The following is a 69,086-nucleotide window of genomic DNA, read 5'->3' on the forward strand; positions in this document are numbered from 1 at the left end:
TATATAAGAAAGATAATATATAAATTAAAAATATATTATAATGATTTGATTTATATGAAATAAAGAGACGCGTATTCATAAAAAAAGTAAAAAAATTTTTGTAGAAAGAATGTCAATCCAAACAAGGCACATCACAAATGAGCGAGTACATGGTAAAAGGTTTGCTAAACTCCATTCCTAGCTCTAGCTCTCTCCTCCTTAATGCGTCTCTCCCTACAGCCAAAATGTTATCCACCATGTACGCACACTTGGGCATTTTCCTCTTCTCTTCTCCTCCACTTTTCCTCTCCATTATCACCAAACTTCATAGCCCCTAAGCCAACTCCCCTCCCTTCCCCTCCCCAAATATCCTCCCCACCTCCTCTATATCTCTCCCTCTCCAGAGCCCATGGGTTTCTTGTAGTGAAATGAAAGTATGAAACCTCCAAAAACAAACAAAACTGGACCAAAAACTTCTGCCATCAGCTCCACAGCTTCCAATTCTACCAACAACAAGACCTTGCACAACCCACAACCAAGAACAACACCAAAACCAATACCAATACCCAGCTCTCAAAAACTCTCAAACTATACATCTTGAATATATAGATATAGATAGCTACAGCTTACAAGAAACAAGTCTCCAACTATTTTGTAGGTAGACTAGGCTAGAGTAGCCTTGCCGCCCCAACCCTTTTTATTTTTCTTTTTCTTTTTTTCTGGGGTTGGGTTGGGGGTGGAGACTAGACTCTAGAGAGGGCAATTTCTTGAATTTTGTGTGGTCATCTAACTGCCTGAAGTCTGATTCTGAACCGCCCAGCTGCTTCTTATGTGATTGATATATACTTACCCCTCAAGGGAGTCTGCCTTACCATTTTATTTTTCCTCTCTCTTATATGGTTATATTCTCTCTTCTGATCAGATCTTTCTCTCTCTCTCTCCCATGAGCATGTGATCCTTCTGAAAAGGTACTTATCTGAAACTAACAACAGACACCAGAAAATCATTACCTACAGACAAATCCCAATAATACTACTGTAGTATTCATTGATTGATAATAACAAAGAAATAGGAGAGAAGAGGAGGAGGAGAAAATGTTGTTGGATCTGAATATTGATGCTGATGCTGCAGCAGCAGCATCAGTGGACTCAGCTTGTGATGAAACCGACCCTTTTCCTTGCCCCGTCAAAACCACCGCTGCTGCTACTGCTACTTTGTTAACTGATCATGATTCCGGGGCCTCATCGTCCGTCCTCATCATAGCCGACGAAGAATCCAACAGCTCCTCCCCACCGACTCATAACCAACCCCACCACCGTTGCACAACCACCACTCTCAATTTCTCCATCCTCAACACCACTGGGGAAGACCATATCATCCAAATTCTTGACAATGATCAAGATTTCGACAATGATGATCATCGTCAAGGTTTGATGACTAGGCAGTTTTTTCCTGTTGTCCCCAACAATGACCCATTCCCGTTCCCCACCACGACCACGACGACGACAGCCAGGCCTCCACAATGGCTCAAACTGTCCGTGCCGGAGGCCGCCGCTGCTGGGGAAATTGGTGGGATATATAACAAGGGTCAGCAGCAGCAGCAACAACAACATCAGCTTGGTCAGCCGTATCAGCAGCACCAAGTAGCTGGAGGCGGTGCGAAGAAGAGCAGGAGGGGGCCTAGGTCGAGAAGTTCTCAGTATAGGGGTGTCACGTTTTATCGGAGGACTGGCAGATGGGAATCCCATATCTGGTATCTGTTCTATGCTACACTTTGCAGTTTACAGGAAGAAAAAAACCCATCCCCCCAACCATACCGTGTCAATGGCTTCTTGGGACTTTGTTGTTTGTGTTTACAGATGTATTCATATTTTGCGAAAATCAAGCTGTTTGTGGGAATTTATTTTCTACATAAACTACTGCTCCATATGGTATCGTTTATTGTGCCGACTTCTTTTCTTTTATGTGTGTGATTGTCTTAAACTTTAATTACGTGATCTTTCTTTTCTTGTTTTTCTTTTCTTTTGCTTATTTACCCTTCATGCATTTAGGGGTAGAATCGGAATGGTAGTGAGAAGAGGGGTTTTCTTCCCCCTTGCTTTTGGGGAGCGGGGGTTTTGGGAATGATAATCGAGCTTTCAATTTCATAATTATGGAAGAGTGTTTTGACAGCTACATCTCAGTTATAAATTGTGTGCAAGGATTCTTTGCTGTCGATTTGTTTCTTGGTAAATTCGTGAATGACTAGGGTAACGTCTAAACTGCTTCTTCTCTATCGTCTCTTTTTTATTTTGAATTTTGTGGGACTCTAAATCGATTAATTTTGATGACAGTATGGGATAGTTCTCTGATAGTATTCATAGGACTAGTATGCATTTCTTTGTCTTAAACATTTGGGCCTCCTACTCCTCCTTGATTGTAATTGTATCTTTTGTTTGTGGCATTATGAACAGGGATTGCGGGAAACAAGTGTATTTAGGTAAGCGGCTTAAGATACTGATTTACGACTCATGTAAGTCTTTTCATTATTTTGCGATTTTAATTTGTAGTGCATTTGCTTTTTCAGGAGGATTTGATACAGCTCATACTGCAGCTAGGTAATCATCTTTTTTAGGGAAAAGAATAACCAATAAAAGAAAAATGTTTCTAGTACTTTCAAGTTGATCTTGCTACGAAAAGCTCATTTTACAAGTTTTCGCTCCCTACTTTCCTAGCTGATTTTAACAATTATTGTTCAGAGCGTATGATCGAGCAGCAATCAAGTTTCGAGGTGTTGATGCTGACATTAATTTTCATATCAGCGATTATGCAGACGATTTGAAACAGGTTCACTTCTGCTGATAAATTTCTAGCATCAGTAAGGTCAGATAATGCAAATAATGCAACATGCGTTCCATGTTAACCTTCATTAAGTTGATGTACAGATGCAAAACTTGGCAAAGGAAGAATTTGTTCATATTCTTCGTCGTCAAAGCACTGGATTCTCGCGCGGGAGCTCAAAGTATAGAGGAGTTACCCTACACAAATGTGGTCGCTGGGAGGCTCGGATGGGCCAGTTTCTTGGTAAAAAGTACGTGTCCAGTAACACTACAAATTCTAAGCTGCTTTTGGTTGGCCACATGTAAATATAGAAGCAGTAGTCTCATCCTTTGTACATGAAATTACCAAACCTGTAAAAATGTTAATTTCCCAACGATTGTTATGCACACTATTTTGCATGGATATTACTTTAGATGGTTTCGAAAATAATGCTTGAGGGCCCATTCTTCATCATATGAGATAACAACGGTTGGCTGCAGGTATATATATCTTGGGTTATTCGACAGCGAAGTAGAAGCTGCAAGGTCCTTAACCATAAATCAAACTCCTTGAGACTGATTTTCTCACTCTGAAATGAAAAATATAGTTTTTATTGGGCTTCATCCAACAATATTTCCATTTTGTATTTTTCCAGGGCATATGACAAAGCAGCTATCAAATGCAATGGAAGGGAAGCAGTCACGAACTTTGAGCCTAGTGCCTATGAGTGGGAGATCAGTGGAGCTGCCAAAGATGGAGGTATGCTGATCGTATACGTATTTTGCTTTCTCTTCATTCAACCCTTTCATCACATGATTGAAAGGAACAGGCTATTGACGTGGTACGGTTTCTGTTCTTGACCCACAGATGCAGGTAGAGGTGACAATCTTGATCTCAACCTGTGGATTTCTCCAGCTTCAGATGGGCAGAAGGAAATTGGTGATTCAAAAAGTTCCTGTGCCCATTATGCAGCTTCTGATGACAAAATGATAAAGGTATCTCTTCATTGAAGTGATTAGCAATTGAAGTTCTTTTCTTTGTTGTTTATACTTTAATCTTAAGATTTATCCAGAAGAAAAGATGAACTGCTTCCAAGCTTTTGGTAGTCTTACAATCGTTGTAAGAGCCATGAAATCTTTTTCTACTGTTTTAGGAACTTCGAGAAATTCTGGTACTCAGATTATCTTCTCCTATTCCTTGGCCTCCTTAAAAAATACTTCGACAGGTGGAGAACTCCTTCAATACTCCTGAATATCTACCAATGGCATCGCAAGATTCTTCAGTTTGGACCCACACATATTCTGGTTTTGGTCCAAAGAATGAGGTAATTCTTTACTAACATGATGTCCGTGAACAGTTTTTCATTATACCATATAGGAGCTATTTCTAACTTTCAAACTTCAGAAAATTTAATCTCTTATATATATATAAAGTTGAAAAGTAAATTTTGTGTTGTTTTACCAATCAGTTCAAATGCATCTTCAATTGTTATTTTATTGAACTACTTTCAGAAGAGTGAATGGTCCTCATGCTTCTCCATTTTTCTTGAAGTAAAGGCTTGACTTTAGACGATTCTTTTTCTTTCAACTTTTTATGATTCTGGGTTGTGGTCAAGATGAAAACAAAACAAAGAGATAAATCTGGTTTATCTTCATAAACGTGATGTTAAGACATGAAAATCCATTTGACAGGAAAGAGCAAGGAAAATGAGGCCTGAAGGCATTCCGATACCAGGATTATCAAACTGGCCATGGAAAATGCATTGCCATGGTGTGATCACCTCGGTGCCTTTGTTTCCTTCTGCAGCATCATCAGGATTCTCCACAGTGACTGCCACTTCAACCACGCTTGTGTCAACGAATGCCCCAAATAAGATTGTCCACACCTCTGCCTTCCAGCACCCTCCTTTGACCCTTAATTACAATTAGCAAGCATCATCATGAAGTACAACCTCTTTGAACAACGTTTGTTGGGGCTTGGAATTCAGCTGGCAAAGGAATCCACTCTGTTCAGTGCGGGGTTTCATTTCTTCTATGATTCATGCATATATGATAGAAACAAAGATATTTTGAACATATACAATGGGGTATAGGTTAGTGCAAAATTGTGTAGAATTGCTGCCATGAGAATTGTTGTATAGCCATTCACACTGTTTGGAACGTGGAAGTGCTCCACTGACTGCAAAGAAGCACGGCTTCTCTTGAGCAAAGAACTCAAGCTGGTTCAGTCCTGCTTGACCTATACAATGTTACCTATACTACAAATGGAAACTTGAGGTATGCCAAAGCTCATACTTCTAACTGGTGGTTTAAAGTCACTCTTTAACTGCAAAATGAAACTCGTGGTTTTTGCTCAACCTGGTTTTGCACGGTGTTGTTTTACCGTTGCTCTAGAGAGTTTTCTTGAATTTGTTGTGGTGAAGATTCATCATGGAGTATACGAAGAAATAGCAACCGACACAGATCCTCCAGAACTCAGGAATTTGAGGGATGGGGCTACTTTAAACTTCCATCAGCTATTAAACACTTCAGCATCCAATTCTTTTGCATCCAAACAGAAAGAATGCCAAATAACAGAAGCTCCGTATTACATCAAGGTCCTAAATCAATTGTGCACCAATGAATTGCTGTGGAATGTGTGGGAAATTTCATCATCAAAAAAATCAGTCGTTAATTGCTTCCGGCGCCTTCAACAATATTTGAAAGAAATAAAAAAAAAAAAAGATAAACGCTGCTGCAGATAAGAGATTGGGCAGTTCTAAGTGCAATTGCAAGCCCCACTCCAATGCTTCACGCATTTTTTTTTCCCAGAGTAATCCTTCAGCAGTTTTGCTGTGCTCAAGCAGGCTACTGAGAGCTTGTCTACCCCCAATGCAATAAGGAACCTTTAGGCTTTATTTGATTAGTAGTAGGAAAGTTGCGCAGGAAGCGAAGTATATATATATATATAAAGAGAAAATCACTTTCTTGTGTATATATGTTTGTTTGATAGGAGAAATTTTGATAGAAAATGGATGGTTAGCGGCACTATATTGTAAATAATCAACAATTTTCCTCCAAAATCCTGCAGATTTTGCAGGACAATAAATGCAGAAGAGTGAAGAAACATTGCCTAACTTTCCTTGTATTAAAAACAAAAAAAAAAAGAGTAACTTTCTTTCACTTTTCCATCCTGTTCACTGCAAACAAACACAAACTTAGGCTTTCAGCATGATTGATTATCTTTAATGTACAGAAACCATGATCCATTGGGGTGTTTTATGATAAACAGGTAGGACCTAAAATTTGGGTTAACTGTTTGCAATTGTAATCATGGTAGTAAAAAATCATATTTTAAGGGCTTGTCTATCAATGGAGAGCAAAGAATGGCCACTGACTACAGTGACCTTTCTCCTTTTCTCCATGGCATTGGCACATGCTTAGATTATATTCTCATTCCGCCCGTCCCCTTCTAAGGTCCAACCAAGATCAATGTATTGAAAAACAATATGCTTGTGTCATATGCATTTAAAAGAAAAGTAATGAACTGTCTCCCCCTTTTTGTGTGTGAAACAATGAGCAGTAGCTGCATTTGGACGGAGGGATTTGACAAAGAATTTGAAAACCTCTCAAATCTTTTTTATTGTTTACATTATTTAAGAGGCACTCAGATTCATAAATCGACAATTATTCTAGTATTTTTAAAATATATTTAGATAATTGATGAATTATAAAACTAAATGTACTTTTACTGATCCAAACAACTAAAGCAATTTTGGTAAATTTCAAATCTCTCATTTTCATCCTAGGGAGTAATATATCATATGTTTAGGAAGTACAGAAAGATGAAATGACATGGGAATTAATCACACGCAGACCAGTCTGATAAAGAAAATGTAGTGTCACAGCAGCCTTATACTGAAGGCAAAGCCTCCAATTTAATTATGTTGAGATCAGGCAGTTGCTTCTTATTAGGCGTAGTAGAGCTTGTTACATGATCTTGCAACATGCATATGCCTTGAGGATGAAGAGCATGGCTCATCCCAATTCCATGTGATTTCAAGGGATCCGAAGAGCTCAGCACTGAGATTAAAACAAGCGGACAAAGATTAAAACAATTCATTCTGATAACTTCTAACAAAGAAAGACTGATCATTTGGCAGTAGAATTTACCGCGATACGCTTTTTTAACGCTGCTAAAAACTCCTTTGGATCAGCTTTTGTCACTTTATAAGCCTCAATCTTATCAATTTCCTGTTGCAGAAGCAAGTTAAATAGGTAATAACCAACTAAACTGCTTCCAGTCCCAACAACAAAAAAAAATGCAATGAACCCTTGAAGATGTACTCTTCTCCTAACCAAGGGATTGTACAGAATATCACTTTCAGATCAAGGATATCATATCAGCATGAAATTCAAAAGCAACTATGTGTATGAATGCAAGTGGAAGATTCCTATCTCCAAGCATGCCCCAATTTCTTTATGGTATAGTCATTTCAATTCATGCCTACTTGGAGGATCATTAACATACTTAACTACAAACAGGAGCTGCATGTAAATAATGCTTCCAGTTTATTCCTGATAATTTTGTACATAATTTTGCATGGGGAAAGTCTAAGAAATTCTGTGATTACCTCAATCCAAGCTGCCAGTTTTGGCCTGCCCTCTGTAACATCGTACTTCTTCACATCCGACGCGAAGAGTTGGAACCTTTCAACAAAGGGCGCATAAGCTACATCCACCTGAATTTGCGCAGAGAAAAAGATGAATCAACCTATGCTTCTTCAAGATAACATAAATACAACTTCATATCCCTATCATAATGCTTGACGGAAGAACTTCATTAACAAGGTATATGTGAACAAATAGAAGTTCCCAATTTTGCTCTTACAAGACTGAAAGTTCCGAGGAAGAAGGGACCATCATCGAATTTGCCAAGGGCATTCTCGAGGTAATCAAAAGCAGCACCTGATCAAATAATGCACTTTAGCATCAAAGTTTACAGGAATTAGCAGCCAAAATCCATGAGCACTCAACTTACCAACTTCACCGATTCCATCTGCTCTGAAAGAAGAAAATCCAGCTCCATTAAAGGAGTCGGAGTAGGACAACAAATGTTCTGCAAACTCTCTCTTAGCGGGGTCCTACATATTTGGTCAGAGAACTCAAAATACAACCCACTGCAGAATGCAGACTAAGAGCAGCCAACTTAGCTCACCAAAATTTAACTAGAAAATTGTTATGAATCTTACGTTAGGAAGAAGTGAAGGACCTTCAAAGTTTTCGTCGAGATATTTGATTAGATCAAGAGACTCTCCTTTGACTTCATTATTATGTACCAGAGCTGGCACCTGCTTGATAATGGAGCATAAGAAAAACCCCATGTGATTGATACAAAGTAAACTACATGTAATAATTGGCTGCTGAAATGAGAAATGAAACTTTCATCTCAATTTCAAATATTAGGTACAGTTGGTTATCAAGAAATCTATACATATCAGTCCACAGGAATTATTTATAAACCAATTGAAATTTCCAGGCAGACGCAAGCAGCCATGGCTCCTCAAACAGTACAAAAGTTTCTGGCTGGTTTTTGTGAACATTTAGCATGAGTCTGATATTGCCGCAGAACAATTAGCATCAGAGATCTCACACAACATGGTGAAATTAAATAATACCCAACCTTGTTTGCTGGGTAAACTTTCTCCTTGTACCAGGCTGGCCTATTATCTAGGTCCATAGCGATCAATTTTATTTTATCTTGCAATCCCTGCAAACGCAAATCAGAAATTCACAAATCTGATTATTAGATCAAGCAGAATCACCAAGGTCCACAAGAAGTCCCCAACAAACCTTATAATTCCTTGTGATCCACACACGTTGTGCATACGGGCATATGTAGGCTGTGAACAACCTAATATCAAGAAATGAAATATCGTAGTGTCAAAATATTATCATACTCAAACGAACAATAGTCACTGTAAGATTTCCATGTTGTGATCCAAAAATTTTGGAAATGACCAAAAATTTCGGTTTCTTCCAGTTCGATGCACATATTGTTGAGATTTTATCCATGTCCCTCGTTGATTCTCAGTTCATGTGTAGGCAGGTTAATAACTTTTTGATCTAAATCACTGGGCCAAAATGCTTAATCCAACTTTACTAATATCCTTGATCAATCCGATGTAAGATGCAGGCCACTTGCATTAAAATGAACCAAACTGAGACAAAGTCAATAAAACAAGAAAAAGCGGTGCCATTGATGATTCTCTTGGGATTAAGCACTCACTTGGTGGTTCCGTCAAAGATGTCAGGAGGTGGTTCTGAGGAAGAATCAAGCGAAGGTGGAAGCACCTCTTTGACACTACGAAAACAAAACATACCCAAATCAGTAACAAGATCCAAAATTAAACACACCGAAGCATTCAAGATAAAGAAGAAACAGTGAACAAACAAAAGTTGGGATTTAATTACCCAGAAGCCATTGCTGAAGCTGACAGCGAAGATATTCCGAAAACTTTTTATCTTGCAAAGGAAGAATTGGATGGTGGTAGCAGTAGCAGTAGTACAAGGATTCTTATATTGCCATGATGATTGCTTAATTTCAAAGTGGCCACATAACATTCATATTTTTCACGTGTGTTTGCATCCCAAAATCGTGCTTTGACTACTTGAAATGCGGACTGTGTTGCAAATCTTCGGATCTGAACAACTGATAGCCATCCATTAAGTGATAGACCATCTGGTCTTGGGCTTCATCCGGAACTCCAAGTCTAGTGATCGAATCCCACTTAACTCCCGGTGCGCTTGGGGTGGCGGTGTACTTGGGTGCAAAGGATTAGTCGGGCCGCCTTCGGGTCTTGACCCGGACACCCCTGTATTGACAAAAAAAAAAGATAGCCATCCATTAAGAATTTAAGATGTAGGTCAGGTATTAAATTTTTTAAAAGAAAAAAAATTAATTAAGAAAAGTATATATAGATATAAAATAAAACAATAATAATTAGTGTGTGCATTCAATAATTAAAGACCCTACTTTCTCTTCATTAAAGAAAAAGGCCAACTCCTATATGTAGGTTGGTAAGGTTGGTATCTCTTTTTTCTTTTTTTTTTTGACAAATTATTGGCTAAAATACTTTTTAAAAAATTCTCAAATTTTGGTACTATTTTGGGATTTTTTTAGTGTTACTTATTGAAATTTTTTTTGCACAAAAATTAATTATTTTTTTTAACCGACTCAAAAAGCATGCATGTAATTTTTTTCATGTAGTGGTACGCAAAAATCGTGAAGTCAAAGGAGATTGGTAACATATTACAAAGTTGCTAGCTGAAAAATAAACTCTTGAACAGTAGATGGACACAAGAACAAAGAACACATTGGAGAGACCTTGGATACATACATTTTTTTTGTTTGCTAGTTTTGTTTGGATAGTTCCATTATCCCAAATAATATTTTGCTTGCATCATAAACACATTTTCTAACCCATCTTTTTATATTTTCAATCACCTTTTTATCTCACATACATCACATCACAAAAAGTGCTACAGTAATTATTCTAAAAATATTTCAACTAATACCCTATCCAAACAAACGTACATATACATTTATGTGTGTGTACGTATATATATACATAATCTCAATTCCCAAAAAAAAAAAAGGAAAACACCTTCTTGTACATTTCCCGACGTTAGGATAATGATAATTTTGTCTAAAGTTCTAATACGTAGAAATATAATAGAGGCAATTTCGAAACATTTGTAATTTGTAACAATCAAACATAAATTTTGACCAATGAGGGGGTAAGGTGCTCAAAATTAAACATTAGAGGGTAAAGTAGTTTTGAGAGCAAGCATTAAGAGCATTTACTGCCATAGTTTTTACAAGAAATCTATTTCCAGGATTGCTATCCATGCAACCAAAGTGAGAACTAAGTGATTATTTGGAGGAGGGATGAATTGGGTGATTTTGAGGAATGGAGTGTAAGTTTCGGGTTTCGGGTTTCGAGACCTTCTACTTATGCTAAAAAAAAAAGTGATTTATTATATTATCATTTGTGTTTCCATCAGTAACAATCGCAAATTTGGCTGGCATAGGAATCGAATCCGCAGACAGGTCTTGCCTGATGACTTGGTTTCCAAGAAGAATTTTAACAATTTGCAAATTTAATTCAGTTGGTGATTCTTGCTGTTTGAGGTATCTTGAGAAAAGAATTCAACAGCTGTTAAGTGCTGCTGCTACGTGTAAGCATCATGCTCCCAAACTCAAAGCATCTATTGCCAAACCCAAACCCAAACCCATTTTTATGTAGTAGATCCGAATTCGATCCGTATGTCCGACGGGTCTTGACCTTTGAGTCTCGGAACTAGGTCCAGGTCTACCAGAAAAGAAAAAGTTCAAAGTTAAACATTTTAAAATTAAATCCAAAACCAATCATAAATCCAATAAATCAATTTACAAAGTCATTACTAAATTATTAATTTGGTAAAAGAATGTATGTAGAAATATTTATATTTTATAATTACTAATATATTGTTCGGGTCCGGATCGAATATTGGTCGGAATCTTATATTCTGTATCCGACCCCTTCTTTTTGTTAGAGTAAACAGGTCTGAGTCCGGGTATCGGAATTATATTTTTCAGCCCAAACCCGAAAAAATTTATCTGACCCGAGTCGGGTCTAGGTCCAAACCCGACCCATTGACACGGTAATGCTTCCATTTGCCATTACATTGACGGACTTAATAGTACTTCAAAACCTTATTCATGTTTCTTGCCAAGGACTAATATATCATGCTACGGTCAAATGCACAAGAAGATAAAAGGACACAGTAAATTCTCTACAGACCAGCCGGATAACGAAAATACAGGTGTTACAACCTTAAACTGAATACAAAAAGTATAGATGTTAAATATAACAATAATATGTCTATTGACTTGAGACAGTTGCTCTTGTGACAGGCGCTTGAGATGTGATCCAGCAACATGCTTATGCCTTGATGATGAAGAGTGTAATTATCCCAATTCCATGCGAGATCAAGGGATCCGAAGAGCTCAGAACAGAGCCTAGATACGATTATAAAGGTCAAAGAAATTCATCCTGAGGAACTTCTAGCAAAGGTTGAATCTGTAACAAAATAGAAATCATTTGCTAGCAGAATTTACCTTAAAACGTCTTTTCAGAGTTGCTAAAAGCTTGTCAGGATCAAACTTTGTCGCTGTATAAGCCTTAATCTTATTAACTTCCTGTAAGAGTGAAACGAGTAGGTAACAAACAACTCAAGTGCTTCCAGTCCCAAGGAAAATGCAATGAGCTCTAAAGTATGTACTCCTCTCTTAACCAAAGTGATGTGTCAACAATAGTGCAAAATATCACATTCAGATCATGGATGCCATGATCGGTATGGAATTCAAAAAAAAAATGATACGTATGAAGATTATTCTGTCCAATATGCCGAACTGTTTTGTGAGACCAAGTCATTTCACTACATGCTTGGAGGATCATTAAGAATTGAAGGACTTAGATGACAAATTAAGATCTGCACTTGAACAATGCTTCCAGTTTCTCCCTTAAAATTTTTCTAAATGATTTTTGTAAGGGAGACTGCTAGTAGATTCTTTGAGTACCTCAATCCATGCTGCTAGTTTTGGCCTGCCCTCTGTAATATCATACTTCTTGAAATCCAATAGGAATGGTTGGAACATTTCAACGTGTGGAGCAAAAACCATATCCACCTGAGTTCTTCAGGATATGAATCCAACTTATAGCGAATCCAAACATCATTCTGATTTCTTTTTTCATATCCCTTTTCGAATGCTTGAAAGAAGGACTTCATTCAAACACGATCTACGTGAAATTAAAAAAACTATAGGGGTCCATTGCACTTACCAGACTGAATTGTCCAAGGAAAAAAGGACCATCATCAAATTTGCCAAGGGCATCCTCAAGGTAATCAAAAGCAGCACCTGATCAAATCACCTACTTGAGTATCAAATATGACAGTAACTAGTAGCCAAAAAGCCATGAGCATTCAACTTACCAGTTTTACCTGCTCCATTTGCCATGAAAGAAGAAATTACACCTCCATAGAAAGAGTTGGAGTAGGAAAGCAACTTTTCAGCGAATGCTTTCCTGGCAGGATCCTGTATATTTAGTTAAGAGGACTTGGAACACAAGCTATCGAAAAATGCAGATAAAAAGCCGCAAATTTGCTCACTGAAATTTAACAGAAAGATGTTACCAATCTTACATCAGGAAGAACTGAAGGACCTTCAAAGTTTTCCTCGAAATAGTTGATTATTTCAATAGAGCCTCCTTTAACTTGATTGTTGTCGGCACCTGCTTTGATAATAGAGCATAAGAAGAGCTCCAAAGTATAAAATTAACTACGTGCAATGATTAGTAGCTGAAAATAGACTATAATCTCAAATTTGAGTAATAGGTACAGTTTGTTATCAAGAAATTTGTCCAGATCAGTAAATAAGTTCCCGAAACAAGAAAAAAAAAAGTTCAGACCAGTTTTTGTGGATATTAACATGAGATTGATATTGTTGTGGAGTATTATTAGCATAGCGCAAGTAAATATCTAACCTCGTTTGCTGGGTAAAGCTTCTGCTGGTACCAGGCTGGCCAACTCTCTAGGTCAATAGCAATCAGTTTTACCCTATCTTGCAATCCCTGCTCCAGAAAAGAATATAAAATGCAATTCAGAAAATTCAGAAAGCTGATAGATTAGACCAAGCTGAATTATCAGGGTCAACAAGAACTCCTTGACAAACCTTGTAATTCCTTGCGATCCATGCTGCTTTTGCAAACGGGCATAGGTAAGCAACGAGCAACCCAAAATCAAGAAACGATACATTTTTTAGTATCATAATATTAAGCTTGAATGGACAATAGTTAATGAAGATTTTCATGTTGTGATTTCTGAACCGAAAATATTCCAACCAACCAAATTATCCATTTCTTTCAGTCCCGGTGGCATAATGTTAAACTTGTAAAACTTGTTTTTCTCATATGAAATATGACTTAAAGCCAACACGACCTTGTAAAATGAGCCACAGTCGGCATCTCAATGCAAAATTCTTGATCCGCATCTCAAGCTCAACTAGGACCATAGATGCCTTGATTTCCAATTCCATGCATATATAATAGCATATCCGAGATGAGAAGTGTCACCGTGTCCCACACCCAAACAAAATTATTGATCTTCTATTGGACCGTTGTCCCGTTTACCTTAAAAATCAAGTTATTCCCTCTAACCCTCGAGCATTAGAGTCAGTATCAAACCATCAAAGTGAGGGCCAATGTTGTTGGGATGTATCTAGATAAGGAACTGCACGAACTGAATGATTTGCAGAGCTAAGTGGCTTAAACACTACAGCCATGTAAAGGGCTCCTAGAATCTCCAGCTCGAGTTACATAAATAAGGAGACAAGTCCGGATTACGGGCCTAGCTTCGTGAGGGTGCAAAGTCCCAAAAGGGTGGTCAATCTCTCCACCCCCGCGTCCTAAAGATGCAGGGCCATTGCAAGGAAAACGCTGAAAAGAACCAAACTGAAAGAAAGTAAATCCCAACGAATAAAAGCTGGTGATATTGGTTCTACGTTTGATTAAGAACTTTCTTGGAGGTTCCATCAAAGATGTCAGCTGGTGGTTTTGAGGAAGAAGTAACTAGTAAGAGCAGGTGGAGGCACCTCTTTCACACTTTGAAGACAAAACGTATCAGAATCTGTAACAAATCCAAAATCGACAACAGCAGAATATCCAACATAAAGAAGAAACATGGAACAGGTAAAGTATTTAAGTACCCAGAAGCCATTGCTGAAGCTGATTGTGAAGAAACTCTGAAAACTTTGTTTAGACAGTGAAGATTTGGACGGTATAGGAATGGGATTCTGGACATGGTATAAATAGAAAACAGCAGATGAAAGTTCGAGGCGTTGAATCAGGAGGGAATGAAGTTATTCGAATACAAATATTATGAGTGCAATGATAATTGATGTTGAAAACTTTTCAAAATTTGTGTGATGTACGTACATGTAATTAATGTATATTCATTCATGTTTTGGTACATGTATAATATTGTGAATGTTTCTAAAATGTACATTCATTTATGAATGTGTTCATGTATATGGGAATCCTTGAATGAAAGGATAGATTCATGATTTGATTTTAAGATCATGAGATGCATGAATTAAAGTGCATGAATTTGTACACAATACTTTGAATCTATTCATACAAGTATTTAATGAGTTCCTTTGTTTCTTAAGCAATCTTCGTATATAAAGAGGTCAAGTAGAGAGTGGTTTGTTGCAAAAAATCACTTTCCTACTATTGTATACTCTCTCAAAAGCACTCCTTAGTTCAAAAGGGTTTGTCTTGCTTTGTACAAGAGTGTAAGACAAACAAATTTCATCTTATGTTAAAGGATATTTGTCCAAGGTTTTTGCACGTCATACCGGACAAATAAAGCTGAAAGGAAAGTGATCTTCTATCACGATTTGAAGCCAATTCTTGTCAGAACATTTGCCAGTTCGTTGCAATTATTCCCAACAATCTTTAGGCTTTATTTGTACTCTATAATGGCTAGTACCTTGAAAGAATTGGCATCCAACATTGTCAAGCTCGAGAGGTTTGATGGAGGAAATTTCATTCGTTGGCAAAAACGTGTTCATTTCCTTCTCACTGCACTCAAAGTGATCTATGTTTTAACCACACCAAAACCATTGGTCATCAATCTCGAGGAAGAAACTCTTGAAGACATCCGAAACCGTCAAAAATGGGAGAAAGACGATGAAATATGCTGTGGTCACATCCTCAATACCATGAGCGACAGCCTGTTTGATATCTACCATTCAATTACCAGCGCCAAGGAACTTTGGGATCATTTGGAGTCCAAGTACATGCAAGAAGATGCTACAAGTAAGAAGTTTCTTGTCTCGTTTTTTAATAATTATAAGATGGTAGATAGTAAGTCTGTTATGGAGCAATTTAGTGAGATTGAAAGGTTTCTTAATCACTTCACACAACACAATCTACACATGGATGAAACCATTATTGTTTGCTCTATAATAGATAAGTTACCACCTTCTTGGAAAGATTTCAAGAGAGACCTCAAACATAAGAAAGAGGATATCTCTCTTGAGATTCTTGCTAAATCTCTTCGAGTAGAAGAGGAAATTCGCATGCAAGAAAAGAAGGATACTCAAATCCTTGAAGAAAACAAAGATTCTACTTCAAAAGTGCATGTGATTGGAGAGAGACAAACTGAAAAATCTCAAGGAAGCAAGAATGGCCAACAACACAAGAACCAGTCCAAGAAAAGGAAGAAGCGACAATGCTTCTATTGCAAGAAAAAGGGGACATTACAAGTCCGAGTGCAAGATTCTTCAAAATAAGAAGAAGAAGCAAGAGTCTTCCCAAAATACAAGCAGAAATCTTGTGGCAATGATCTCTGAAATCAATATGATTGAAGATGATTTTGCTTGGTGGGTTAATTCTGGAGCTACGCGACACGTGTGCAACATTAAAACGTTCTTCAAATCCATGAAACCGGTGGATGAAAGCACTGTTATTTACATGAAAAATTCTGCTACAATTCCGGTTCAAGGCATTGGAGAAGTAGAATTAAAATTTACTTCCGACAATATTGTAATCTTGACAAATATGTTTTATGTACCGGAAGTTAGGAAGAACTTGGTGTCGGCTAGTCTGTTAAACAAATTTGGCTTTAGACTTGTGTTTGAGGTTGACAAATTTATTTTGTCTAAAGGTGATATGTTTGTAGGCAAGGATTATCTTTGCAATGGGATGTTTAAATTGAATGTACTTGCTATTAGAAATAATAAGATTGATACTGTTTCTGTGTATTTGGTTGAGTCTTCTTTTGAATTGTGACATAATAGGATTGGTCATGTTAATTACAAAAGAATGCATGAAATGATGAGACTTGATTTGCTGTCATATTGTGATAAGATTAAAGGAAAATGCAAAACATGCATGCTAATGAAAATCACAAGAAATTCATTTTCTAAAGTTGAAAGGTCATCTAAAATCTTGGATTTTATTCATAGTGATGTATGTGATTTGCATGGTACTCCTATTTTGGGTGGTAAAAATTACTTTGTGACTTTTATTGATGATTATAGTAGATACTGTTATGTTTTCTTGTTACACTCAAAAGGTGAAGCATTGCAAAAATTCAAAACATAAAAATCAGAAGTTGAATTTCATTGTGAATCCTTTATCAAATGTCTAAGGACAGATAGAGGTGGAGAGTATTATGATATTACCTATTTTGAGTCTGTTGGGATAAAACATGAGGTGACTGCTCCTTATATACCACAGCAAAATAGTGTAGCCGAAAGGAAAAATCGTGTATTGACAGAAATGGTTAATGTACTTTTGTCAAAGTCTAGACTAAGTCAAGAATTTTGGGGTGAAACTTTGTTAACGGCTTGTCATATCCTAAATAGAGTTCCTAATAAAAGGAGTTCTATAACCCCTAAATAGAGTTCCTAATAAAAGGAAGTCCAACCTAAACTATTTAAAAGTTTGGGGTTGTAGGGCTGTTGTAAAACTCTCAGAACCTAAAAAAAGAAAATTGGGAGAAAGAGGTGTGGAGTGTATATTTTTAGGATATGCACAAAATAGCAAAACTTGTAGGTTCATGGTAATTGATTCTAACGATTCAATTTCAGTTAATACCATAATTGAATCTAGAAATGTTATTTTTGAAGAGAATAGGTTCACCTTTAGAAAAGATATCATTCCAAAATCAAGTGAATTAACAAAAGATGGTGAAAATGAAACCATTGAATTGAGAAGAAGCAAAAGAGCTAGAAAGTCAAAAGACTTCGGTTCGGACTTTTATATGTATCTAGTTGAAGGAACTAGAGATACAGTGAGCAACCAAATTTCATACTGCTTCAATACAGAGCCTGATCCCAAGACCTATGAAGAAGCAATGAACTCACAAGATGCTCCCTTTTGGAAGGAAGCTATTAATGATGAGATGGACTCAATCATAGGTAATAAAACCTGAAAATTAGTAGACTTACCACTTGGTTCAAAATCAATTGGTTGTAAGTGGATTTTCAAGAAGAAAATGAAGATCGATGGAACTATTGATAAGTTCAAGATTAGGTTGGTTGCCAAAGGGTTTACACAAAAGTATGGTGTGGACTATTTTGACACATATTCTCCAGTAGTTAGAATTGCTACAATTAGAGTGCTACTTGCTATAGTTTCTATCCAAAATCTAGTCATTCACCAAATGGATGTTAAAACAGCATTTTTGAATGGTGATTTGGATGAAGAAGTATATATGGAGCAACTCGAAGGGTTTGTGATACTTGGTCAAGAGCATAAGGTGTGTAAACTTGTAAAGTCTTTATATTGACTAAAACAATCACCGAAGCAATGGCACCGGAAATTTGACCAAAGTATTCTTACTAGTGGATTCAAAATAAATGAATTTGATAAATGCATTTATAGCAAGTTTAATGATGGCAAAGGTGTCATAATTTGTTTATATGTTGATGATATGTTAATTTTTGGGATTGACTTAGAACAAGTTGAAGTCACAAAAACTTTGCTTTCAAGCAAATTTGACATGAAAGACATGGGTGAGACAGATGTCATTTTGGGTATAAGAATCTTCAAACATGATAACAATATAATATTGTCTCAATCACATTATATAGAAAAGATTCTTAATAAGTTCCATCAAAGTGATTGTACTCCAGCCTCAACACCATTGGATCCCAAAATAAATTTTGTGAAAAATGAGGGGGATTCAAAATCTCAAATGGAATATGCCAAGGTTATAGGGTGCTTAATGTATGCAATGACTTGTACTAGACCTGATATTGCATATGCAGTTGGTATATTGAGCAGATATACAAGCAACTCTAGTAGGTTACATTGGCAAGGTGTAACCAGAATTTTAAAGTATTTAAAGACCACTAAGGACTATGGTATATGTTATACCGGTTATCCTTCAGTTTTAGAAGGATTTTCAAATGCTAGTTGGATCACCAATAAAGATGATCACTCGTCGACAAGTGGTTGGATCTTTATGCTCGGTAGAGGTGCAATTTTGTGGGGTTCTAAAAAACAGACTTGTATCACCGATTCAACAATAGTAGCAGAATTTGTAGCACTTGTTTCGGCTTATAAGGAAGCTGAGTGGCTACGTAATTTACTTTGTGATATACCGTTGTGGCCAACACCTTTGTCGCCTATCTCAATCCATTGTGATAGTGCAACTACATTTGCTAAAATATATAGTCATGTGTATAATGGTAAGTCAAGACACATCGGTTTAAGACATAGTTATGTTAAAGATTTGATCACAAATGGAGTCATATCAATTGACTTTGTGAGATCTAATGAAAATTTGAGTGATTTTTTGACAAAAGGATTATCAAGGAATTTGGTGTCAAGTACATCAAGGGGGATGGGTTTAAAGTCCGAAATTCTTGATCACTAATGGTAGAACCTCAATTCAACGCTAGATACAACGTCTAGTCTTGAATTCAATGAGTGAAAGTATATCATTCTAGTGGTTAGTGCACTATGTGAAATTTAGACATTCCAATGTTGAATAATGCATGTTATTCTCGCCAGTGCAAATGTAATGGTGAGTCATTGGACTTTTAACGAATCTTAAAAGTGCTGTCTATGGCGGGGGCACTAAGATGTCGCCTATATGAATGTTGGTTTTCGGCAAACCACAAAGTTAAGGACTTTACTTTGTAACATTCATGAAAGGATAGTGATACATAGCCGTAAAATATATCGTTGAAGAACTTATGATTATGCATTACTCAGTGTGTGATGTGTTTATGAGGTTGGTCCAATGTCCAAGTGATTCAAAGCTTGTCTACCATCTTGAAGGATTGATTTCAAAGAACCTTCACTAAGATAGTGGTTCAATCGAAAGACACCATTTTTATGCATATGAGTGTCAGATTATTCGGTGACCTTTTAGAAATCCATTTTCTAAATTTTGAAAATGGCGAGGGATTGTTGGAAACTTTTCAAAATTTGTGTGATGTATATACATGTAATTAATGTATATTCATTCATGTTTTGGTACATGTATAGTATTGTGAATGTTTCTAAAGTGTACATTCATTTATGAATGTGTTCATGTATATGAAAATTCTTGAATGAAAGGATAGATTCATGATTTGATTTTAAGATCATGAGATGCATGAATTAAAGTGCATGAATTTGTACACGATACTTTGAATCTATTCATACAAGTATTTAATGAGTTCCTTTGTTTCTTAAACAATCTTCGTATATGAAGAGGTCAAGTAGAGAGTGGTTTGCTGCAGAAAATCACTTTCCTACTATTGTATACTCTCTCAAAAGCACTCCTTAGTTCAAAAGGGTTTGTCTTGCTTTGTGCAAGAGTGTAAGACAAACAAACTTTATCTTTTGTTAAAGAATATTTGTCCAAGGTTTTTGCACGTCATACCGGACAAATAAAGCCTAAAGGAAAGTGATCTTCTATCACGATTTGAAGCCAATTCTTGTCATAACATTTGCCAGTTCGTTGCAATTATTCCCAACAATTGATAACGTCCAAGTTGGCCATATTATTATTCATGACAAGGGCAGCTATTCAAAAGCTAGCAGGCTCTTTTACTTTTATCCAACACAAGCTGGGATAGGTGATAAGTCCAATTTAGCACCTGAAATCTATGGAAGTATCTAAATTGAGCCCCATTCATGAATCTAAATTTTGTTATATTGAGCCCTCGTAACCATTTCTTGTTATATATTTTCAATTTGCAGTACTTTAGATGTCAAACATTGCTTCCTTTCTATTGCTCTATTTTATGAAATTGTCTTAGTTTAACTTTAGGTATAAGGAGTGAAATCTGAAAATTATACAACTCAAGAAAAAGAGCTAACTCTATTTTCTAGAAGGCGCATTTCGTAGTTCTTTTCTTTCTAGAAAGCACATAAGAGGCCAAGAAATTTGCCATAAACTAACATATTGGGTCCATTTTCAAAGTCAAGATATTTGCCATAAATAGCATATTGGGTCCGTTTTCAAAGTCGCGTAATCGAACACTACAAATTCATAGACGTCTGCCTTCCAGTTCCAGCACCCTCATGACTTTTTAGTTACAACAATGAGCAAAGCATCATCAAATTTGAGGTTCGGAAACTTGTGGGTTTTGGGGTGGTGGACTTGGAAGTCAGCTGCCAAAGGAAGCAACTCAGCTCAGTTGCAGGGTTTTATTTCTGTCATTCATGCATGTACTAATAGAAAGATGACATTTTTAAACGTATACTTTGGTTACAGATATGTCTCGTACCGAGACAAACTGCGATAGCAGTCTAAGAAGGCGGAGCTGCACCATATCAGGCGGGATTGCATTGCCTGGTTCTAATTCTTCAGGCTTCTGGTGTTTCTTGTTCCTACTTCAAGAAAGTCCAGTTACATAGGATTTAACCTTCGAGCATGAACCATCCTCAACCTAAAAGGGAAAAAACATTACCTGTTGGTTTTTTTTCATGATAACCGGTCTAGATTTTTGGGCCAGTCGCTACCAATTGTAATCAAACTAGCAAAAACGTTACGAGTTGACAGGGAAATTGAGTAGTGATCATTGCTTCGTCAGAAAAGGACGCAACAGTTTCTCTTTCAAGCGCTGCTCGTACATGTAAACTCTTTACTGCTAAAGCACTATTCCCATTACATCTTATTATTTCATTTTTTGACTCGAAAAACTCGAATCTTGATCACATTCCGGACATATGGTCTACTGGCAATAGATAGAAATTGACACCTCCAATTACTCACAAAATTTTTGTGGCACTTCTAACATTAGTAAGAAATAATTATGAGGCTTTAGAAACAAGAATAAGGAGATGCTTCCATTACATTGAAGATGTTGCAGTAGTTGAAAACCTTATAAAAGTATTGTCAAGGTGTAGCATAGCTCATCATGGAAACACACAACGATGAAAGAGCATAAAAGTTGAATGTAGACCAGTCTGATGAGAAAAAGTAGTATTACAACCTTAAACTGAATGCAAGACAAAGTTGTATTACAACCTTAAAATGGAGGCAAAGCTGCCAACAGTACAGAATGTAGATGCAATAACGTTTATTGACATCAAACACTTAGAAAGCAAAGCCGCAAAACAACACAGAATGTAGACATAAACAAAGTTTATTTACATCAGGCAGTTGCTCCTTGTTAGGCATAACGCTTGAGATATGATCCTGCAACATGCATATGCCCTTGAAGATGACGAGCGTGATTATCCCAATTCCAAGTGATTTCAAGGGAGCTCAGGCCTGAGGCCGGACACGACTACAAACATTAGAACAATGCATCCCAAGAACTTCTAGCAAATCTCATGAAAGAGTATATCATTTGGCAGTAGAATTTACCGTGTCAAGACCGAAACGTCTTTTTAAAGCTGCTAAAAGCTCGTTTTGATCATATTTTGTCGCTTTGTAAGCCTCGATCTTGTTAACTTCCTGTAAAAGTAAATGAAGTAGGTAATAATCAACTTAAGCGCTTCCAGTCCCAAGTCCCAACAGACTGCAATGAGCTCTGGAACATGTACTCTTTTCTTAACCCAAGTGATGTGTCGAAAGCAGTGCAGATATTAGATTCAGATCGATGATACCACATCACTATGGAATTTATGAATAAAAGTGGCAGATTACTGTGTCCAAAAAGATGCCCCAATTGCTCTATCAGACCAAGTCATTTCAATTGGTGCCCACTTGGGAGGATCATTAAGAATTGAAGGACTTGATGACAAACGATATCTGCACTTAAATGGCACTTCCAGTTTCTTTCTGACTATTCTCTACATGATTTTGCATGGGGAACTACTAGTAAGTTCTGTCAGTACCTCAATCCATGCTGCCAGTTTTGGCCTGCCCTCTGTAATATCATACTTCTTCACGTCCAGCAGGAAGGGTTGGAACCTTTCAACAAATGGAGCATAAGCTACATCCACCTGAGTTTGCAAAGGGAAAAGGATGAATCAACCTATCATTCTTCAAGATAACATGAGTACAACTGATAGTGAATCCAAATACCATTGTAATTTCTTTTTTTTTTAATATCCCTTTCGTAATGCTTGACAGAAGAACTTCATTTAAACAAGGTATATGTGAACAAATAGAACTCCCAACTTTTTGCACTTACCAGACTGAAGGTTTCAAGGAAAAAAGGACCATCATCGAATTTGCCAAGGGCATTCTCAAGGTAATCAACAGCAGAACCTAATCAAATCACACACTTCAGTATCAACTTTTACAGGAATTAGTAGCCAAAAGCCATGAACACTCAACTTACCAACGTCACCAATTCCATCTGCTCTGATAGAAGAAAATACAGCTCCATTAAAGGAGTCGGAGTAGGACAACAACTCTTCTGCAAACTCTCTCTTAGCAGGGTCCTACATATTTAGTCAGAGAACTCAAATAAAAACACAAGCTATCACAGAATGCAGACTAAAAGCAGCCAACTTAGCTCACCGAAATTTAACAGATAAATGTAATGAATCTTACCTCAGGAAGAAGTGAAGGACCTTCAAACATTTCATCCAGATATCTGATTAGATCGAGAGACTCTCCTTTTACTTCATTATTATGTACCAGAGACGGCACCTGCTTGACAGTGGAGCATTGGAAAAGCCCAACAGAGTACAAACTAAATTCACATGCAATATGATTTGCTGTTGAAATTTGACTTTCATCTCAACTTCAAATCATGCCTTGTACGTTTTGTTATCAAGAAATTTCTTGGTATCATATTTCGTTGATATTATTTGTCAACCAATTAAGATTTCCAGGCCTGACGCAAGCAGACATATGTTCTTCAAGCAGTAAATAATTCTTGCCGAGTTTTTCTGAACATTTAGCATGATTTTGGTATAGCTATACTCTATAGTTAGTATCAAAGACCTCATGCAGCATAGCGCAATTAAATATTCAACCTTGTTTGCTGGGTAAACTTTCTCCTTATACCAGGCTGGCCTATTATCTAGGTCAACAGCAATCACTTTTATCTTATCTTGCAATCCCTGCTCCATAAAAGAATATAAACACAAATCAGGAAATTCACAAAGGTGATAGATTAGATCAAGCAGAATCACCAGGGTCCAGAAGAACTCCCCAACAAACCTTGCAATTCCTTGTGATCCACACACGTTGTGCAAACGGGCATACGTAAGCTATGAACAACCTAAAATCAAGACATGAAACATCTCTGAGTTTCAAATTATTACTGTATAATTCCATGTTGTCATCCGAAGATATTCAAAACAACCAAATTTTTTGTTCTCTAGGTTCCGATGTAGAAAACATCGAGATTTCATCTACGTCCCATATTGATTCTCAGTTCAAAGCTATCAAATTTGTTCATCTCAAATACAATATCACTAAAGGCCAATACAGCCTTCTAACAGTAGTCATGGTTAGCAACTCAATTCTCAACCCAAAATTCTTGGTTGGCCATCTCAAAGTTAGATCAGGACATTAAAAACCTTGACAAACATCTTTGATCGATCCGATGTAAGACGCAGGCCAGTTACAACATACAAGGTAAAAAAGAGAAAAGAACCAAACTCAAATAAAGGAATTCCCACCAAGTAAAGCTGGTGCTATCGATTCCACTGGCATTAAAGAACTTACTTGGTGGTTCCATCAAAGATGTCAGCAGGAAATTCTGAGGCAGGATCAAGAGTGGGTGGAAGCACCTCTTTCACACTTCGGGAACAAAAACATACCACAATCAGTAACAAAATCCGACATAAAAAACAGCAAAGTACAGACAAACAAAAGTCTTATTTCAATTACCCAGAAGCCATAACTGAAGGTGATGGTGAAGAAACTCTGTAAAAATTTTGTCTTGAAAGTGAAGTTCTGTATGGTATGCAAATGTGGATTTTGGACAGAGTATAAATAGTCGAAGGAGAACAACATTCGAGGCCTTAATGAATCAGCACCGATGAATCGAGTCCTCGTGGAAATGTATGGTTCCAGGATAATTGGTTATGTTCAAAGTGGCCCATACAACATTCACCTTTTTCTAAAGCCAGTCGGGATTGCTTTGACATTAAATATTAACACAACCGATTGACATTTGACAGATAGTTGTTACCCACTTTTAATTATTACAGCAAAGACTTGGTGACGAGGGACAATGGATTAATATGAGGCCAACATCCAGAAAGAATCCAAACACCAAATAAATCGAGCTTTGGAATAATCTTTGTATCAAACTTGCGTAGTATATCATTTCTTGGGGGGATGGTTTTGCAGAGAGCAACAACATATTTGAATGGAGAGATTTAACATAATCGCCATATCCGCGAATTTAAACTAAAACATTGCCTACCTTCGTGTTTGTATGATGGCTTTACGAATCAAAGTATTCTTCTTGAACTATTGTAGCATGGCTTGATACTTCGTTGGAAAAAGACTTGGAACTACAGAAGTGGCTTTATGTTTGCTCACCCACACATGACGCGCTATAACCTAGCAAAAGTTTTAAAATATTATTTATCTATTTGGTACTTTACTAAGGTCATTGTGTACATCATTGTTGATTTATTTTATTTTATTTTATTTTTTTGACAAAAGGGTGGATCTCTTTTGCAAAAATGTCATAGTTATGAGGTCGATTGTAACAGTAAAACATTAACACTGGGCCCACTTTCATTTTTTTGTTTAATATGCTTAAAATTTTCCTTTTATATAAAATGTTTTGAGTGAATTTGAGGAATTTTATAAATTGATTAGAATGTTTGATTTTTTGTTTGTTGAGATTGATGGCTTGACAATTAGAAAAACAGAAAGAGTTTAAAATTGTAGTTAAAATTAATTTGAGATGGTTTCAAGGTGCAAAAAAAGTTATTTTCTTCATCTTTATAGTATTTTCTATTGATTTTTGCATGTTTTTATAAATTATTAGAAGTTGTAAATTTTTAAATTTTTTATCCAAATTATAAAATAAAATCTATTAAAGGATCTCTTAACCCTAATAAAAACTTATAATTTTTCATCAAAGAAACATATCAGTCAACTTTTCAAATGTTAAGAGATTTGAAATTAATTTGTCGTGACAATTAAGGGATCATAACAAAAGGGCTAGTTTGGAATGAAATTATTTTTACTCTCTCATAACTAATTTTTAATGATATATTTTGAATTGGATTGATAATGTTACAAAACTTTAAAAATAAGGGAGGCGAATAACATTTTTAAACTTTAAAGATACTAAGTGATATTGTCAGAAACTTATAGTTATAGAGGAGGTTTCTGAAATTATCCCATGACTATATATATGTTCTGCCAACTAGTTGGCATATGAGGTTGGCAGACAAGTTCATTTCTAAGCATGGACATAGCTTGTTAGGTTAAAACAATTGCAGCAAGTCCTGCCCTGCCAAAGGGTTTGTTTAGGTATGGCATTCTTTGCAAGAAAATTTTTTGATTGTAAACACATTATTATTTTTTAAAAAAATTATTTTTTAATTTCACATCCATCATATCATAAAAATTATTATAGTATTATTATAAAAAGAATTCTGAATAATCTCATGTGTAGGTTTTTCTCTGTGGTTGCAAGACACTATAGATGAATATTTTGAATGTTTGATTTGTACCCCTTTTATGGTCTTTAATTTTGTGTTTGATACTAAGCTGAGACGTGGGGTCTTTTCATTTTATTTTCTTCTTCTTCAGTGGAATTTATTTTAAAAACACAATATACCATGATAAATACAAATATAAAAATTCTTGAAAAATTAAGAAATAGGTCATCCTTTAGCTTTATATTTATCGTATACGTTGATGTGTCACTTTTTTTTTTTTTTTTGGCTAACCCGTTCACTAAGTTGATGTGTCACTTTTTTTTTTTTTTTGGCTAACCCCGTTCACGGAGAGAGACGCCACCCCCGCTTTTATTCATAAACATCAAATACAAAGAAAGCCAATTACAATGTTGCCTGCTTTTATTCATAAACATCAAATACAAAGAAAGCCAATTACAATGTTGCCTGCGTTAGGAGGTTCGCACTCTCCTAACGGAAGGAGTTCTCATGCTATCTTGACTAATCCTTCCTCGAGCCAGCCTTGGCCATTCATTCCAATGCTCATAGAGCTTAATAGCATGGTGGGGGTGTGCCACCCCAACATTAGCCAAAGTTGATGTGTCACTTAAAAGTAGATTTTCCTTTTCACTAAAACTAGAGACTTGATCAACATACGGTCATGTACAACTGTGCAACAAAGGGATGAGCAGAGCTCCATAGACTCGCTAAATTGCAGATTTGTGAACGATCAAGAAGGAAAAAAAGCAGCATCCCAGTCGTCTCCCAGCACTACTTGGGTTTTCATCATTTCTCCCTATTACATAAGGCCACACACTTGACAGCCCATGAAGCAATCTAAAGGAGAGAAATGCTGAAACCATCATCTATAAGTACTATAATAGAAAGATGCTTTTATTAACTACTACTTGGAAGACAAACTTCAAAAACCTCGTCCAAGTTTTCTGGGTTATCTACCAATTTTTGGGAAGCACGGACACCTGAAAAGATGTATAGGTCCTATCAATCAAGAGAATACCAAGCATCCGTCAGACAAGTAAAGATAAAGCTGACTATTAAGTCCACAGAAGTTATTCAAGCAGCTGCTCACAACCAGAAGACTTCTAACAATGATTACTGAGATCAACTAGTGGCTTTTATTACAGGTGTTACAGGCGAGGTACAATCTTGCATCATAAAATTCCTCGGAGATGACGAGTATACTTGTTCCATTTCCATGAAATATCTGGGGATTGCGACAGCTCAGAGCCGAGACTTCATATCAAAAGAGTTGGATAAAAGTTAGAAGCAATTCATCCTTTAGCTCAAATTCCTCGCAAAGTAGCTGATATGTGGTGGAAAAATTTACCGAGAAACGCCTTTTGAAGGCTTCTGCAAGCTCCTTTGGGTCACGTTTTGTCACTTCATAAGCCTCAATCTTGTTAATCTCCTGTAGAAGTAATTTAACTAGGTTATGACAATCTACTGAAAGTAAGTACTTCTGTTACTTGCAAAAGTGCCGAGTGCCATAAAAGACGTACTCCATCATAATAAATGGTGTATAAACCATCACAGAGAATACCAAATCGAAATCAATGCTAATTAAGAAAAGAATTAAGTTTAGCAGAATTTATCAAGGGGTGTGTTATTGAACCAACTTGCTTGTCTAATAATAAAAATGGTGGATAATATGTCCTAAATCTCCCTGATTTAAAATCTATTCATGCAATATCCAGGTACATATGAGGTTTCTACAGAACGAAATATATGTGATTCTTTGTCGATGAACGCAGCAAGTCAAACATTACCAAGCTCAAAAATCTCTTCCCCCCTATCCAAGTTGCTTATATGAACACAAGATCATTACACTCATGGAGGATCACTAAAGATTTTCAAGGACTGAATGACAAGTAAAATCGATACTTTATGCTGCCATTTTTGGCCCGGTAAATGTATCCATGTAGAACTAAATTTTATAGGCACCTGAATCCATGCTGCCAGTTTTGGCCTGCCCACTGTAATATCATACTTCTTCACATCCAACAAGAAGGGTTGATACCTCTCAATGAACGGAGCATAAGCTATATCTACCTGAGATTGCACAGATGGAGCATTTAGCACCCTATGTTTGTTCAATATATAGCATGAAATTTTAAAAAATAAAAACTCAAAATCCAACCAACATTATAAATCATTTTCCATTTGCATATCTGCTTCTTATAACTTGACGGAAACACTTCATTCCAATCATGGTGTTTATCTCAAATATAAGTCCAAAGATGATACTTGCCAGACTAAAAGTTCCAAGGACAAAGGGACCATCCCCAAATTTGCCAAGGGCGTTCTCAAGGTAATCAAAGGCAGCACCTAGTCAAACCACATCCATGGTATCAATTCTTCCATGAATTATCAGTCAAAAATCATGATCATTGATATTACCAGCTTCACTAATTGAATCTGCCTTGAAAGAAGAAACCACAGCTTGATTGAAGGAGTTGGTATAGGACAGCAACTCTTCTGCAAACTCTCTCTTGGCTGGATCCTACAGTTCTAGTTAAAACTCAAGCTATTACAAAATGCAGATTAATTAAGGATCTTAAAGGAGCTCACTACAACTCAACATTATGATGTTTATGGAGATCTTACGTCAGGAAGAAGTGAAGGACCTTCAAAGTTTCCCTCCAGATATTTTATCAGATCAAGAGACTCTCCTTTAACTTCATTATTATGTTCCAGAGATGGCACCTGAATGGGAATAGAGCAGTATAAGATTCCTAAAGAAACGTAGCAATTACCAAGAGTAGTTGCGGTTGGTCAAAAAAGAGACTTTCTTTTCGATTTCAAGTCAACAAATCATCAAATCCTGATCATTTGTGGGGCAGTTAATGATTCCAACTTCTGATGCAAGGAGAGATATACAGTGCTTAAAGCAGGAAATCAATTCTGGCTGAGCATGATTAGTATCAGAGAGCTAATATAGCATAGTGCCATTAGGTAATCAACCTTGTTGGGTGGGTAAACTTTCTCCTTGTACCAGGCAGGCCTGTTCTGCAGGTCATTAGGGATCAGTTTTATCTTATCCTGCAATCCCTACTCCAGAAATGCGTAGAAACACAAATTCAGTAACTCCAAAAAGTGTTACAGAAAAATCAAATCAAGTACCTAGAACAAGGATCGGGAACAGCTCCCCAATCAACCTTATAGTTCCTTGTAATCCATACACGTTGCGCATAAGGGCATGTGTAAGATATGTACAACCTAAAACCAATGAATCAAAACATAAAAAAACGTCAAACTTATGTGAATATAATGACTGAAGGTAGTTCAAATGTTCTAGAAATAACTAAATTTTGAATTTGCCAATTCCTCATCTCAACAGTAGGATATTGCATCCATGTACAATATCCGACTCTCTTCGTCGAAGATTTAATGAGTTTTTTGTTCTCAAACAAAATCCCAAGGACCAAAACAGCTTTAAGATGGGAATTATGTTTTGGTATTTCAGCATAAAGTAAGTTCTCGATTGGCATATTACATTGCTCGAATTGAGAAGTTGAGTAATTTTAATGTCCAAATTCCAAGCCCATGTAACATGATAAGGAATGTTGGCAAAATCCCAGAAGTGCAGATAAGAGAAATTGGAGCAAGTGAAAATTTTTTATCGACAATTGGAAGTTTTACGATTTAAATACTAGATAACAAACATACTGAAACAAGGAGAACAGTTAAAAAGACTTACTTGGTAGTACCATCAAAGATGGCAGGTGGTTCTGAAGAAGAATCAAGAGCAGGTGGAAGCACCTCTTTCACACTTCGAAATACAAAACATCTCACCATAAGCAACAAAATCCCAAAAATAAAAGCGGAAAAGATGAACTGATAGAGATTCGATTACCCAGAAGACATTGCCGAAGCGGATAGTGGAGAAATTCTTGAAAATTTAACATGCGAGTGAATATTTCGAGGGTATCTTAATGGGTTTTTGGGTACAGAGCATGTAGAGAAAACAGAAGGAAATGTGAGGCGCGGATTAGCAGCTGATGAAGTTGGTAAGCTTACACTAGTGCCAGGTGTAGCAGCTGCCATGATCACAGATGAACTTCAAAGTGGCCATGTCGTGTTAATTTATGTCTCGGTTGGGCAAATTCCACTTTATTCCCTGTGGTTTAACTTTTTTTACATAATCCCCTTATAATTTCAAAAATTATACATAATCCCCTCATAATTTAGATTAAAGTGTCAAAGTGACGGGGATGATCATTCTTAACGGAGTCACCTAAAATATAAAAAAATACCCTTATGTAAAGTTGAAAATTATTTATTAACCAAGGGGAGTTATGTGTATATTTTGAAAACCATATATGGTAAAGTATTAAATCATAAGGAGCATATATAGTAAAATATAAAAATTATACGAGGTGTCATGTATTTATAAGGATAATTTCGATATTTTTAGAAGTTTCGTTACGAATGACTATTTCCGTTACTTTGACACTTTAATCCAAATCATGAGCAGTTATATAAAAAATCGCTAAATCACAGGGGGGGTAAAATGTAATTTGCCCGTCTCTATTTTTTAATTTTTGGATTGGCTTATGAAGTGCGGAACTTTCTCTTGGAATCTTTATTCAAGGGGGTGTTTGGTAAATGAGTTTCAACTCCCATTAGGTGTTTAAAATTCAATTATACCTATACATGATGTTTGCTTAGGGTCAATGGAATAAATCAATGGGAATAATAGGCTTATTTTATGGATTTTATGATTAATCACCTCTCACTAGAGAATCATCTTAACTACCCATTTTACGCTACTTAAAGGTAAAAATACCCATCTTATTTTCCTTAAATGTAAAAATAAGAAAACAAAATGCCACCGTTTGTGCTGGTTTCAACAAATGGAAAAAAGAAAAAAGAAAAATAATAAATTGTAAAATCCATTTCACATTAACAAACACACTATACTATAGGTTTTGATCAAAATTCATTATCATTGAACACTCTGTGACACCGATAATAATAGTGATCGTAGAATTTGAATCAAACGGCTCTCAAATCATTAATAAGATTGCCGGTATTTCTTGCTCCCTGTACCAAATGTCACGACACAGTAGCGTAACACTAAAACTCAGTAAAATGATAAACCCTGGTCACTACACGCCACTCGTTTGGTTGGGAGGTTTCGCACTCCTTAATGGGAATGAGAGGGTAGCGTTCTCCTTTGATCATGTTTGATACATTACTATGGGTATTTTCATTGCCTACTTTTGGATCTTGCAAACTCAAAAACTCACTAAATTGGGAACTGTCAGTCTGATTACCCACTTTTTAGAGGAAAATAAATCAAAATTGAACTTAGAGATTGTGAAGAATCGGGAAAGGAAGAGCAGGGGTGATACAAATTATCCCCTCCTCGCTGGTGCAGGTTGCCCTCCCAATCGGCTTCATCCCTCTCGCTCATCGAGGGAAATGATGCTTAGAGTTGTCTTTGTCCATGTATTGTTAGATTTGAAGCAAATTTGCATTGATTCACACCTTGCACAACAGCAGCAGTTGCTCCTAAAGTCTGCCTGTTCAATCGTCTTTTGCTCCTAAAGCTTCACCATGGCTTCTTTTTTTTTCGAATTTTCTTAGTTTTCGCTCGAGTTTACCTATATAGAAAGCAATTTTAAAAACACGATATGCCTCTACAATAAATACAAATTAGAAAATGAGCCATCATTTCGTTTGCATTTATCGTGTAAGTCAATATATCGCTTAAGAGTAGATTTTTCTTTTCACTAAAACCAAGGCTTGATCAACATATGATATGGTTATGTACAACTGTGCAACAAAGGGATAAGCAGAGCTCCAACGACTCATTAAAAATTTCAGATTTATCATCCAACAAGAAGATAAAAAGGCAGCATCCCAATTGTCTCTTAGCCCTATTTGGGTTTTCATCATTTCTCCCTATTACCACCTCTTAAAAAGGCCAAGCACTTCACAGACCTTGAAGTAATCTAAAGTAGATAGAAATGCTGAAACCATAATCGATTAGTACTATGATATAGAAAGATGCTTTTATTTAACTAGTACTCGGAAGACGAACTTTAAATCCTCATCCAAGTTTTCTGGGTCATCTACCAATTTTGGGAAGCCCGGACACACTAAAAGATGTTCAGGTCCTATATTCAGAGAATACCAAGCATCCGCCAGTTTAGTTAAGACAGAGTAAACTATTAAGTCCGCAGAAGTTATTCAAACAGCTGCTCACAACCAGAAGATGTCTAACAACGAATACTCGGATCAACTAGTGGCTTCATTATAGGTGATATAGGTGGGGTAGAATCTTGCGTGATAAAATTCCTCGGAGATGACAAGCATGCTTGCCCCATTTCCATGAAATATCTGGGGATTGCGAGGGCTCAGAGCTGAGACTTCGGATAAAAGTTGGAAGCAATTCACCCTTTAGCTCAGATTCCTCACAAAGTAGTTAATATGCGGCGGAAGATTTTACCTAGAAACGTCTTTTGAAGGCTTCTACGAGCTCCTTGGATCACGTTTTGTCACTTCATAAGCCTCAATCTTGTTAAGCTCCTGCAGAAGTAATTTAACTAGGTTATAACAATCAACTGAAAGGAAGTACTTCTGTTACCTGCTGGGGTGCCGCGTGCTATAAAAGACTTTATCGTAATAAATGATGTATAAACCATCACAGAGAATACCAAATCAAAATCAATGCTGATTAAGAAAAGAATTTAGTTTTGCAGAATTGATCAAGGGGTGGGTTATTGAACCAACTTGCTTGTCTAATAATAAAAATGGTGGATAATATGTCCTAAATCTCCCTGATTTAAAATCTATTCATGCAATATCCAGGTACATATGAGGTTTCTACAGATCGAAATATATGTGATTCTTTGTCGATGAATGCTGCAAGTCAAACATTACCAAGCTGAAAAATCTCTTCCCCCTTATCCAAGTTTCTTATATGAACACAAGATCATTACCCTTGTGGAGGATCACTAAAGATTTTCAAGGACTGAATGACAAGTAAAATCGATACTTTATGCCGCCATTTTTGGCCTGGTAAATCTATCCTCAATTTGCATGTAGAACTAAATTTTATAAGCACCTGAATCCATGTTGCCAGTTGTGGCCTGCCCTCTGTAATATTGTACTTCTTCGCATCCAACAAGAAGGGTTGATACCTCTCAATGAGCGGAGCATAAGCTATATCTACCTGAGATTGCACAGATGGAGCATTTAGCACCCTATGTTTGTTCAATATATAGCATGAAATTTTAAAAAATAAAAACTCAAAATCCAACCAACATTATAAATCATTTTCCATTTGCATATCTGCTTCTTATAACTTGACGGAAACACTTCATTCCAATCATGGTGTTTATCACAAATAAAAGTCCAAAGATGATACTCACCAGACTAAAAGTTCCAAGGAAAAAGGGACCATCCCCAAATTTGCCGAGGGCATTCTCAATGTAATCAAAGGTAGCACCTAGTCAACCACCTCCATGGTATCAATTCTTACATGAATTATTAGTCAAAAACCATGATCATTGAACTTACCAGCTTCACTAATTGAATCTGCCTTGAAAGAAGAAACCACAGCTTGATTGAAGGAGTTGGTATAGGACAGCAACTCTTCTGCAAACTCTCTCTTGGCTGGATCCTACAGTTCCAGTTAGAACTCAAGCTATTATAAAATGCAGATTAATTAAGGATCTTAAAGGAGCTCACTACAACTCAACATTATGATGTTTGTGGAGATCTTACGTCAGGAAGAAGTGAAGGACCTTCAAAGTTACCCTCCAAATATTTTATCAGATCAAGAGACTCTCCTTTAACTTCATTATTATGTTCCAGAGATGGCACCTGAATGGGAATAGAGCAGTATAAGATTCCTAAAGAAACGTAGCAATTACCAAGAGTAGTTGCGGTTGGTCAAAAGAGACTTTCTTTTCGACTTCAAGTCAACAAATCATCAAATCCTGATCATTTGTGGGGCAGTTAATGATTCCAACTTCTGATGCAAGGAGAGATATACAGTGCTTAAAGCAGGAAATCAATTCTGGCTGAGCATGATTAGTATCAGAGAGCTAATATAGCATAGTGCCATTAGGTAATCAACCTTGTTGGGTGGGTAAACTTTCTCCTTGTACCAGGCAGGCCTGTTCTGCAGGTCAATAGGGATCAGTTTTATCTTATCTTGCAATCCCTGTTCCAGAAAAGCGTAGAAACACAAATTCAGAAACTCCAAAAGGTGTTACAGAAAAATCAAATCAAGTACCTAGAACAAGGAGTGAGAAGAACTCCCCAACCAACCTTATAGTTCCTTGTAATCCATACACGTTGCGCATAAGGGCATGTGTAAGATATGTACAACCTAAAACCAAGGAATCAGAACATAAAATAATGTCAAACTTAAACAACTATAATGATTGAAGGTAGTTCAAGAGTTTTAAAAATAACCAAATTTTGAATTTGCCAATTCCTCATCTCAACAGTAGGAGATTGCATCCATGTACAATATCCGATTCTCTTTGTTACAGATTCAATGAGTTTTTTGGTCTCAAACAAAATCCCAAGGACCAAAACAGCTTTAAGATGGGAATCATGTCTTCGCATTTCAGCATAGACTTCTCAATTGGCTTATTATATTGTTCGGATTGAGAAATTGGGTAATTTTGTTGTCCAAATTCCAAGCCTATATAACATGATAAGGAATGTTGGCAAATTCCCAGAAGTGCAGATAAGAGAAATTGGAGCGAGTGAAATTTTTTGATTCACAATCGGAAGTTTTTATGGTCTAAATACTGGATAACCAACAAACGTGCTGAAACTCTCCCTGTATGAAAGCAGGAAAAAAAAATTTGCTAAATTTCCTCGCTGCAGAAGTATGAAGCATCTACGAACAGAGAAAACAGTAAAAAAGACTTACTTGGTAGTACCATCAAAGATGGCAGGTGGTTCTGAAGAAGAATCAAGAGGAGGTGGAAGCACCTCTTTCACACTTCAAAAAAAAAAAAAAAAAAAAATCCCACCATAAACAACAACATCCTAAAAATAAAACCGGAAAAGATGAACTGATAAAGATTCGAGTACCCAGAAGGCATTGCCGAAGTTGATAGTGAAGAAATTCTTGAAAATTTAACATGCGAGTGAAGATTTCGAGGGGATCTTAATGGGTTTTTGGATAGAGCATATACTACACAGAGAAAGCAGAAGGAAATGTTAGGCGCGGATTAGCAGCTGATGAAGTTGGTAAGCTTACACTTGCACCAGGGTGTAATAGCAGGCAGGACCATATGGATTACAGATGAAGATGGAAGTTCAAAGCGGACATGTCGTGTTAGTTTACGACTGTTTTCTGGATTGGCTGTCTTAGGTGTGGAAATTTCACTTGGAAACATTATCGAAGTCATTACATCAGAGATGCCGATGTTGCCCGCTCCCAATGGCGAATGGCACGACGCACAACTGTAACACTAAAACATTTACCATCCGATTGGTTGGGAGGTTTTGCCCTCCTTAATGGATATCAAACAAAATCTAGCAAAATATGTAGAAAAAGTTGCATATTCCAACACTCCTCCTTGCCACTTTTGCTGCAGATTTTGAATTGTCTTCTCAAATCTTTGAATCTTGTTTTTGAGAGACTTTTGTAAGAAATTCTGCAATTGATGATTAGCCTTGCAATGAACTTCTTCCTTTGAATTTTTATGCAAGCTAAATATTAGTCTTGCAACAAGTCACTTCTTCTGTCTTCTCATGCCAAACTCCACATAAAAGATGATTTTTTTTAATGTTTCCAAATAACCTTCTCATAGGTTTAAAATGGAACATTCTTTGACAATATTTGAACCTATACAGAAAATATGAAATTCTGCATGGTTCTTCATTTTGTCATGACCATCAAAATCTGTAGACTCAAAAACAGAAATGTTATAATCTTGATAAATATCAGGAATCAATTTGATATCTCCTGACTTATCAATGATCTCCTCCTGAATTTTTTTCAGGATCTGAATTCTTGATTTCATCATCATGTTCCACTTTAGAATTGTCAAAATCCGACCAATTCATAGTAAAATTTCTCCTTTTTATTTTAATTGAGAATAATTTATTCTCAATCAAATCATTAGCCATTATCTTTGTGAAAACGGCATCAAAAACTGATATGTGAATGCTGGCCTTGGATCTCTGTCTGACTGCAACTCTGTGGTCTCTAATTTGTGCGTCCATCAGCTCTTCAAATGCTGATAAAACAAAATTCGTCTCCACCATATCCCGTAGATCATTGACTACCAAATAAGTCCAAAATTTTATGGCCCAAATTTGGTAAGTTTCACCACTAAAAGTTGAAATATTTGACAAAAAGTTCTTTCCTGTCATGGCTTTGAACTTATAAAGGATCCTCACCAATACACTCACTCTAAAAAAAGATTCAGCCCCTTAAGATTTAGGCTCTGATACCACTTTGTTGGTTTTTTGGGGGCATAAACTAAGAAATAACACCTTAGTGTTGCAAAAAAAGCTTATAAGAGACTTCCATTGAAGGTGAAAAATGAGCTTATGTTCTACATTCATCAACTCACTATTTATAGTGATTACATGAAACAAACTAGCAAAATATCCAACTAACAATTATCCTAAAAATCTCAACAAAATATAATCTTCTACTACTAGCAAATCTTATCTAAAATATTTGTTAACAAACCAACATGATCTTTGGTTAACAAATATCCTTATTTTCTAATAACTAAATTATTTTGATATCAAACATAATCTAGCAAAATATGTAGGAAAAGTTGCAAATCCAACAGAATATGATAGGATAGTGATCCTTATTAATATAAGCAACCCTAGGGGAAGACCCTCCTAGAACCTCCCAACCTTGTAATTATCAGAGTTGGATCTTTTCTCCCAACAGAAATTGAACTCGATTGTTCTCATGAACTCAAAACTTCTGACACACAAAGGTAATCAGCAACCTTAAGCAAATAAGGATGGATGTAGCGACACCACGATTAGGGAACAAGCTAATCGATAAAGTCTGATTTGAATCCTAAGCCATGAACTCAAGAATTCAAGAGTAAGTTCGATTAAGAACTTGAAGGAAAATTCCTCACGATTTCTGGTTGTAATATTCTGTCTTTTACTCTTACAAGAGGTGCCTTTTTATAGGCTAAAACTAGGGCAAAATCCGGCCCACATAAACCTGGAAGAGATTCGGTCCGCATAAAAGAGCTTAAAGAGCTAGCTCTTTAAGGCTTTCCGATAAGGCCCGATAAGTAATAAAATACTCAACGCCTAACAACTACTAAACAAGACAGTCTTAAAACAACTACCAACTAAGCTAACAAGTATGAGATCACTCCTTTACTTCAAACGTACAAGTGAACAAAGTAACTTCATGGTCCATCAAATCTTCAAACTTAGCTTGTTCCTTGCTTGTATGGTGAATGATCAAGACTCGTAAAGCTTCCTTCACCCTCTTGGATCTTGATCTTGTCATCGGACCGCCAATGTGGACCAAAGGATCCTTGACCCAAGGTTGAAGTTAATTATTGCATACCCGTATCCGCATCATTCCCTCTTTCCTCGAAAAGATTCGTCCTCGAATCTTCAAAGTCTTCTCTTGAAAGTGAGTTGTCCACAAATCAATGGTGCGCTTAAAGGACAGCAGTGTTGGAAGTAGACGAATGACTACGAGCCATGTTGCATGTCGTTTGGTCAGCTTCGGGAAGTGCTCAAACAAGGACATGCGCCAAGGTAGGAAAGAGCTTGTGTAAGGCGTGTGAAAATCCCAAGTGGCAATCCAAAACTCTAATTAGTCTTTGGTCATGGATCTTCACATTGACACCTTGATTGTGCAAAGGTGTAAAATCCAGCACTAGTTGACATTGATTTGAATCATCTTGCTTGGATAAAATGGGAGTAACTTGTTGCATGGATGAGGCACTAAACAACTTGTGAAGGACAGCTTTGGGATCTTGCGTGACACACAATTTCTCATCTTCCAACATATAAGGTAGCAAACAATTGAATTTCACTTCATGAGAGTTACTCGAACTAGCACAAGTTGAAGTTGACAAATTGAGCACTTGGCCACCAGCTTTTGGCGGAGTGAATAAGCATGAAAGATCACCACATTTAGTTGGAATAAGCACAAAATCAGGTTGTAAGTCTTGAATCAAAACTGGAAAATTGTGGACAGCTTTACAACCTACAAAAACAAAATAAACTTCAACTTGAAACAAATTTGAAATCGGGTAAAGAAGTAATGGTACATTATCAACTAAATGGTAAGAAGGTATAGAACAAGTTTTAAGTGTGAAAACTCCCTTTGAAACTTCATCATTCCTTTCACCAATTGATTCAATTTGAGAAGGCATTGCTAGCCTTTTACACTTTTCTTCAAAATTTGGATAAGAAATACAAGTGTTAGGATGGAAATTATACTCAAAAGAAGGTAAATATGATGAATGACCCATAGGTAGCAAATGAGAGTCAAATTTCGGAATTCTCCCTTCATGGTGGATTTGACGTGATTCCCCTTTGGTATGGACAGATTTGAATTGAAATTGTTCCATGAGATGATTTCAAATAGATTCAATTCCTAAAAGACAAACTCCATGGAAACTAGTGAATTGTACAAGTGACTTTGGAATGGAGCATGGCATGACTAACTTCACTTGACTTTGCTTAATCTGCACAAATGAAGAAACACTAAATAAAGCAAAGGTAAGTTCGTTAGAAAAACAATAAGCCCTCACATTTTTGCTCACAATCGTCTCACTTTCTCTCTTTTCTTCCTTTTTACCACTCATCTCATCAGATTTTTCCATCTCTTTATCTAGTTTAACGCCCTCGATTGTTTTCTCATCATCAACCTCCTCAACAAATGGTTCAATAGGATGAGATACTCCTTTGTTGGGAATAGGGTCAGCTATCTCCTTCTTATAAAACTCACTTTGATAGCATCCATTTGACTCCATTTGTTTTTGGTGTAGAAGACGTTGATCTGTCTCCCAAAATGACTCCGCATGAGGTGGTTCAACTCTAAGTTTAGTCTTAGAAAATGCTGAATGAACCTTCTTATCACCTCTTGCATAAACCGACTTTAAAGAGGTAGATTGCATGGAACCCCTCCTCTTGAGAGATTCATTCTCTTGCTTGAGTTTATGTTCGTTCTCTCGATTGTACAAGTCCGTGGTATAATGGAAGGGTACAAATCGTTTCCTCATCACTTGCTTCATTTCAGTCCAAGTGGCAATCGGTTGTTCCCTATTTCTCCTTCTTGTGGCACATACTTGCTCCCACCAAATAGATGCATAATTTTGAAATTCAATAGCTGCAAGTTTCACCTTTTTATCTTCGGAGTAATTGTGGACTTCAAACATTTGCTCAACTCGCCTAACCCAATCCAAGTAAGCTTCAGGATCATTTTTCCCATGAAAGGTAGGCATCTTAGTCTTGATGGAACCAAGATTGTCATCGGTTCTCCTAGGTCGGTCTCGGCCTTCCCTCGCTTTCCTGTGGCTTTTCCTTGATCGGAATGAGGTGTTAGAATGATACCCCTCATCATCCGCATCATGCTCAACACTCTGAGCACTTGAAGCCCTATTGGGAATATCTCCAGTACCTCGCATCTCAATGGCAGCCAACCTGTCGGATATTTGTGCCATCGCAAATTCATGTCTCTCCGCTTGTTTTTGAAGAGTTTGGAGCACCAGTTTGAGTGACACGTCGGTCTCAGACGGCTCAGGCATGTTCCCCTCTTGAGACATATTGTCCAACCTGCAAAACAAATGTATCCTAGTCTACCTTGCAAAGCACTCGTGTATCACTCAAGAAAACACACTCACTCTCAATTTTCCTTATCGGAGTTCTTAAAACAACTCAACTCTCAAAAATTCCAGAATTAATTACCCTATAAGTAATAAGACACAAAGCAGAATTTTTTTGCGAATCCTAGAAAACAAAAACTCTACCTGAAGCTGGAACTTTTTTTTTTTTGAGCTGTTGCTTTGCTGAGTTTCTGGTCAGTATTTTGGAGTATAAATGGTGCTTTTGGGGTGCTCAAAGAATGTACGAACCAGTCCTCAAATTTCAGTCAAATCGAATCGCAAAACTAGCTCAACCGATTTTAGAAACTCAAGAACTCCCAAGGCGGTTTGGTTAAGGTGTTTGGTTTGGTTTTGAAAACGGAATTGGGTGTGTTTGGGGCTGGTTAGGTCGTTCGAGGTCTTTGGAATTCAATCAAGATTGGAACTCAAGAGTTGGAAACCAATCAAAATTAGGAAACTCAAGTTTTGGGAAATCAACCAAGATTTGGAGACTAATCAAGATTTGGGAACCCAGCAAGAATTGGAAACTCACGATTTTTTTGGAAACTTGATTTCCTTTGTATGAGAGCCAATTCCTTCTCTTCTTCCTTTTTTTTTTCTTTCGTTTTGTTTTTTCTTTTTTTTTTCGGCTCTTCAAGGAACACAAATTCAGATCACACCAACAAGTTCAAGAAAACGGATGAAAGGTTATGCCAATTCCAAGAAAACCCTAGTTCTTGGTTTATTGTTCAAGAATTTTCAAAACAAGACTTGGTGGTCCAAGAACTTCAAGAATTTGTTCAAGAAACACAAGAATTTTCCCAAATTACGTTGTGGTGTTTAGGGTTTGCAAGAACAACAACCAATTCTCAAGAAATAGGCAAAACAGAATTTCAGCAATACTCAAAAGAAAATTCCAGCAATACTCTAGCAACTTGAACACTAAAACAATATAAGGTACGTGACTCTTTTTTTTTTTTTTTTTGTCTTTAAACCCTAACAACCCAAACACAAGTATAACAAACCCAAGAACTTGGACAGAAAACACAAAAAGACAACACCCAAACAGTTTTTTTTTTTTACTCGGATGAACAGTAACGTGAACAGTACGCTACAGTACGATGAACAGTAATTCGGAACAGTAACGATGAACAGTAATCGCTACAGTTTTTTTGTTTTTTGACAAAAGACACAACTAACAAGATATGAACAACTTCAATTAAAAGAGAATTAACCTGATGCTCTGATTACCAACTGATATAGGCAACCCTAGGGGAAGACCCTCCTAGAACCTCCCAACCTTGTAATTATCAGAGTTGGATCTTTTCTCCCAACAGAAATTGAACTCGATTGTTCTCATGAACTCAAGACCTCTGACACACAAAGGTAATCAGCAACCTTAAGCAAATAAGGATGGATGTAGCGACACCACGATTAGGGAACAAACTAATCGATAAAGTCTGATTTGAATCCTAAGCCATGAACTCAAGAATTCAAGAGTAAGTTCGATTAAGAACTTGAAGGAAAATTCCTCACGATTTCTGGTTGTAATATTCTGTCTTTTACTCTTACAAGAAGTGCCTTTTTATAGGCTAAAACTAGGGCAAAATCCGGCCCACATAAACCTGGAAGAGATTCGGTCCGCATAAAAGAGCTTAAAGAGCTAGCTCTTTAAGGCTTTCCGATAAGGCCCGATAAGTAATAAAATACTCAACGCCTAACAACTACTAAACGAGACAGTCTTAAAACAACTACCAACTAAGCTAACAAGTATGAGATCACTCCTTTACTTCAAACGTACAAGTGAACAAAGTAACTTCATGGTCCATCAAATCTTCAAACTTAGCTTGTTCCTTGCTTGTATGGTGAATGATCAAGGCTCGTAAAGCTTCCTTCACCCTCTTGGATCTTGATCTTGTCATCGGACCGCCAATGTGGACCAAAGGATCCTTGACCCAAGGTTGAAGTTAATTATTGCACACCCGTATCCGCATCACTTATCGATTATTATGTTTGGTACACCCACAATAGGTATTTCATTATCCACTTTTAAGTCTTCCAAATCCAAAAATTCTTTCTCCACTAAATTGGGCGGGGCACTATCAGCTTGATTACCCAATTTTTAAGAGAAAATAAATAAAAATTAAACTTAAAAATTGGGGATAATTTCAGAATTCAGACACCTCTCTTGAGTTTTCTATAATTATAGCCACCTCCATTAAGGTTTGAAAAATTACGAAAATCTCTTCTAGAATGTATGTTTTGGTAACAATTGATGATGTAAGCCAAAAAAAAAAAAAATCTAATGAAGATCCAATATTACCTTTCTCTCATATGTAAAAGAAATTAAATACTAAAAAAGTCAACTATCACCATTATTTGTTAGGTGAAATTTTCAAGTTAGTTTTTTGCTAAAAAAATTCAAGCTATGTTTTGAAAGCATCTTGTTTTTGGTACTTTGGATTCTTTTTTTTTTTTTTTCAAAGCTCAGTGGTCACCAAAAAAGTACTAAGTCTCTCTTTGAGTTATAGATTGGAAGTTCAAACCCCACCTGTAATGGAAAAAATCTAAAAGAGGTGCCAGAGCACTCCTTTAGTCTAGTCAGGTTCTTATACCTACTAGAAAAAGGATTCTTTTTTTCTTTTTTGTTAAGTAATTTTTGAAGATACTTATTTTAACAAATGCCTCTCTAATTGGTTGATCGACTATTTGTAAATTGATTAAGAAATCGAATAAAAAAATTTGGAGATGAAGTATAATATACTAGATTAGATGATGTTAGAATTTTATAATAAAGAACTATTACCAAAAAAGGATTTCATTTTTCTCTTTTAAACTCATTTTTCACTTATAATTTGTAGAGTAAAAATCCTGGGGAGCCCCTAAACTATTATTGTTGTCTATTTTTGGCCCCTCATCTAAATTTTGTTTCCGATTGGGTCTTAAACAATTAAAACTGCATATTTTAAGGATTTTCGGTGACTTTAGGCATAAATTTGGCCGGATTTAAAGGGTATTTTTGTCCATTCATAATTGAACCTTCGAGACCAGCATCAGAAAACCTCAAAGAGGTAACCCTTTAATTTTTTAAGCACATCATTAGATTTTTCTTCACAAATCCTTACCCTCAAAGACATATGCATTCCGTGCCTTCTATAGGAACCAACAAACAAAAACAGGAAGAACTCAAAAGACAAAAGTTGCCTGAACATTATGAATTGAAGAGAGCCACCACTTAACCAAATGACAATGAATACTAAGTCCCGGATCAAATATACCTGCATCAAACTCAAAAAACTTTCATATCTTACGAGCAACATCACTGGTGGAAAAAAAGCACATCATTAGATTTTTTTTCACAAATCCTGTAAAAAAAAAAAAAGCACACCATTAGATTTTTCTTCACAAGTCTTGTAAAAAAAATTGAAAGGTTACCTCTTTGGAGAGTTTCTGATGCTGGTCCGAAGGTTCAATTATGAATGGACAAAAATGCCCTTTAAATCCGGCCAAATTTATGCCTAAAGTATGCAGTTTTAATTGTTCAAGAGCCAATCAGAAACAAAATTTAGATGAGGAGTCAAAAGTAAACAACAGCAATAGTTTAGGGGCTCCCTCAGGTCTTTTATTCTAATTTGTAAAGTTTGCGAAGAATGTCATAGTCTTTCTATAGCACCACGGGAAATAAGTGTAATTTTTCAAATTTTAAGGGAGGTGGCCGCAACTATTAGAAATATGAGGGGAGGTTTCTGAAATTAACCCTAAAAATTGTGAAGAATCGGAAAAGGAAGAGCATGGCTGGCAGTCTGGCACAAGTTATCTCCCTCCTTACTGGTACAAGTTGCCTCCCCTCTCCGTTTCCCCCTCCCAATCAGCTCCATGCCTCTCTCTCATCGGGGGAGATGGTTAGAGTCGTCTTTGTCCATATAGTGTTAGATTTGAAGCAAATTTTCATTGATTCACGCCTTTTACCATGGGAGCAATTGGCAAATTGAATGTGGATTTTGACTTGGAAAATTTATAAGTTTTGGCCCTTTTGGATATGATGCAGATTTCCTTTCTGAAGAAATTTGAGAGTGAAAGTAATTGGGTTTGTACGCAACATTGGAAATTGGGATTGATGAGGATTTCCCTTTTGAAGGAATTTGAAGTTGGAATTGATTGTGTTTCCCTGTGACATTGGATATCAAACGGGTGGTTAAGACCTTAAAGCTGAAACTACTATTTTTTTATATTTTTTAAAAATTATCAAATAGGGTGAAATTTAAGAAATGAAAAGGAAAAAATAAGAGATTTGAATCCGAATCTTCAATTCTTAAAACTCCAATTACTAGACCAAAACTTACTTTCTTAGTACTCATTAAAGATAAATGGTCCAATGAACCCTAATTCTCCTGACATACATGACATGAGGTTGTATGCCATTTATTAGACCTTCTTTTCGTTAGTGGGCTCTTCTTATTCCATCCAACACAAATTGAAATAATCTCATTTGGGATCCAATGTCAATCAGGCATTCCAAAGATGATACGAAACTTTTTTACCTGGCATTGCAACCCTTTGATTGATTCCATAAACTATAATGAGTCCTTTGCATGTGTAGTGCCAGGATAGTGAATTACATTCAAAGCGGCCTCTTCTACCTTTGTCTTTGTTTTGGCAAATTGTGGTTTAAGTTGCCGAAATTCGAATCAGATACACATGCAGACTTTGAATCTTGAAACTAGTAAGTATAAAATAGAGTTAGGTTCTAAAGTCATGTACTGGAAAATTATTTTAATTTCGGGTAATGTTATATTGTAGGTGTTTGTAGCTCCGTCCAACAAACATTCTGATTTGTTGCACTTTGCCACCAAGGCTACGAATAGTTTTCACCCTCTGCAAATTTTCAAGACAATGGAGGAGAAACAATGTATAGTAATACTGGCAAGGTAAAGCTTTTTCTTTGCAGACTCGTTTGTCCGCCAATTTGTTTGTAATGCATTCTGCCAATGCCGACATTCTTGGAAAAAAGAGCAATGCTAAGGTGATTTGGAGCAAATCCAAGAACTAGTAACATAAGAAAGAATTAAATGTACCTTGATAATGACTCTCAAAAAGATTGCTTTTCCCCTTGGGATTGAAAGGCCCTTTTCATTGCGATGCGATTTATCAAGAAAGGAACATATTATAGGGCCACAATATACAATTCAAAAGATCAATCCCACCCCCAAGTTCATTTTTTATGATAAAAAGATTCAAGTTTTGCACAGAAGACGTTACCAAGAAGTCATGAAGTTTCATTTCAAAGATCACTTAAAAGAGAGTTACATCCCAAATACTCTGGTGTATACATCGCCTGAACTGGGCATCTGGAACATTAAATCTCCATATCCAGAAAGGTACTTGTTCAACCCTAGTTTCTCACTTCTTTGATGTTCTGCAATGGCAGCTTCATTTCTCCGTTGGACTTCATCCAAACTTTGCTGATAGCCATTAGAGATGTACCCATTTCCAAATTTCTGCTGCGATAATTGTGCAAAAGAAGATTCAAATGATTGACACTGATCCATCAGTCTTGACGGACACCCATATACATCACCTGAACTAGATAACTCGACCCCAGTATGGCCAGGAAACCCCATGTCTTTATGCGTGGATGTTTGCTGGAAAAAGATTTGAGAATACTTCGAGTCCTGATCAGCCCTTGCCTGTTGTTGCATCAGAAGCTGAAGTCTCGTCTCGTTGTCAAATTCGCCCATCTGTTGATTAACAGCTGGCCTCGTGCTCAAGCCTGAGATATTCAATCCATTTGTTGGTTTGCTATCACCACGGCTCAATATTGCAGGGTCAAGAAAATCAATATCAGAATTACTACCATTATTTCCTGCCAATGGCATTTGAAGCAAATTGTTTGGCAATGATGAAGTATTAACAAAACTTCCTGCAGACAGAAAGGGGTAAAGAAACATTATAAGGGACAAAATTCAAAAAGGTCAATTAGTAATACAACCTCAAGACAAGGAGGATGGGAGAGGGGGATGGACAATGCAGTGACATACCAGAAGAAGTACGAGGAAATCCACCTGTCTTCTCATATGCAGAGAAACCAGGAGGTGCTTCTCTGGAGGGCATTGAGAATCCAGGCGGAACCAAACTTGGAGGCCTGCATGCTGTTAAAACAGACAGTTTACATGATACCCAATAGCACAAAAACCAAATGCAGTGAACTATTTTGGTTAACACAGAGCCAAACTAGTGTACAAATGCTCAAGCAAAGAGATATAGATGCACACACTCCCAAATTAAACCTTCCAGTTCCTGCTAATAGACATTTCTCGATGCTCCAAATTATATTTCCACCATGGTTAAGTTGACTGGAAATTTCAGTGTGCAACCCAAACAGGTGGATAGCGATACTAGCTACACTACTCTGGTAATAAGGAAACGCCTTAAAAATAACAACAGTTTATTAACCAAAAAGATTTCAGTAAAAACTCACACCCAAAAGAAAGTGCAGAATCAAAGAATTGTAGTAGCACTGAGTCTGAAGACTCATAGATGATGTGATCCAAAATAACAGAAATCAAGTACTGCAAGAAACTCTGATACATAAGCCACTGACATTGAATAACAGTAAAGCTTTAAAAGCAAAATAAAAGAAATTAATAGAGAAAGTGTATAGGACTAATATGGTAACTTAACAGTCACAGAGTCAACGAAACTGTGAAAATGATGTATCTCGAAGATGAAAAACACATCAAAAAAACAAACTTGCACATAAGCCCGTATAAAGAAGATGCATATGTTTGTATACTAAGAAAAGACAGTGACACACACACAAACTGACACGCTCACCTAGGCAGATCATTAAGCATGGCAAAACTTTTGAATAGACCAGTGAAGTTTACAACATCACAACTTTCAGCACAAAGTATTAAGAAGAATAGCTTCACTCTAAAATCTGCAAAAAGCAAGAAGCCTTCTAGGTGGTGAAATGGACTGTTTTCTGCATTCTATTAAAGTCGCATAACTTGGCTAATGTAACAAATATGCCAAAGTGTAAGATGAACAAATAGAACTTATAGTTCCAAACTTTCCCAATTAATTAAGAATGATGAGCTCTGCATCCTAAAGACACACAACAACAAACTAATCAAACATCAACTGAATCAAAAGAGTGTATAAACTAATGTTTACCTGGATGCTGAGGCTTAGACAAGTAATGCTCCTTGGTAGTACAATTTTGTGGCACCTGACCAAGGTTACTGTAGTAAGGCTCAAAGTTAGCTGCTTGACCTGCAAAGCCGTTTTGTTTTGCAAACAGAAACCCTGATTCGCCACTAGTAAAAGAATTCCAGGATGAACCACGTTGGTCATCAGTTTCATGGAGTAAATCAGTTAAACCATGAGGCAAGCTCAAGGAATCATCACATGAATCTAGGTCGATTGACAAAATATTTGAGATAATACTGCTCTCGACAGCATCTAAAACACAATTTTCATCATCATTAGTTAAGTTCTCATCTTCAATCCTTCGCAAATGCTCCACAATTTCTTCATTAGAGAAGGAGTTAGAACTCCGATAAATCCTATCTGATTTGACAGAAGTCTGGAATTTCAACTCATGCCTGTGGTCATTTAATACAGAATTTACACATGTAAATGGTAAAGAGGCATCATCTTCAAGGCTATGTACAGAACTTTGGTCCATGCTGAAACTACTTGAACTATGAGTCCTCCCATGCTGTAGAGAATGACCACCAGACTCCTCAGAAACCTGTGCAGGATAAGTTGAATGATCAACGCAAGCCCTCTGACTCAAATTGCTATCCTTTGATAGTAAGTTATCAGAAGGCATTCTATCTTCACCAAATGGCTCATCCAAGAACTCCGTTGACTCTCCATCCAAGGGTAGTCTATCAAAAAGGTGAGCACAAGATGAATAAGGCGAAGAACTTGAATATGTATCCTCGACATGATTAGCTTTATCTGTGGCTACTGAAGATAAATCAGAACATAAATCCAATATCCTTCTATCCTCAGCATTATTCTCATCTTTCTCTGGACCAGAACTACTAGACCGTCCAACAATATCTACAAAAGTTGTCTTGTTGGGCACCCCAAGGCCCCCAGCCAAGTGGCCACCATAGACTGAATCCTGTAATCATGTTGAAATACCAATTCCAAATCAGAAAGGCATACTCAGTCTAAATACAACAAATAAGAAGATCCTGTCTTTAAGAAGTGGAAGATATTGTTGCTGTACAGGCAAAACTCAAGCAGCTCACTCTATTCCCCACACCCCACCGCCCCCCCCCCCCCCCCCAAAAAAAAGGAGGAGGAGGAGGATATGAGTGTAAAAAGTCAAGAAACATTAACCATGAAAGAAAATTTAACCAGAATTTCTTACACTGAAAGAACTTTTGGCAGTAGATTTGCCTATAAAGGAGCTGCTGCTAGTGGTCATCTCTTCCACAGGAGGTGGCAAGAAATTTCCTGAGCGCCTAAGCATATTATTTGTAGCACCAGCAACCTCTTGAACTCGATGCCTAGTCAATCAAACATATAAAGTCAAAACAAACAGCAATGCAAAGACACCAGAGGTTGAAAGAAAAAAAACATATGGAGTTTTAAAAACGGGAAACAAGAATGATAAAAAGATTTGAAGCACAAACCAGAAGTTTTTGAACAAGTATTTGAAACTAGAAAGCAAAAACAGCAAAAAACCCCATAAGGAAAATAGCAAAAAGATGAATACCAACTAAAAAAGCCAGTTCTGACAAAAGAATTAAGCCTTAGCTCACAAAAGAAGGCAAAAATAAATATTAATTCATTCATTAAATAAAGATGAGATGTCTTATAAATCGATACATCATCTGTCAGAAAAGAGAAGTGAACCAGATTCTACCAAGTTACATGGAAATATACCCCATAACAATTTTAACAAACTTGTACGATCAGGAAAGAGTCAACAATCGCACAAGAGAAACTCAAGGAGTATTAACATGCTATAACTGAAATTCCAACAAGAAACACACAAACTAAGAAAGAAAGTTATTTCAAAATAACGATCTACTCAACAAGTCGAGAAAAAGTCTATTGTTAAAAACTATATCTCTTTGTAATTTGATCCTTTGTTTCCCCGTTATCAGCGCTTCTTTGATTGCCATTACTTAAAAGCTTCATCGTGTAACTGTTAAACCAATCAAACTGGAGATTTGCTTCTCCTACTATGAGCACACAGGCCCCAATTCAGGTCAATATGTAAGTAACCCAAAGAAAAAGAAAGTATTTCAATGCCATATAGAATGATTGGCGTGTTATACCTTGTATGAACTGCAGCTACCTCGTCCTTCCCAAAACTATCTTCATCAGCACCAATTGTATGTAAATATAAACAAGTAGGATTACTGCAAGGCTGGGCCAAAAAACACAGAAAAGAAAAGGCATTGTCAACAAGAAGCACTTATATTTATCAATGAACAATATTTGCCAGGGAGCATCCGAAAAAAAAAAGATTTTGCATGAGATACAACATAGAATTATAGATCTATACCATGTTTCTCAACCAAGCATGGCAATATTTTGCAGTTCCAAAGGATGCCCTGCACAAATGAAGTTCCAAATTGTAACTATGGTTAAACTAGGAGGTAATAAATGAAGTTAAAAAATGACAGGAAAAGGACAGGTTCTTACCTCAAGAACCTACCTTCCAGGACAAAACCATGCACTGACTGAATACAGCGTACAGCCTCCTCCTCTTTTGAATAAGTCACATATCTGGGATGAGGGAATGGGTCAAATGAAAGGAGAATGATATCAAAGAAGGGTGATAATCATATTTGCAGGAACAAGAGAACAAAATAATTCATCACCATGAGATGCTACTTATGTATTAAACATGCCTAGACACCTTAAATGGAACTGAAAATGAGACAACCTTAGTTGAAAAAAACACCAGAAATCCACATGCAAAGAAAAATCCCTCTGTTCTTGATGTGATGATCCAACAACTTAACCTGTGAAATCAGGTCTTAACTATCACTTTTGAATCCTCATAACATGACATCAACTCAATGGTGATTATGTAAGTACTTCACATTTCAATTTGCAAAGGTGTGACATCCATGAAGGAATCATCACGTGTCTCCCCCTGGTACTCCTCACTTGACCAAAATTTCCTTTCACAGTTTTCATGCACATTGATACTCCTCAATAACAGACAAAGCTCGCCTTCTCTCTCTCTCTCTCTCTCTCTCTCTCTCTCCAGATGCTGGACCACCTCACTATTAACTGGTCAAGAAAACTTTTGTATTTCATTGGAAAGAAATAGTAAAATATATTTTCCTTCTTCCTGTAAATGATTCTATCTGGTCTCAATTTCGATCCCATGACAATAAATGTTAACAGCATCCTTTAAATCGGGAAGCAAATGGGCAATGTATGAGATATTTTTAACTTAACAAACCCCAAGTTAATTGATTAATAACCACACCCACAGCCCACTCTACAAAACATGCAACAACAGCTGTTGTAACAATCCCTTTCATAAAAAATTTGTTTGAAGTTGCACCACTTGAGATACAAGGACATAAAATATAAATTAAAAAAAAAACACTGAGTCCAGTCAAACCATGTATTTTACTTCAATCATTCACTCTCTTTTACTTTTCCAGGTTCTGTTACAAACACTATCAAATAATCCTGCAGCTCTTTAAGATGAGAACTAATTAACTTACACACTACAGGTGTCATGAATGAAATGCTGGATTGCCCCACCAGCTGTCCGAGATAGAGAAATCTTAGAAACTTTCCCATACTGACCAAAATATTCCTTCCTCTGTAAGAGCTGCAAGACTCATGATTTTCCAGAGAACAAAGAAAATTAGATAGAGTCTCAACAAATAGTTTCTTCGAGGAATACATATTTTGAATAACTATTTACGAAGCAGGACAGCCAAATGAAAGACAGCATTAACATGGATAAACTAAGAAACACAAAAAGGAGCTCCTTACATCTTCATCAGCAAGGTTAAGAGGTAGCCCAATTACGTAGGCCATTTTCCGTTGAATCACCCTAACATTTGAAAGATCTTTCCTTACTTCATTAGTTTTTGGCTTGGCCTTTGGTGGTTTACTTTTTCTACTAGAATTCTTTGCCACCGCCCTAATCAGAATAAAAACAAGTGTCAGATTTGCCTTTCAGACACCCAAAAGAATGACTCCAGGCATAATGTATAACAACCTCTCACAATTTGCTTGCATTGCAACAATTTTATCCTTTTCATAAATAGTCCGACAGGCAGGACACCGCCCTTCTGTCTCATCTTTTTCTGCCATGTCCATTATGTGATGCCAACACCAGACACAGACCTATTAGACAAAAACCAGCATGAATATTCAAAAACAAAAAACCCATGTGAAGTGTATATCGTTCATCAAAAGTAAAATTACACTCTTGAATGGCTATAGTAACAGGTTAACGGACTAATCAATCATTAAGTTCTTATAGGCTTGTCCTCAGACGTGAAGAGAAAAAGTAACAATCAAAGCAAAGGTAGACTCCAAAGAATACGGCTTTTTAATTAAAAAAGACCTGAATTTAATCAATAACGCTTAACAGATGATATATTCAAGTGTGAAATCTGATTTTTGAAAAGGAAAAATTTCAGTGTACAGGGAAGGTAAATAAAAGAAGAAAAAGGCCTAAAAATTTGTTGTCTCCATATAGAACAGTTCATGATGAATTAGAGGGAGCTACGAGTTTTAGATGAATATTTGCATCCACGTCTGCCAAAGATGAATAAGGCAAAGAAAAATTTTCGATATAATCTTTTAGCAGGGGAGGGGAGGAAGGGAAGAACAGCAGAGGGGAAGCAAAAACAGCCAGTGAGAACTGAACTCAGTTCAAAGACAAGGAACAAAGACCCTTAACCGCTAGGCTAGTTTTGATTCTCCCACCAAGACAAGGAATATACTAAAGAAGTAAGACAGACTCAGCCTCCGACATACCACAATCAGCTCATGTTTTTCTTACTCCAATGATCATATACCACTCCAAAGTATGACAGCTACATCAGAATGAAAAAGCAAAAGGAACACGTGTCTCAGAGTTCCTCTTTGACCTAATAGCTTTACAATGTCAATCAAACATTACAATAAGCTACATTTGATCAATCTAGCTACTTTGCAGAAAATGAAATATTTAACATCAATTTCCACAAAAGGTAAAAAGGAATGAATGAAAATTTTCACACCTGATAGCCACATTTGCAAGGCTTGAATTGCTGATCCGTCCAGTCCATCTCTTCTGCGCACAAAGGACATCTTTTCTCTCCTTCGTTACTCATGATTGCCCCCCTTTCACCCCCGAAAAGAAAAATAATTTCATTTCAGTTAACAGGTAAGAATCCAACAAAAACAAAAAACGACATTAATACAAAAAAAATCCTCATTTATTTTCCAAGCCATAGAAACACGCGTCAATACAATTCTCTCTTCACAAGCTAATAAAACCTATAAACCCTAATTTCAACAAATAAGCTGTTACAATAAAACATCAACAACCGAAATGCTTAAACTTTCAGTTTCAGATCAGAACCGCGAAAATAAACACATATAGCAAATAAATCCACAAATGGAGAACGAACGCCGCAAAAAGAAATGTGATTCACAACATTTTGCACACCGAAAAACAAAATACAACAAAAAGTGCAACGCATTTCGCGAATTCTAGGGCACATGCATTTCTATTAGAAACGAAGGCACACATTAACGTAAATAAATACATCCATAAAACGAAAGAAAAGCTAGGTCATTTTGCATTTCAATCATGGATGGAAATGGAAGAAAAAACTTACAGGGATTTTGATTTGCAGAGAGAGAGATTATGAGAGGGAGAAAGAGGAAAGACGCGAAAAACCAACACAGGAGAAGAGAGGTTTGATTAGTCGGAGAGAAACTCTGTACGGCACAAAGGAGGATTGAAAGCCATAGGATGGAGACGGCCTTTTTAGTTTTTATGGATGCCCTTTTTTTATTTTATTTTATTTTTAATAAGTACTCCTACAATACAATTAAATAGTCTTACACTAAAAAAAAGTACTCCTGTTTGGTTTATTTCGGCATTCTTTAGTAAACTTATCTCTTTACTGCTACTTATATATATTTATTTGCTATATTCTATTTTTGTTATATTATAGTACTACTTTTTTTTCGTGGAAACAAAGCGGAGAAGGATTGGGTGAGGGATGGACCACCGAGGATTTTGTTCGAGGGTCAAACTCAATTATTGTATTTTTATTTTTTCTTGATTGTAAATTACCGATTGAAGGGGAATTTACTTCTAGAAGACTAATAAAGGTGCTTTTACCATAAAGGCTTTTAAGTATTATGAAAGTTTTTTTAGGATGTTTAGTAACTAATTTTTCGTAATTTAAAAAGCTTTGTTTGGATTGCATTTTTTTTGGATTTTTTGTAGAAAAATTATTGTAGCAATTTGATATACGTGAGGTAAAAATGTGATTGAAAAATGTGTCTACGGAAAACGTAGCAATTTTTCAAATAGAAAATACAATTGAAACGCACCCTAAAAGTAAATTCAGTTTTCAATAATTTAAAAGTTTTAAAAATACTTGTATCGGAATTGCTTCTGTTTACGGAAAACGTAGTAATTTTTCAAATAAAAATTACAATCCAAATGCACCCTAAAAGTAAATTCAATTTTCGATAATTTAAAAGGTTTTAAAATACTTGTATCGGAATTGCTTCTTCATACGCTACTGAAACCCTAAACGGGGTTAATTATAGCTAATCCTATTTTATGCCCTAGAGATACAGGACCATTAGAGTACCAAAAAAGTGGGATTGGTGGATATATAATTACTCCAGTCATTATCAACTGTTTCCTAAATTTGGTAGACTTCCACAGATAAAGTAATACAAAAGCCAAATCTTATCCTGGGCAGGAAAAGAAGATTCGGTGTATTTATGTCTGATGTTAACTTAAAAGAAAGTTGTTGAGATTAGTGGTGGAAAATTCCTAGTGATGTTGAGATTAACAGTGGAAATTTCCTAGTGATTTTTCAAGTAGTCACTGTTAACTATTAATATGTATGATTTGTCAGAGTAACCAAAGGAAATTATGAAGGGAAGTATTTTGCGCGGTTGTTAAGAGTTAATCTTGTAAAAAAAAAAAAAACCTATGTTATGATTAATCAATTAAAGTTGTAATTATTTTACTATACAAGGTTAAAAAAAAGGAAGGTCAATAGTATTAGTACTGTTAAAACAGCTCTAACCAACCACTGCATCCTTCATCATTTTTGTTGAAAATGACATTAATAGACGGTTTTAAATGTCAAAATTATCCCCAAAGTGCAGATAATGATCATTTTGCATCATATTTACGGAGAAATCTATTCTATTGGCTATAAGGTCTTATAATCTTAAAAAAAAAAAACTCTAGCATTGTTTAAAATTACAAATTCCGTTTGGATTAGCTGTTTTTGGGGGTGTTTTTGAAAAACTTTGCTGTAGCAGAATTTTTAGAGTATATTTTTGAATATTTTTAGAAAATATTTTGGGATATTTAAGAGTAGAAGAGTTTCTAGAATATATTTTGAGATATTTTTTAAAATTTTTAAAAAATTTAAACTAATTTTTAGATTACCTTTTAGAATACTTTTTAAAAAATTTTATTTTATTTGAAAAACTAGTTTTTGAAAAACACTCCAAAAATATTTTAGTAACTTAAAAATATTATAGAGTCATTTTTTTGTAACTTAAAAATATTTTACAGGTTTTTTGTTTCATGTTATCAAACAAAAAAGAAGGGTCGAAATCCTTGAATTTTTCCTAGGCAAAATAAGATACATTTATATCACTCACTTGTTATTGAAATGCCATGTACAACCTTGTAACATGTTATCTCATGTACGTCCTGCGTCCAATTATATACTTTGATGAAATTACAAATCCTAACTCTAAATTCTGCCATAACTCAAATTTAGAATTTTTTAAAAAAAATTTAAAGGTAGAAAATATGTATAGTTCAATAAGTGCAGGTGTTTTTCATCGAAAATATTAACAAACTCAATACACTCTCACCATTTTCTTATGAACAAAATTTTGTAAACCAGTTTTGATTAGGAAACTCCTCGAACATACGTCAAACTCCAACTATCGAGAGCTATTATCCTTATCATTTCATCAGTTCCGATGCCCATTACAATTTATAATCACCTGTGCATAATTTTTCCGTATATGGAATTACATGTAATATAGTTCAATTTGTTAATAAACATAACCATGATTTAGTGGTACAAACGTTTCTTCTTGATAGTCTCCATTTTGATTTTTTTTTTTTCAAAAAGGCAAAAGGAAAAGAAGACGAGTTAAGGGTTCGATAATTAATCGAACTCGAGACCTCGCAATCATTTAATCAATGTCTTCACTAATTAACTTTGGATTTTTAACCAGTCTTAACCTTAAAGCGCGTATCGAGTTTTAGTGGTTTTCGATTTGTGGCTAGTCACATTCTATTGCCGCGGTACTAATAGAAAAGAACGTGTGTTCTTGTCAAGGTGCTTTGATAAGGATGGGTCGTTTGATTGTCGTTTATTTTGCCAAGGTGTTTTGATAACAATGTGTTAGCTTGATTGGTGGTTGACTCAAGAATCTCTCTCAATGTTGCATTTAGTTGTGGAATGTTTTCAACATTCACGAAAATTTCCAATATTATTTTAATTGCATTGAAGCAATGACAGATGATTTTCTCCTTTTTCTATTTTTTTTTCCTTTCTTTCATGTTTGTTGACATAGTATAAGGTTTAATTTGGAAATAAACCATCACATACTAGTACGCTAATTAAATAGCCCCTCACGGGTTAGCTCGTTTGGTCACGGTTTCTTCTTTAAGGCCGTTGTTCAGCCTCCCCACAAAGGTTCGAGTCCCGTGGTTACCATGTTCGGGGGGATGGGACCTCTCCTCCCGGATCGGAGTGGGATTAGTCGGGCCCCGTAAGAATTGACCCGGACACCCAATCCGTCAGAAAAAAAAAAGGCATAATTTCAATAAATTTCTCTAAGATTTTTTATAATTTCATTGAACTCTTTAGAGATTTTAAAATTTATACTAATCTCTTTTATCCATTTGAAGGGGGAGGAAGAGGAGGGAGGAGGAAGAGGGTCATCAATCTTGGAGGGCCAAGTAATTTCTGGTAGGTCCTCATGAAGTGGGTTAATGTCGTATTGGTCCTCCAAACTAGATAAGTGCCTCAATCAAATCCCCTCGAGTTAGAAAGTCCCAAATAATTTCTCCAAACCACAAATTTAGTTCACGCTTGGTCTCCGTCAAATCAACGGCGGTTGACCTCTGTTAAGTCATGAAAAGGGGCTTTCTTGGAATTTAAACCATTTAAGGGATCTATTCGATAATTTAGCACACAATAGTTTTTGTTTCCCCCATGGGCTTTGAGGATGATTTGATGCAAATGAATGCCTATAATGGCAAATATAAAGCTTATGTGGTAATCTTTTCTACTGCCAGCTTTGGGGATGATTTCATTCGTTTCCTTTTCATGTTTCCTATGTATGAGATGCAGCTGCAGGTACTTGATGGTATTATAATCATATTAGGCCTTGTGTAGCTGCATGAACTATGGATAGGACAAAAGCATAAACTTTAGATGGATGAGGTATCGATATGAATTAGGACTTTATAGGAATAAATTACAAGAATTTGTTCCAAGACCATGAAAGCAAATGCTAATCTTAGAGCTTTTAATGAGTCCAATCGATTCAGACTTTGTTTGTCTGGGGTATATTATACGAATAAGATTCGAATTCGACTCAGTCTTTATTCGTATATCATACGAACAGAGTTTGAATTTGACCCGAATATTAAATGAACTATAAGTATTGCTCTTCGATTCATTTATTTGTATAAATATTCGAATTCGAATTCGAACCAGATTTGAGTTTGAAGATGATATAATTATATTTTTAATAAATAATATATTATTTAGAATAAGTTTAATTTGTATTTTTTGATTTTAAAAAATAAATAAAGCTAATTTATGTATAATTACTTTTTAAAAATAAATAATGTATTTATTTTTTTATAATTATATATGTGTTCATGAATTATTCGAATTGTTCGCGAACATGTTTATGTTTGATTTGATTATTAAACAAGCCTAATATTGTATACTTGAGCTTGATTCATTTATTAAACGATCGAGTTTTATTGAACTTGAGCGAGGCAAACACGAACATTTTTGCAAACTGCATAGTTCGTTAAAAGCTCTAGGCCTAATCTGTTCGAATGGAAGTCCCAGCTTTAGGTACACAATTGAGAATTTCTCACTTTTAGGGCCTTGACATAAGAATCTTACCTCCTTCGGAGGAGCAAGATGACATTAAGCCTCAAGAGGTTGAGCCAAAATTGGTCAAGTGATTGGGCTGTCCGCTTATTTAATAAACAAATACATTCATTATAATTTGTTACTAGCTCCCTCATTTTCTTTTGCAAAAAAAAAAAAAAATGCCCTAATTGTTGAAATCTGCTTCTTTGTATTGTTAATACTTTTCAAATTTGTAACAAAAGTAGAATCTTAAAATTATTAAAATTTTATAACATGAAATTGATTGTAATGTACCTGACCCGAATTCAACTCGTTTTACAGCCCTGATTTATAAGTTTAACTACCCCCTTCCCCTCTCTCATTTCCATCTAATCATTGAGAAAAATCTTATTTAATGTTTCAAGTGTTTATCATTCTTGGCATGATTTGCACTAAATAAAGAACCAAAAAAAAAAGGAAAAAAGGCTCAGAAACTAAATCTATTTTATTAGTAATAATAGTAAAAAAAATAAAAGAAAAGGCTACATTGGCTGAAATTTAATTTGTAGGACTTAAATTAGATAAAAAATTAGAAATCCATTTGAATTGCCATTTTTAAAATTTTTTGTAAAAAAATATATGATAGTGATTTGATATATATAAAGGAAAAATTGATTGAAAAATGTGTTAACAAGAATATAAATTTTTTTTTTTTGCGGAAAATTACAATCCAAACAATTTTTCTTTTCCAAACAGGCCAGGCCCTAAAACCCTCCTCTTGCCCCTCCCTTAGTTAAGCAGTTAAACCACGGCTATCGTTGCCAAAAACCCTGCGAATATTTTACTACCAGAGAAGAAAGAAAGGGTGAAGATGACGGGATTTTGGAGAAACAAGTTTTACTATCAAATCTCATTCTCCATAATCAACAATGCCCCCATGAAAACCATCCCACTTTCTCCTTCTTCAATTCGAACTCTTTTCACTCACTCGAATCCCACAAAATATCTAAACCCCCATTCGAACCCTTGTAAGTTAAAGAATGCTTTTGTATTTAACTTGATTTCGCGGAATTATTCGCATTCCTCGTCATCCATGCCTGCCCATCCATTTTTTGCCTCCAGACGAAGCCCTGGCTTTGCTGTAGCTAAATGCTTATCCTCGGTTTCGTCGTCGCCGAATACCGTGGGCTGGAACGACGCCGTTTCCTGCTCGGAAATTGGGGATGGTGGGGCAAGTGAAGCTGAAGTTACGACTTTGTCGGAGGTGGATGATGATGATGATGCAATTGCTGGTTCTATTCCAGTTAGGGCTTATTTCTACTCCACTAGGTTTGATTTTCCATTTTTTTTTAAAGTTTCACTTTTTTCTTCTCATCTTTTCGAAATTGGGAAGGAAAAGATCCTTTTTTTTTCTTTTTATCCTGGCAATTGTTAATTGTATGGAGATTGTATGTGTGAACTTTATTAATGATTAAAGGTGATCAATATGATGAATTTTTTTTGCGAGCTGTTTTAGTCTTTCTTTTTATTCTATAAAAGATACTCCTACCGAATTTAGTACAAAGAAACAATTTTGACACTTGTTTTGCACCCGTCAAATTCAAAATGAAAATGGAAAAACAAAATTTGAGCTTACAATATGTATATATTGCAAGTTCCTAGTAATGTTTGTCAATATTTAGGCACTTATGATTAAATTTTTTTTTCCGACCGTTGGTTAGCTTCCATTGGGGTGATAAGCCTTTGTGCTCTGTGGAAAGTATGAATGTTTGTTATGATGATTTTTTTTTTTTTTGCAGTGTGGACTTAAGGGGCTTAATGGATCAAAACAAACCGAATTTAATTCCACCCTCATCTCGTATGACTAATTATGTCGTCTTAAGATTTGGCAAGCGCAAGTCCGAGCCCAATGTAAGTTTCTCTTCTATCTCATCTCTCCTTTGACATTCACTAGTTGAACCAACTTTAGGCGGTAATTTTTGGGAAAAAAAAAGTTGACTGTGGCTAATGCATTTTGAATCTTTGGTTTGACTGCAAATGTTAATAATTCAACGTCCAAAGAAGTATCATATTTCAGCGACTAATTTTTATTTAAATTCTCGTGTTTGTTATGTATGATTGCTGGAAGTCTATTGACTCGTTAAATCATTAATCTTTAATGTAAGCAAGCTGATGTGAGTGAGCCAGTGTGCTGACACTTTCAGATAAATTTATGCCATGTACTTGTCATGTTTCCTTTTCTTTTACTGGAAAGATTCAATTTATTTAGGACCCTGTCCATCCTATCACCAGGTTCTGTGTACTGTTGGAATGTGAATATATATATATATATATATATTTGTCAAATGTTGGAATGTGAATATTTGATTGATCTTGATGCAGCTTCTAGCTTGTCTTATTTGTCTCAACTTAGATGGTTTTATATTACCAAGAACACTGACAACATGTTTCTATCAATGCGTTAAGTTCAAAATACTTTTTCATGATAATTTTTTTATACTTATTCATTTGTAAAATACATTGATCTTGTCTAATGTGTTTATGCATTCCATGTATTTTTCTTATTTTATTTTATTTTAAACATATTCTGTATTATGTGTTTATAATAAGCTTCCTGTCATTCTCATGCTCCTAAAATTTGTCATGTTGTCAGCAACTTCTAACTATGTATTGAAGCGTGCGAGGATATGATTAACATCATACGAAAGTAAGGGAGGTCAATGTGATTTCAGAAACTTAGCAGGGGATATCTGTAATTGCAAGTAATTCAAGACAGGCAAATGCAGATTTTCCTTTTCTAATTGAATTACATGTTTTCACTGAAACTAGGAGCTGGCATAAGAGTAGTTCAGATGTATTCCATCATCTAGATAAAATTTATGATTCTTGTGCATTTTCAGAGTAGTTGATTAATTCACGCAGCAGCAAATGTTTTAAAAAATCCTTATGTTTGTTGTAGTTAGTTGTTCTGTGATATATATACATATATATTTTTTCTGATTTTCTGTATTTCCCCCCTTTTCCCCTCAGGCTCTGGGTGCTAGTTTAATTGGAAGTGACTGCTCGTACATGGTTGTTTTTCACTATGGCTCAATTGTCCTTTTTAATGTTCGGGATCATGAAATTGAGGGATATTTGAACATCGTAGAAAAACATGCTTCTGGAATGCTCCCTGACATGAAAAGAGATGGTAAGCTTGGGTACAAACAGTTATACTTGGGACTTCTTTAATATGTAAAATTTGGAACTGATGAACCCAGGATCACATTTCTGTTATTTATAATGATATTGTGACAAGATATGTATTGGAAAATCTGTTTTCGGCTATTAATGCTTTGAGCTAGGGTGAAAGAATGCTCCATAAATGCAGTTTAAGTCTGTTGCTACTGTAAATTAGAATCTTTGTCTGTTACAATGTCCAAGAATATCGTTGAAACAGTTATTTATATGCTTTTCACTTCAGAAGCATTGGTAGGAGATATGTCTTTGCTCTTGTTCTTCTGTTCAAATTTTTTCAAGACAGCGAATTAGCGTGTTGAACTGTGTAGTGAAAGCTTTTTAACAACCTTTGATTACTCACAGCTTTTTGGTCTGACTTTTTTCCTTTTGACACTTTCAAATTAGAATATGAGGTCAGAGAAAAGCCAACTCTGAACACTTGGATGCAAGGGGGTTTGGATTACATAATGTTGCAATATTTAAATATTGATGGGATTCGTACCATTGGCAGTGTTCTTGGTCAAAGTATTGCCCTTGATTACTATGTTCGCCAGGTTGGTGTCCCCTCAAATTTTTGTTCTACCACTTCGTGAAAATATTGCTCAGTTAAGGGCATTTAAGCTGTATTGTGTGTTTTTAGGTTGATGGAATGGTTGCAGAATTTACTGACATTAATCGTGGAATGGAGAAAACAGGCACATTCAAGATGGAACGAAAAAAGCTTTTCCAGCTAGTTGGAAAGGCCAATTCCAATCTTGCTGATGTGATTCTTAAACTTGGACTCTTTGAACGGTAATAATGTTGGTGCACCTTGGAAGAAAATATCTTTTCTTGGCTTGTCTTAGAGATGCTTCATAACTCTTATTGTTGAAAAGTTATTTGTCTTTTCTTGTAAATAACATCTTTTCCTTTGCCTGACACCCTGTCTTTTCTATTTTCCTTCTTTCTGCTGCTTGGTTTCCCTTCTCTGAACTGTTAAAGGATCATCTGTCTGCTTTTTTTTTTTTATTTAAAAATTTTTAAATTTTTTAGTATTACTAGCGCTAATTTTTTCAATGAGCCACAATCTTGTTGCCAAATCAAATTCTTTGTTAATATTTTTTTGTTGAAAAGACTTCTAGTTGTGTGGCATTTTTAGCTATTCAAGAATCTTATGGTTTCTAACAGACCTTGTTTCCTTCAGGTCAGACATAGCGTGGAAGGATGCTAAGTATGCTCAAATATGGGAATATCTCAGGGATGAATTTGAATTGACTCAGAGATTTGCAAGCCTGGATTTTAAGTTGAAATTTGTGGAGGTAATTTTTTGTTGCGAAAATGGCCTTTTGTAGTTCTGATGGTTGTTTTTGACATATTGCCCTTTTCTTGCAGCATAATATCCGTTTTCTCCAGGAGATCCTTCAAAATAGGAAGTCAGATTTTCTGGAATGGCTTATCATTATACTTATAGCTGCAGAAATCCTCATATCTGTTTATGATATTGCCCACAGATCAGCAATTACGTCTCTATGACACCTCTAGGTTACAATGGCGAAGGAATCATTCATTTTTGCTAATGCTGATTGCCGGTCAGTTTTTGTGTATATCCTTTAGATTATGCTTCTAATTTGATAGGGAAATTGAAAAGAGAAAGAAGATCTTGAAAATATCATTCTTTGTAATTTTTCAATGGAAATTTGCTGCCCAGTCATCGACAACTAGAATAGCGTGCATTGCTAGTTCAAAATATCCCACGGAATGTTTTCTCCAGTGCAAGTCTTCGTTACAGATCCCTCCATATAAGTTATTTTGATGATTTAATGAGTATTCTTGAATTGTACTGGTTGATTTGCATATAAGTATGCAGTGAAACTTGATGTTTGTCTTGGATTTGCATTTTTCTTGGACAATTTCTTTCTTTTATCGAGTCAGTTAAATGTAGATTTTACCTCTTCTTCTAGTTTTATTTTTGGCTGAGAAATGTGGGAAAAAATAAAAGGAGGGAGAAAAGGAAACCCTTGTTTAACGAGTGAAAGTGTCATTGGCATCTGGCAATGGTACGTGTACACTCTCATTCTAAAAACGTACAATGCATAAGAGACTATCTTGATATTTTCTTGCGTATGGTCTCAACTCTCAAAACATGCTTCGCTTAATTCATCTCGAGGGACTCAACTAGTAGTTCTGGATTCTGGTTTGGCCAAAATGGCCACGCAAGTTACTTGTGTCAGTTGATGCACAAGATATGGGGTTTGTCATCTGTAATACAAAACTAAACCATTTTAGTCGATGAGTTTGTATATCTAACAAATGTGAACCTACCCGCTATAAAGTCTGCTGATTACCTACCCACTACAAAGTCTGTAGCTTACACTACCTTTGGGCTTTCTGTCTTCCAGTGACCAAATACAAATAGTTTGGTCATTGTAAACATAAAACAGGCATTTGTTAATTGAGAGATTGTGCATTATGCGGACCTGATGCCTCTGATTCTTGCGGTTTCACTATTTTTCTGTCACACGATCCTTTAGACTTGTGTGCATTTCCCTCATGAATAGAGTAGGAAATGAAACGAGTCAATGACTTGCAAGATTTGCATCTAAACTTGTTAAAGATGTAGAATAGAGCCTAGACTCTCCCTGTGGTTGGTTGAAATAGTGCGGGTAGATATGGGGGCAGTGCCGATACAAATTGATAAGGACAAGTTACTTCTTCACAAAAGGTTGTCTGTTTGAATCTCACTGTCAATGTAAGAACTGTGTTGATAACTACTCAAACATTTTGTTTACAAAAAAGATAAAAAAATAAAAAAATTCCTGTAAACGATCTATGGTTCCAAGAGCATGCCAAAACTGAAAATAATCTTTTGATAAAAGGAACTTTATTGAAGACTAAATTGGCTATCCAAAGATAAAAGGAGCAAGGAAATCCACTAAACAAGAAAAGATTGTTGAATTTCAATTGGACTAGCAGTCCAAGTTCAGATTACAACCATAACAAATCATAGACCATCGTCTATTTTTTGGAAACACAATTCTCAAGAAGGAACCCGACTCCTAAACATAACAAGACGAGACGAGACTGATCATTCCAGCAGCAGAACATTAGCTTGATCCCTTTGATTTTAAGGCTTGAAGAAAGGATATAACTCGTATCTAACGTTGCAAGTTGCACTAAGAAATTGAGCTCCTTTCCCATCAAAGAGATCGGAAAGATCATCAATCCTTCCCTTAATGCAAGTGCTACAATTGGCAGGAGTCAAATCCAAGGGGCACTGAACCAATCCATAGACGTACAGTAGTAAATGTCCTTCAATCTCAGTAATCCCTTTAGCAAACAAATTCTTTGATGCAGAAGCCTCATCAGACAATCCGTACAAAAACTTCTGAATTTGAGCCAGTGATGATAGAGGGCTGCTTACACGAAATTCACTCCTTATGAAATACCCTGTACTTAAAGGGTATCCAAAATCGTTGAAGTTTGAGTATTCCAGTGAACAATAGTCGTACCAAATGTTTGCTGCTATATTGTATGGACAGATTTGGCGAATCACTTTTGCTGCCTCAAAAACACAGATTTGACAGTCGGCCTTTGAGATATCTCCTCTACAGAGAGCTGAGCCATAAACTGAGTCATTTTTTCCCGATACAGATATGTACTTGTATCCTGATGCAGGAGTATTATAGTAAAGATCGTTTAAAAGAATGTTCAAGTTCCTGTCATAGTCACTGTTGGCTGTAAAGTTTTTATAGGTGGTGCAAGTATGGTAGAGAGGTTCAGCCCCAGCTGCGATTTGGGCTAACAAAGCAATGCATAGAACAGCAATGGTAAAGCTCAGTTTTTGGAAATCCATGTTAGAAGGATCAATGTTGTGGAGGTGGCTATCTCCTCAGTCTTATGCAGCATTTATAGCCATGCCAATACATATATCGTCAGTGATCATTTCGAAGCTTTCCTAGTACCTTCCGATCAATGTTTCTTTTTCCCAGGTTTTTTGTCCATTGAGAAGATTGCCTTCGCTGCAGGCTGACTTGCTTTTTTGAGTTTGTTGTAAATTTTGGGGTTGTCTTGTACGAAGCTGTTCAGTAAATAAGATTCAAGAAATTTATCCTCACTCGGTTAACTTTTTCTTCGATTAAGTTGTAAAAAAAAAAAAATTGAATGGCACAGGCGAAAAGGGAACAATGAAAGATCAAGGAAAGAGGGAGAGAAACAGATTTTACAGACTTGTAGCAATATGAGATGTAATATTGATATAGGAGGAAGCTTGTTTGTAATTTACCCAGGCCTGTTACCTTGGCTTTTAGCCCCGAATTGTTATGGTACAAGACGACCAGTAAGTGGTATATACTGCTGAGGTCCAATCAAGAAGCAACAATTGCGAAATTACAGCCTGCCAATTTCCTGATTGCACACTCTTGTCCCGACAGTTTCAGACGCATGGGTACATACATGAAAAAGAGGGAATGAATATGGAAACCATCTGGATTGGATTCTGGAAAGAAAATGCAATAGTTCAAAGTAAATTCCCTAATTTAAGGCAAGATACACATTGATTTCTGATGATTACTGGAGTAGCATGTAACGTTTTGTGCATTTCTGCAGAAAGTTAACCATTTTCTGGATCTCTAAGTTCCACCAGAATTGCCCTTTTAGGAGTGGAACTCCTAGCTCAACCAGGCCATGCTTTTTCATCATAATCTATGAATATTACTGTCGGAGGTCAATAAGAAAAACACTGAACACTATATTAAATTAGGCTGCCTTGGTAAAGTAACGGGGTGATATCAGGCATTCGCCGAGGCTAAGACATGGATTCACCAAAAGTAGTCCATTCAATTACATGCTAGGTAAGAAATCCGTTTCTATAAATGAATATTCAGACTAGGCATGTCAATGGGTAGGGTTTGGGTTAGATCCATTTAATTTAGTTAGATCCAAATCCAGATCCAGACCCTTTTGGGTATGAAAAAGTAAATCCATATCCAGACCCTTATGGATCTGGGTATCCAATGGGCATCTATAGGTATTTTTTTAAAATACTAAAGTAAAAATGTATTAAAAATATATAGAGTTCATAAATAATAGAAATATCATCCAATTTTTGTTTTCAAATAATAAAATTAACATTCAACAAATTGAATGCAATATTTTGAACTCAAAGAAAGAATTATTATTGACTACTTCTATATATTTTTAAAAATTCAACTGCATCCATATCAATATTTCATTTATTTGCCTTTATCTTTTCTCCTTTTCTTGAAAAAGTTTGTATCAATTACAATGACAACTAGGATTAGTTTTTAAAAAAGAAAACAACCATAACATATATAAATATTTAGTTTTATTAAAAAAAATGTAATTTTGTACCTCTTTTGCTTATTTAAACCTCAATGATGGCAGATGTCTCGCAATCCAACATTAAAATAGTGAATGAGATAAAAATTATTTGATTAAGAACCGATGGCAAATAAATAATAGTATAAGAAGATTTATAAACACTTACTCATTTTTTCTTTGATGCAATCCAATCATCAGTAGTCACTAATGTTTCAACCACATGTAGTAGCAATTTGGCACGAGTCTCATTAATCATCCAACCACCAACATTAATTGCAGATTCTGATGTCATAAAATCTTACTGTATTTGATCTAATAGCCATAAAATATTATATTATTTCATAAATTTTCTAATATATATTATTTTATTAAATATATTGGGTCTGGGTAAGGTCTGGTATGGGTCTGGATTTGGATATGAATTCTGAAAATTCAGACCTTACCCAGACCCACGACTCTCTCGTAGGGTCTGGGTTTGGGTAGGATCTGGATTTGAGAAATTAAATCCAAATCCTACCCAAATAAATTGGGTCTATATTGGATTTGGGTAAGACTCGACCTATTGACATGCCTAATTCAGACAATGAATTTCTTGGTAATGCCCAGTGCATCAAAGGGAAATCGTTAAATCTTTGGAGCTCCGCATCAGTAAAAGTAGTGCAGAAGTTTCCATCACCTATGTCTAATAGCTAGTTTGGGAGTTGAGGATAGAAAAGAAAAGAAAAGAAGAGAAAGATTAAGTTATGAGAGAAAAGAAAGGATAAGAAAAGAAGAGAAACGATTTTAATGTTGTTTGGAAGTTTATGAAAGAAAAGAAATGATTTTGAACATATTGGTCAGTAAAAATCTCATCCAATAGTTTTTCAAGAATAGAATGGGCAATTTTATAATTTTTTGTAGGCTCTCTGCGGCTTTTCTTTGCTTTCTACCCGATTTGGAATAAAAAAGTTTTTTAACTGTAGCTGCTGTTTTTCTCCTTCCAAATCAGTTGCTTTCTTTTCTTTTTTATTTCACTAAATCTCCCAAGCATCAGAAACATCTATCTTTCTCTTCCTTTCTTTTCTTTTCTGCTCAAATCCTATCTCCCAAACTAGCCATAATAGTTTTGCCAGGTTCTTCCCTTGCTTGAGCCTTTGTTTATGCGCTTCTAATGCAGGCAAATGATTCCTAGTTCAAAAATTATGTAAGTTCTTCTGTTGCTCAGCAAAATGATATTATATTTCTTGTAGATTAGGATTACTTTGAATAATAAGAAGTAGCTGACTTTCGTGCACAACAAAGTTGCAGGTTCATTTAGGCTATGAGCACTCCAAAATGCTCCTCCACATTATCCCACACTGGAAACTGAATGATTTTTGATCATCTGATAAGCACCAAAACCACCAAGTCGATCGCCGGGCCTGGTAACGCAGGCCTATAACCCAAGTGGGGGCATTGGAGTGTTAGAACATGAGCACAGCCCAGACGGTAGGGTTTACGGCTGCTCGTTGCTGGTCTGCCCGGTCCAAGCTAGGAGTTGGGCCATGTGATCTGGGCGAAGGCTTGGATCATGTGCTCTTTAGGGAGGTGGGGACTGCGTGAGGCTGGTTTCACAGAGCAACGAAGACCACCCGCTCTTGGCAGTGGAAGGATAACAGATCGGTGCTCTCTGAGCCCAGAAATGCCAGATGGGCTGTCTCTAACTGGACTTACACTCTTTTTGAAAATTTTCTCTGCGAAGTCCCCACATTCTTTTTGCCCTTTTTTTTTTTTATAAATATTTTCTAATTTGTGTGAAGTCCCAAAATATTCGATCGGCTATGCGGGAAAATACATATATTATTGAATATCTACTGGTTTGCTAAAAGGGAAGCAAGAATTGAAGATCACTAATTAAAGTATAATTCAAGCTACAAATTGTTTGGAAAGCAATTTTCCAAAGAAAAATTGTTACGTTTTTCATGAACACATTTTTCAATCACCTTTTTATCTCATATATATATATATCAAATCAAATCGCTACAGTAATTTTTCTAAAAAAATATATATAAAAAAATGCAATCCGAACAATTGCAGCAAAGTTGCAATTATAAGCTCCATTTTGCAATTGGTCAAATCAATCAAAGCCTTATCATCACCAAATCTAGACAAAATTGCACAAAACAAAAGCTTCTGATACTCGTTAAGAGGCTTGATAGGTTCATACAGTGAAAGACAATCAGTTTCAGTCTAAAAAAAAAGGACCAAATATAGGATATCACTCTTTACCACTTGCTACTGTATAAAATTATAGTAAACGATGAAACAGGATTCAGGAGAATTGTACATGCTTCAGCAGCACTTCAAGAGTAGCATTAATTAGCTTGTAGTTTATCTGAAAAGTTCTGTATAGCTGCAAAAGTTTGTGAAAACTGAAAGATCGAGTAAAACACTTGACTGAAAAGACTAGACAAGAAAAATAAACTTCACAAAATCAGCTGCTATGCATCTAGCACTAAAGATAATTGGCTGTACTTAATAAATCGACTAAAATGGACTTGACAAGAAAAGTTTATGGGCTTCCACTTGACTAGAAGTCTAGGTTCAAACTTCGAAGCTCAATCGTAAGTAACGGTCTGGTGAAAAATGCAGGTTTCTACAGTCTGCTCTTGAGACATCTCCCTGAACGGTGTACAGATCATGCTCTCCTACCACAGATGTTTACTCGTTCCCTGTTGCAGGAGTTCTATTGTAAGGATTGAATAAGAGAATTGCCAAGTGTTATCATATTTTCTGCTGGATTTGGGGAAGATGTCCATTAATATTGTGGATAGCTAGAACTGGAAGACATCTGATGTCCGAGCCAAAGATTGAATTTAGTTTGGCTTGGATGCGTTGGATCTTGATTTCAAGCAAATTACCTATCTGAGAACACGTGTTTAACTCCTACAAGTTAAATTGTTTGACATGGTTTTACCGATTGCATTAACCAAGTTAACTCCCCTTTTTCATTTCTATGAACTTTTACCAGGCTATTCTGACATGCATTTCCAAAAGAGAAGTGTGAGCTCCCTGAACTTTGAAAGAAAT

The 69,086-nt window shown here is 36.1% G+C and overlaps 9 protein-coding genes across 12 annotated transcripts; 2 read left to right on the forward strand and 7 right to left on the reverse strand.

Moving 5' to 3' along the window:
- The first annotated feature begins 283 nt into the window (after nt 1-283).
- LOC113782667 (ethylene-responsive transcription factor RAP2-7-like) lies at nt 284-5,134 on the forward strand. Of its 3 annotated transcripts, XM_027328543.1 has the most exons (10): nt 284-1,732; nt 2,433-2,458; nt 2,546-2,576; nt 2,718-2,805; nt 2,904-3,049; nt 3,279-3,323; nt 3,434-3,537; nt 3,646-3,773; nt 4,004-4,102; nt 4,470-5,134. In XM_027328543.1, the coding sequence occupies exons 1-10, from the start codon at nt 1,074-1,076 to the stop codon at nt 4,704-4,706; spliced, it is 1,563 nt and encodes a 520-aa protein (XP_027184344.1). In that variant the 5' UTR covers nt 284-1,073; the 3' UTR covers nt 4,707-5,134. The 3 variants fall into 3 exon arrangements, with proteins under 3 accessions (XP_027184344.1, XP_027184346.1, XP_027184347.1); XM_027328545.1 differs by lacking the exon at nt 3,279-3,323; XM_027328546.1 differs by lacking the exon at nt 4,470-5,134 and having other exon boundaries at nt 3,932-4,084.
- A 1,387-nt stretch (nt 5,135-6,521) lies between these two features.
- LOC113783374 (protein IN2-1 homolog B-like) lies at nt 6,522-9,433 on the reverse strand. Its single transcript, XM_027329492.1, has 10 exons — nt 9,231-9,433; nt 9,046-9,120; nt 8,610-8,670; nt 8,440-8,526; nt 8,009-8,107; nt 7,798-7,900; nt 7,648-7,724; nt 7,391-7,498; nt 6,930-7,010; nt 6,522-6,839 (listed from the first exon to the last, which is right to left on the reverse strand). Exons 1-10 carry the CDS (start codon nt 9,239-9,241, stop codon nt 6,834-6,836), a joined length of 708 nt encoding a protein of 235 aa, XP_027185293.1. The 5' UTR covers nt 9,242-9,433; the 3' UTR covers nt 6,522-6,833.
- Nucleotides 9,434-11,556: 2,123 nt separating this feature from the next.
- On the reverse strand, nt 11,557-14,576 carry LOC113782023 (protein IN2-1 homolog B-like). Its single transcript, XM_027327936.1, has 10 exons — nt 14,566-14,576; nt 14,381-14,451; nt 13,534-13,595; nt 13,324-13,432; nt 13,005-13,093; nt 12,795-12,897; nt 12,644-12,720; nt 12,382-12,489; nt 11,920-12,000; nt 11,557-11,640 (listed from the first exon to the last, which is right to left on the reverse strand). Exons 1-10 carry the CDS (start codon nt 14,574-14,576, stop codon nt 11,557-11,559), a joined length of 795 nt encoding a protein of 264 aa, XP_027183737.1.
- A 7,170-nt stretch (nt 14,577-21,746) lies between these two features.
- LOC113782924 (protein IN2-1 homolog B-like) lies at nt 21,747-24,772 on the reverse strand. Its single transcript, XM_027328900.1, has 10 exons — nt 24,609-24,772; nt 24,444-24,518; nt 23,934-23,994; nt 23,747-23,833; nt 23,319-23,417; nt 23,104-23,206; nt 22,954-23,030; nt 22,655-22,762; nt 22,182-22,271; nt 21,747-22,085 (listed from the first exon to the last, which is right to left on the reverse strand). The coding sequence occupies exons 1-10, from the start codon at nt 24,617-24,619 to the stop codon at nt 22,080-22,082; spliced, it is 717 nt and encodes a 238-aa protein (XP_027184701.1). The 5' UTR covers nt 24,620-24,772; the 3' UTR covers nt 21,747-22,079.
- A 2,598-nt stretch (nt 24,773-27,370) lies between these two features.
- On the reverse strand, nt 27,371-30,428 carry LOC113782895 (protein IN2-1 homolog B-like). Its single transcript, XM_027328841.1, has 10 exons — nt 30,240-30,428; nt 30,084-30,155; nt 29,542-29,602; nt 29,348-29,434; nt 28,991-29,089; nt 28,784-28,886; nt 28,635-28,711; nt 28,328-28,435; nt 27,714-27,794; nt 27,371-27,619 (listed from the first exon to the last, which is right to left on the reverse strand). The coding sequence occupies exons 1-10, from the start codon at nt 30,248-30,250 to the stop codon at nt 27,608-27,610; spliced, it is 711 nt and encodes a 236-aa protein (XP_027184642.1). The 5' UTR covers nt 30,251-30,428; the 3' UTR covers nt 27,371-27,607.
- A 1,757-nt stretch (nt 30,429-32,185) lies between these two features.
- Nucleotides 32,186-35,798, reverse strand: LOC113782896 (protein IN2-1 homolog B-like). The gene is given in 10 exon segments (XM_027328842.1): nt 32,186-32,875; nt 32,878-32,920; nt 33,459-33,566; nt 33,766-33,842; nt 33,914-34,016; nt 34,121-34,219; nt 34,476-34,562; nt 34,670-34,730; nt 35,286-35,357; nt 35,450-35,798. Coding segments are annotated over 10 exon segments (696 nt in total). The 5' UTR covers nt 35,461-35,798; the 3' UTR covers nt 32,186-32,840.
- Nucleotides 35,799-45,356: 9,558 nt separating this feature from the next.
- LOC113783420 (CCR4-NOT transcription complex subunit 4-like) lies at nt 45,357-53,130 on the reverse strand. Of its 2 annotated transcripts, XM_027329550.1 has the most exons (13): nt 53,016-53,130; nt 52,413-52,515; nt 51,401-51,528; nt 51,172-51,322; nt 50,895-51,004; nt 49,852-49,935; nt 49,712-49,760; nt 49,482-49,573; nt 48,566-48,704; nt 47,353-48,313; nt 46,215-46,325; nt 46,031-46,096; nt 45,357-45,946 (listed from the first exon to the last, which is right to left on the reverse strand). In XM_027329550.1, exons 2-13 carry the CDS (start codon nt 52,503-52,505, stop codon nt 45,480-45,482), a joined length of 2,451 nt encoding a protein of 816 aa, XP_027185351.1. In that variant the 5' UTR covers nt 52,506-52,515; nt 53,016-53,130; the 3' UTR covers nt 45,357-45,479. The 2 variants fall into 2 exon arrangements, with proteins under 2 accessions (XP_027185351.1, XP_027185350.1); XM_027329549.1 differs by having other exon boundaries at nt 45,357-46,096.
- Nucleotides 53,131-58,318: 5,188 nt separating this feature from the next.
- LOC113783345 lies at nt 58,319-62,468 on the forward strand. The gene is made up of 7 exons (XM_027329453.1): nt 58,319-58,829; nt 59,300-59,411; nt 60,531-60,690; nt 61,125-61,273; nt 61,360-61,511; nt 61,903-62,017; nt 62,091-62,468. Exons 1-7 carry the CDS (start codon nt 58,372-58,374, stop codon nt 62,229-62,231), a joined length of 1,287 nt encoding a protein of 428 aa, XP_027185254.1. The 5' UTR covers nt 58,319-58,371; the 3' UTR covers nt 62,232-62,468.
- Nucleotides 62,469-63,822: 1,354 nt separating this feature from the next.
- LOC113782024 (cysteine-rich repeat secretory protein 38-like) lies at nt 63,823-64,551 on the reverse strand. The gene has a single exon (XM_027327938.1). It carries the CDS (start codon nt 64,549-64,551, stop codon nt 63,823-63,825), a length of 729 nt encoding a protein of 242 aa, XP_027183739.1.
- Nucleotides 64,552-69,086: the final 4,535 nt, after the last annotated feature.

The sequence above is a fragment of the Coffea eugenioides genome, chromosome 9, assembly GCF_003713205.1.
Source record: "Coffea eugenioides isolate CCC68of chromosome 9, Ceug_1.0, whole genome shotgun sequence".
NCBI classification, from domain to species: domain Eukaryota; kingdom Viridiplantae; phylum Streptophyta; class Magnoliopsida; order Gentianales; family Rubiaceae; genus Coffea; species Coffea eugenioides.

Coding starts and splice junctions, on each gene's coding strand:
- LOC113783345 (XM_027329453.1), top strand. CDS start 58,372: ATGACGGGATTTTGGAGAAACAAGTTTTACTATCAAATCTCATTCTCC. Junction 58,830..59,299: donor GCTTATTTCTACTCCACTAG/GTTTGATTTTCC, acceptor TTTTTTTTGCAG/TGTGGACTTAAGGGGCTTAA. Junction 61,274..61,359: donor TTGATTACTATGTTCGCCAG/GTTGGTGTCCCC, acceptor GTGTGTTTTTAG/GTTGATGGAATGGTTGCAGA.
- LOC113782667 (XM_027328543.1), top strand. CDS start 1,074: ATGTTGTTGGATCTGAATATTGATGCTGATGCTGCAGCAGCAGCATCA. Junction 2,806..2,903: donor ATGCAGACGATTTGAAACAG/GTTCACTTCTGC, acceptor GTTGATGTACAG/ATGCAAAACTTGGCAAAGGA. Junction 3,538..3,645: donor TGGAGCTGCCAAAGATGGAG/GTATGCTGATCG, acceptor CTTGACCCACAG/ATGCAGGTAGAGGTGACAAT.
- LOC113782924 (XM_027328900.1), bottom strand. Junction 23,995..24,443: donor ATCTTTGATGGAACCACCAA/GTAAGTTCTTTA, acceptor TCTTGATTTTAG/GTTGTTCATAGCTTACGTAT. Junction 23,834..23,933: donor GGATCACAAGGAATTGCAAG/GTTTGTTGGGGA, acceptor TTTATGGAGCAG/GGATTGCAAGATAAGATAAA.
- LOC113782023 (XM_027327936.1), bottom strand. Junction 13,596..14,380: donor CATCTTTGATGGAACCTCCA/AGAAAGTTCTTA, acceptor TTCTTGATTTTG/GGTTGCTCGTTGCTTACCTA. Junction 13,094..13,323: donor TAGATATTTACTTGCGCTAT/GCTAATAATACT, acceptor TTATCAAAGCAG/GTGCCGACAACAATCAAGTT.
- LOC113783420 (XM_027329549.1), bottom strand. CDS start 52,505: ATGAGTAACGAAGGAGAGAAAAGATGTCCTTTGTGCGCAGAAGAGATG. Junction 51,323..51,400: donor ATGCAAGCAAATTGTGAGAG/GTTGTTATACAT, acceptor TATTCTGATTAG/GGCGGTGGCAAAGAATTCTA. Junction 49,761..49,851: donor CTGGAAGGTAGGTTCTTGAG/GTAAGAACCTGT, acceptor TCATTTGTGCAG/GGCATCCTTTGGAACTGCAA.
- LOC113782895 (XM_027328841.1), bottom strand. Junction 29,090..29,347: donor AAGTTTACCCACCCAACAAG/GTTGATTACCTA, acceptor ATTCCCATTCAG/GTGCCATCTCTGGAACATAA. Junction 28,436..28,634: donor TCCTTGGAACTTTTAGTCTG/GCAAGTATCATC, acceptor GTGCAATCTCAG/GTAGATATAGCTTATGCTCC.
- LOC113782024 (XM_027327938.1), bottom strand. CDS start 64,551: ATGGATTTCCAAAAACTGAGCTTTACCATTGCTGTTCTATGCATTGCT.
- LOC113783374 (XM_027329492.1), bottom strand. Junction 8,671..9,045: donor ATCTTTGACGGAACCACCAA/GTGAGTGCTTAA, acceptor TCTTGATATTAG/GTTGTTCACAGCCTACATAT. Junction 8,108..8,439: donor AAGTTTACCCAGCAAACAAG/GTTGGGTATTAT, acceptor ATTATCAAGCAG/GTGCCAGCTCTGGTACATAA.